Below are 72,089 nucleotides of genomic sequence, written 5' to 3' on the forward strand. Positions count from 1 at the left end.
AATTTAAAAAAAAAAATCAAACATTAAAATCAACACAGAACCTCAACCAATTTCTAGGCCGTATGAAGAATCTGGAAAATACATTCAGCTTTTTGACAACATATGAAGATCAAAATATAATGTCAGACTGCTGATGATTTTAATGCTTAGTATATTACTCTGGTAGAGAAAGTAAATATGTTAAATATCCCAAAATTGTGTGAACTCACCCTTTTTTAAAACAGAGGCTGCCCAAGGCCCTATGATTATGTCCAGGGCCTCCAAAGTATCAGGGCCCTCCTATAAATGCTATACTATAGATAACATTTTTAAATACTTGTATGGCGAGAATGAGAACATCATTAAATATGACTGCAGCATAGATCAATGCAGATAATACTTTGAATTGTTTACATTTTTACCAAATATTTAAGGGAAATGGCAAACATATATTGCCATATATATATATATATATATATATATATATATATATATATATATATATATATATATATATATATATATATATATATATATATATATATATATATATATCTAACACACATAAGAAACGGATTTCTTGTCATAAAAATTTGACATTTGACAAACATTTTCTTAATAATTTTCACCAGTTGATCGGTGATGACCCATTAACCCTCGACTCAAAACCTCTAGGCGTGACTGTAGACATAGCCTATAGCACAAATCCTGCCACGCAATTCAGTTGTCTCCATAGCAACCCCTAGTTTCCATAGGGGAGAATGCTTACCTCTCTCTAAAGTATCACATGATTTTATTGAGTTTTCATACGTCAGATCATCTTTGGCTTGAGGACAGTTTGTAAAATACTTTATGTGTATGCAACATTTTGGTAGGAAATTACCTCATTATATTGGTAAAAATTATCAATTTTTCAATTTTGGACAGCAATAATCTTTCAAATCTTTCAGGTTTGAGACAGATCCAATCCCGTTTTACTTAAAGGTTAAGAGATCACAAATTGGCTTTATACTCAGATTTCATCGATATGAGAAAAAAAAAAAAAATCTTTAAAGCTTTTGCCACACACGTTTTAACTCTGAGCCAAAGCTCCTTAGCAACATGGCATTATGAGGTAAATAGGAATAAAAGAAGAAGAAGAAAAAACAATTCAGGCTTTTTACAGGACATTTAATTTCATTTTTAGTATTTTGCCTTCCAGTTTGAACCATAACCTACAAGATACCTGTCTAAAGACTTGTAGCATTACAGTTACAGTGAAAGTCAAAACTTAACTGGGAATTATAAATCCAACTTAACTCTGTTCCAGGTGGAAAACTATTGGGAAAACTAGTGGGATTTATTCTGTGCTCATTGTCTAAGCCCATTATGCAATATAAGTCTTTAGTAACTATTGCTAGTTGGTGGAAAGTGTAACTGCTTCAGTGGGAAGCAAAGACATTCATGCAAAATGCTCTCTTCATTTAATATTTAATATTTCAGATAAAAAGTAAATAACCAGTCAAGAAAACCTGAGTAAATACAAAAAGTTACAAAAGCTTATAAATTCTGATTTCATTTCGTATCTTGGTAAAAACATCCAAACCAAAACGTACAGGCTCCATGTGAAAAAGTCAGGAGGGTTTTTGATCACGAATGGTCTGCTTAAGATCCAGCCACAGATCCTCAATCAGATTTTGAACTTGACCGTTGATGGTCAGACATCAAGTTATGTTACTGTTTGGTATGAGAGAAATATTCAAAATGCATCACCCTACCAACACCATGTTCGACTGTCACCAGTACATATTCTGTCAGTGTACAGAATATCTTCTAAAAGGTCTTGAGGATCACCACAATGTTTTCTGGGAAATGTGAGTTTAACTTTTGTGCTCATTTTGGTCAGATAGCTTAAGTCTTTCCAACCCCCAGTCTCTTTCATGTGGTTTAAACATGAACTCTAGCCACTCTACCTGCAGACTGCAGAGCCCTAAATGTTGTTCTGTGCTCTTGGACGAGTCGTTGATGAACTAAAACAGAGTTAATCTGGTAGGCAAACCACTCCTGCAAAGGTTCACCATCGTTCCATGTTTTCCCCCTTTGGTGACAATACTGAGCAGCATTGTTATTACTGGAGTCTCCAAACCTTCTTACAGACTAACACATTTGCAGGTCTGAGAGTGAGCAAGTCTGAATGTAGCCTTTGAATTTAAACCCCCAAAATTTTGTTGATCACAGTTCTTTTAACATGGGAGGTGATTTTTCTCACACAGAGTTAGATCGGTTTGGATAGTTTTTGTCCATTATTAATTAAAATCATCACTTGACAACTGCACTTTGAATTTGCTCAGGTTATTTCTGTCTGATGTTCAATTGTGTTTGATGATCTGAAGCATTTAAGTACAATAAAAAAAACAGCAAAGACAGAAAACACTTTTTATAGCATAAGTAGATAGTCACCTTTCTCTGATGCAGGAGCTAAATCGATGAAACTTCGGCATCTTTCACCTTCAAGGCAGAATTAAAAAAAATTGAGTGGTGATGGCACTGTGTGTAGTACAAACATTTTCCACATGCGGACATGATTGAGATTCGATAAATGACAAAATTCAAAGAAAACCACCTCAAGATCACGAACAAAAACATTGCAGATTTTAGTCAAGTCTTTAATGCCTCTTCAATTCCTGGTTTCATTCCAGGTCGAGTTGACAAGATCAGCTGAGAGTGTGATCTGGCAAAGTCTTAAGTAAAAACAAATAAAATAATCACAGTTCATAAGTTCAAGAAGGAATAAACTCCACGTGGAAGATAAGACATATGACAGAGATGGTCCTTTTCTGACCTCCCATTCAGTGTCGCCAGATGGTGTGCTGGCAGAGCTGCTCAATCTGGTTCAGAAAAATACAGGCAGTGTAAAACCAATCACAGATGTTCAAAACTGTGACATCCCTTGTGGCAGTTCAACAAACAGGACAGAAAAAAGACCTCTGACACCACAGATTTCTGCACGTATATCTGAGCAGATTCCTTCTGCCATCAATCAGGCCTCGCATGTTGCTGGATTTGTTGTAAGTGGAACTGTTTAATCAGGTGGGCGGCAACAGCTGTTGCTGAGGAAAAACTCATCAAGGCCCCGAGTTACATAATCCTCATTAACTTGAGCGGGTCAGATGAAAACATGTCTGCAAGGACATGAAACAGCTCCAATCTGGCCAGACATTAAAAAGTCTCGCTCTTTCAGAATTATTTTCAGCTGTCAAATAGGTTTGCTTTACGTTTCTATAAAAAAAATAAGCTTAATTAACTAACTAAATAAAACTTACATGTGCAACTTCATGCCAAAACACTTACTGTGTTTTAAATGGCACAATGCTGGTGGTTGTTTTGGCCAGGAATTAAAAGTGAAACGCAACTGGTCAAAATATAATGTTGCAATTTATTGTAAAATGAACAGACTTTAATGTGGTTTGCCATGTTTTAAAAATTATTTATCATACCAGGGTTTATCCTTTTCCTGGATTACTGGACAATAGATTACTGGAAAAAAATGACTATATTATAAATGTTTTTTTTGTTTGTTTTTTTTTTAACAGAAGATTACCATAAAAAGCAATGTTATTTTTTCACAATACATAACAGCATAGTGCAATATTTTTTCCTCCTGTGACTCTGTGTAAAAAAATATTTTTTCTGCAGGGCAGCTAAGATGAACAAACCAATAAACAATTTTGGCTTGGACGGATTCTCCTTCTTTGCCGTACATTTCTGGCAATATTTTACCATAATTTTGGCTTTTTTAATTTTTTACAGTCTAGTTTATCATAAAAGTACTATTATTGGTTTGGTCAACAGCTACAAAGAAGACTAATACATAACTTTAGCTTCTTTACACTTTTTTCAATATCTAATAAAATAAATTGCATTCGTAGACTGAAAAATTAAATAAGTGCAAAAAAGAAAACAACAAACAACTTAATGGATATTTAGTACAGACGGTCTCACGGGGTTTACATTTTAGAAACCAGGTGATGGCTTTAAAACAACTATGGTGCGAAAATAATTTAATTGTGATACTAAAATAGAGCTAAACAGCAATAAATAAATAAAAAATAGAGGATTTTATAGAACTTAAAAAGAGCTCAAAATTTGAAAATGAAATTAAACACGGGGTTTTCAGACAGGCTTTTAAATTCTGAAAAGTACTTAACAAGAACTTTACATAACAATATACCCATATAAAATAAATAAATAAATATGTAAAGTTAGGACATGACTGAAGATACAAAAAATATGCATTCTAAAATACTTTTCAACTTTCCAGAATCAAGCTCAGTTATCTTTATCATGCCGGAATGACTTATTCCACGTCCACACAGCCCCCCACACAGACCTGCTCTTACTTTCATCGTGGATGTTCTCCTCGCATGAGTACCAAATGCCGGTGTGAAACTGTCGGAACAGGAACCTGTCATCCCCGGTCTCCCAGCTGTACACCACCTTGTTGGGGTCCGTTTCGTTCACTCCGTAGTCTATGCACTGGTGCGTCCGCAGCTTGCTGCATTTGGGTTTGGGCACCCGCTGCGTCCCCACGCACCAGTAGGTGGTGATGAAGGCAGTGATGGCGAAGAACAGGGCAAAGAAGTTCAGGCTGACCGACAGGAGGGTCCTCGTCTTCATTGTCCGGGTGAGGGATGCACGAGCCTCAGCAGCGTCAGCGGCGCGCGCAGGACCCAGACGTTCATGGGTGCTAGGTGGAAGAGCCGCACGAGCGCACCAGGTGAGAAGACTGTCCCATTGGACACCCGAAAAGTTGCCAAATACTGTCCACGGACAGGCTACATCTCCATCAAGGAGCTCAGGCAGGAGACAAAGTGATTCATTTCCAATTTCCACCTAATTCACACGCGTTTCACCACGAGCCTGCTCGGACGTCACGTTGTCAGAGGATTTGACGCTCGTTTGCATCAGCGTGGGATTTTCTCCTCGTGCCCTCCTCTGGCTGCCGCTGTCATTAGGACCTTCCTCTCCCTCAATCCATCATAAACTGCTTGCCAAATGCAGGCGATTATCAGAGCGAGAATAGATACAACCGAACCACCATGTAGCTCACAAGAAAACGGTTCCCATTTTTATTTTTATTTTATTTTATTTTATGAAAGTTGTCCATGTAATGCGTAATAACAGAAGTCATCATGGTTTTACCATTTTATCAACTTAATTACTGTTTTCTCCTGATCACAAAGAGGAAATGTTAAATGGTTTTGGCCAAGCCACCTTTAGAGGCTGTTATAGCAGCAGGACTTTTGGGCTCCATCTGTATTTATGCTCTACTGATTTTTCTTCCCTATTCCTTTTTCCAAAAAAGTTCAAGCTGAGTGGTATTAGAAAGTCTTGCCACTGATTACCGAATCAGTCTGGGCAGGTCTGGGCAGGTCTGGGCTTTGACTTGGCCACTCTAACACATCAATATACTTTGTTTCTAAACATTTCACTACAACTACAAGGTTGATGTCACTGTCCTGCTGCATGGTGAACCTTCTCCAAAAGCACAGTTGTTGTTGTTTTGTTTTGTTTTTTTGGTTCTTGAGCAGGTTTTGTTTCCTGGGTTACCATGTGAAGCGCCATCCATCTTCCCATCAATTCGGACCAGCCTCCCTTGTCATTCTTTGAAAAGTATTCCCACAGCATAATGGTACCAGTACTATCAAGTTGGAGATAATGTACTCAGGGTGCTCGGTGAAATAAAACTGACATAGATCTGAAGCCAAGAACCAGTTTAAAATGAAACAGGATTGCACCCACTTTGGTCTCTTTTAACAAAAGTTGGAGGTTTCTGGTTTGCGTGAAAGCGTGATTCAACCTGTCCAGACTGGTTTGGATAGATTTGTTATCATATCAGATAAAATCATCACTTGAAAGCAGATTTTTGCCTTCACCCTGATTAATCTAGTTAATCATTGTCTTACATAAACATTTACTTGATAATATGAAGTTTTAATGTGAGAAAAAAAAAAGAAGAAGCAAAAACAGAAAAATTTGTAGTGGGAAAAATACTTTCTCATGAATGTTGGAGTAATGAACGAATGTTGTGCAATTTTTGTCTTTGGCAAAGCTTGTAACAGCTGAGTCAAAACTTGTAACATCTCACTGGTGGAGTCGTCCGTCCAGTTCTTTCGAAGTGAATGTAATCATGAGCACAATAGTCGGTGGTAATTAATCCCAGGGTAGATGTGTGTTTGCCTATAGATAACATCAGCCTAATCCCAAACTGACGAGAATGAAGGGAAATTAGAATCTGACCAGAGAAAGACGGACCAGGACAGAGAGAGAAGATAAGGAAGGATAAAGGCTTAAGGGAAATGAATTTGAAGCAGGTATTCACTGTGAATTAAAATGTAAGACTCAGCAAGACCAAATTAAAAATGCTACACTTTGACTTTTTAGTGATTCCCGATTATACAATGTTCAAGAGTGTGCATAAGCAGTCCACTCTCATGACTCTGTGGCATTAACTAAACCTATTAAAATCCTTGCACACTAATTATTTTTAAATCCCCCACAGAAAGTGTTTAAACTTTTTCTCCTTGAACTGAGCTTAATTTCTGAGTGTTTTCGGAGAAGCTGACCTGTGCTCTGTTGTTCAGCGGGAGAATCTGTGCAGTTTCCTGCAGGCTGAACTGAAGGAGACCTGCTGATTTTCAGTGTGAATATAGAAGTCATTTGAGCTGGTATTTATGACCCCAATATAAACTGGGTCGTCAGACAGGTCTAACATGCGAGTTACCTCAGCGGTATGCCAACTTCTTTAACCCCAGAGGCTAATTCTTGCTCCAACGCCTCGATGAAAACTCATAAATAAGGTCAGGACTGTCAGCTAAGGTGCTGCAAATACTGAAGAACAAGCTGCCAGTGATACTGGTAGTATTTAAGATTTTTAGTAATGCACTCCCATGAGCACAAATTGACTAATATAATAGGCATTACATTAGTTAAACCTTTCAGACCAGCAATAAATGTCACCAAATAAATACAGTTAAGCCTAAAATTAGTCACACCATTAGAAGATTTGTTGTTTTTCCATTTAGGCATTAAGTTTAATATATTTTTTTGAAAGCGTTTTAAATGGAACTCAATAACACAAAACTTTCAAATCAGACAGAGGTTGCTTTATTTATTATTTATTTAGCTATTTTAAAGATTTTACTGAAAATTTTGCAGCTAGCACCCCATGCGGATCTACTGCATAGCAAAAGAATGAATATGTGGAAAAGAACCTCAGGCTCACTTTAGGTATGGTGTGGGATCTGTGATGCTCTGGGTCTCTCAACAAGCCTGGAACCCTTATTAGTAGTGATGACATAATAAACTCTTTGAAATATGGAGAGATTTGAAATAAAATCCTGCTGATCTCTGCCAGTTAACTTAAATAGGTCGTCATTAGGTCTTTTAGAGCGATAATGCTCTCTAACATCTGCTCAAATAAAAAAAATCAACCTTTCTTTCAGTTTCCAGAGCTGAACGCTTTAGCCTGTGAACTGGGCTGCAGAGAAGACAACATGAAAGAGAAAACAGGTCTATAAGAGGATCTCACTCTCTGTGTGCCACAACGTTCTGAAATGTGATGGAAGAAGAACAAGCCCCCAAATATGTACATAGATGGAGATCGATTTCTGGTAATCTAAGGTTTGCCTGTTTTTGTCTTTTTTTTTTAATTCCAGAAAAATCTTTTGAAATAAATATGCCCAAATTTAGCCTAAACCAAGATGCTGACAGTCAGACTCTCAAATCCACCTCTTATTCACATTTGGACTTAAACAGGCATTTTTCTTTGGGCATTACCGACCTTTAACTTTGCGACCACAAGCTCATGTCGTTTACACAAAGCCATGTTGTCTTTTCCATGTGTAGTCAATGAAAACTCCCAAATGTAGAAGGCTCTCCCATTGTCAATAAACAAAGTATGAACAAAAGGGTAACCAGTGACTATCACAAACTTTTTTGTGTGAAATTACGCCACAAGAATAAATACGACATTATATCATAGTATTTAATGGATCTTTACCAGAGGTGCTACAATGAATTGGTATATTTCAGACCACCACAGTTAGATCATGGACTCTACTACTTCAAGATGTAGTTTGTCTCTTTAAGTGACCCAGTAGTCGCTGCCACCAGCTGACAAGAGCCTCATGCCATATCAGCAGTACGATGGAAGACCAATGACTTGGCCGTTGTCTGATTAACACCGCTTATGACGTCCATGTGGGTGGTCAAAGGTTGTCTCCTGGGTTTCTGGCAATAGCAGGAAGTTAATCCCAGCTCTCCAGTTGACACAGTTGAAGTCGTTTCCTGCAGTGTGGTGTAATAAACGCAGATGCACTCACTGATCCTGTAAAAGAAGAAGAAACCAGATAAAGTAACGTCATACACACGTCACAGACACAGCAGAGGAATGCGTTCAGCAATGATTTCAAAGCACTAAAAAGAGGAGGAAAAGTGCAGATTATAAATCAAGTGTTTTATCGGCTAAAGCTACAAAAACTAAGATTAAGATTGACTTTGATATTTCTTTTCTCAATTATATTTTCACATTCGCAAAGTTTTTTTGGGGGGAAACCTAGAGGCTCCACAGAAACATTGCTACCAGAAGAATCGGTGTTTGAAAAGGCTTTTTTGGCCATAAAAGTATGAACTTGTTAAATCTTTTTTGCACAGATATGTTTTTGTTTCGTAATCTTGGATCCATGCGGCATAGTGGTTCTCATTGGAACCTTGTCTACATATGTATTATTCATTTTTACTTACCTGCAGTTAATTCAAAATATGATACACATTTTCATACACATATTTTCCACTTTAGTACTTTCTGTTTTTAATAAATGACATATTTGTCATTCAGTTATTAAATACTTCAAATTAATTATATTTAATTCATTTAATATATTCACTTCCAGTTTTTTTTGCTCACCTTTTGTTGTATTGTGGCACTTCAGACACTCTTTTGGATTCAGTTTAATATGAAAAGAAACTTATACCGTTGTAAAGTTACTTGCATTTCAACAGTTTTACCTCCTGCACTCCAAATAAAAATCTGCAATAGAATCATACCATTAATAGCAACATCTGATGATTTATATAAAAAGAGCAACAGATTTCACACTGAAATCTTACATAAGTAACAGGCGCCTGAACCCAAAATAGATTTCTGTGGCTGTTGGATTTCAACTGATCCCTTAGATTTCTTTTTTTTTTTTAGTTGATAAAGTGATGACATTTCCTTGCAGCTTTTCCTAAGTCTGGAACTGAAAGTGAGAGAGACAGAGAGAGAGAGAGAGAGAGAGAGACAGAAAGTTTAACGTTTCTAAATCTCTAAGCACGCGAAAGCGTAGCTTTGACATGCATGAAGAAGACCAAGCATGTAAATGCAGAGATTAAACAAAGATGCATTTATTTCCTCTTCATGAGATCACATCATATCCATGTGCAGTGGGGCCTCAAATCCCCTGCAGCAGCTCGGCTGCAAATTGAAAAGAGCACAAACTTATCCTGGGTTTTCTGCGTTGTGCATGAGTATCAATGTCTGATGAGATTAATCGCTGTCGCAGTGCGTCGATCGATTTCCCCTTCGATACCTCAAAAGTTTGCGCAGCTTCAGAGTGAGCCACATTAAACTCTGGGCTCAGGAAAGACACGGACTTCATTTGTATTTCAGAGGCAACTTCTGCTCAAAGCTGATAAGAGTAGAATTTGCCTCTTAACACGTTGCCCCTGAGGATTAGTCTTTGTAATCTGCTATTCACTGATCCTCGAAATCATACTGTCTGCTCTAAAATCAGCTTACAGTGACAGTAGATGTTGACTGAGTGGTTTTATCATTGTGGTCGTGTGTCTTTACATCTGCGGTGATGAATGACAGGGTTGTAGGGGGAAGAGGGAGACGATTGTTTGGGGATAGCTGTTGCCTCCAATCTGCACAGAGGACACGTCACCTACTGTTGTGACAACATGCTACATGCATCTCTTTATTTTGCTCACGCAATCCTTCGTATTTCCACTAATACCCGACAGAGTAAAGCCGTTTCTCACACATATCCTGACAGATGCCTGGCATTTGATTATTTACGGCAGGAAAACGTCAGCAGAGCTCCCCTGTCACTTGTGGGGCTTTTTTTTTTTTTTTTTTTCCTTTTTCTGTTGCATGCATGTTTGTAAAGTGGAGTCAGAGCTTAAATCCGATATTCACAGTATAAAAAGACATATTCTTTTCTCCCTCTTTGTCTGAGATCAAATCAAACTAAACATTTCCTGTTTTAGGTTTGCCTCCCAAATCTGACAGGGCAGATTTGCTCATTTTTCGAATAAATAAGAAAACAACTTTGCCCATATTTCATCGACCTAGTTGATAATTTGCTCGACATTAAAAGATGCGAACACAGCCTTCAGTTTTTACCAATCGGTTTGGTCAGATACCTCAATCTTTGTCTCCTCAGGCCATGACTTTTCTCCGCAAGGCGTTTTAGTTTGTCTGTTCGGATCATTCTGTCCAAGCTGTGACCCAAACTGTAACCTCAGATAAAAGGAAATGGTTCAGGGTATTAGGGGACAATCCAGAAACTCTCTCCAATACAAAATGCAGGATGGTAGAACATCAGTTTTAGTGAACAAATTTAACCACACTGGAATGAGTGAAGGTAAGCTTTCAAACCTGCAGCAACAGTAAAGAAAGATGATGGCATGCTTTATTTTTGGGACATTGGAAAAAGTGAATGTCACAATAAAGCAGGGCTATCAACAGCAAGATAGCTACACAGTAACCGTTTCAACAGGACAGCGTTCCCAAGCTGAGGTCAGATCTGAGTTTGTGATGGAAAGAGCTGGCTGACATTAGGATTCTGAATGGAGCCCATTAACTATGCATAAAAAGGTGATTCCAGAGCAAGGAAAGGAAAAGTGACCCAACGTTCAATCAAAAAGAATAGGTACCACAAACCTGTTGGTGGTCATAAAAACTGTTTTGGCAACTTGACACACTTTTCCAACTATTAATCAGTGTGTGTATACATTTGATTCTTTATAATTCTGACGTTGCTCAGATTTTAGAAAAAGTAGCAAAACAATTATATATATTTTTTCTAAACTCATTGGAATAGTTGTATTTTCAGTCCAGTTTGGGGGGGGGAAAAAAGGATGGTTTGAATGCATCAATAAACGCTCAAATTTTGCTGTTGAGTTGAATGTAAACGTCTGATCAGCACTGTAGCTTTCTGGTGGTATGACGGAAAACACAATAACTGTGAAGGCCTGTGAAGAATCCTGAAAGGATTTCAGTCAGCCAGCTCTCAGTCCTCACAGTTTCATTACAAAGACGCCTTGGACAGTCATTGGATGCAAAACACCAGATGGTCAACGGGTCGGAATGAAACTATAGAAACGTCTTATACAATCAGTCAAAAACAGATGAATGGTCGTCATTGGAAACAGTCAGCTGAGCTCCTGGGATTGACTTCCATTACTGGGAACATGGATCCTCATTATACAAGGACGGAAAACAGTCAGAGGCATAATCCCCGAAGAGCCTCCCGAATCTGACAGGACAGATTTTTAACAAACCATGGGTGTTAGCTCATCAGGCAAACAAAACATTTTTCAGCAAGCACCGGATATTCTGCTATAATTTATTTTTTCTGAAAAACATTCTACACATTTAATCTCAAGCTATGGACAAAGCAGATGCATACATGTACAGGCATAATCTTAACAGCAGCTTTAACCCCGTCTGATGCAGTAAATACACAGAGAACAAATTAGTCGAATCACTCTGCATGTCAAAGGTAAGAACAGATATAATACAGATGTGGAATTAGTAAAATGTTTCACAGAGACTCATTTCCGTACAGAGAAGAACCATTCCTCATAAATAAGTTGAAAGTGACTCGACACGTAATATTTGCAGGAATTCGACCCTTTTCTGTTGCTCCTCTTATCAAAAGTAACAATTCATGATAGAGACACACAGACTAAAAAGGGTTGGCTTCTTTGAAAAAAAAAAAAAATAATAATAATAATAAAGAAACATAGGAAATGTTAATGGATCCTGGTAGCTGATGGTCATATTCCTCTTTTTGTTTATTCTGTGCCTTGACAGACGTCTATGCAGAGCTGGAAACAGCCAGTTTCTTTAAATGGTCCATGAAGACCTGCAGGCTGACATCATCAGTCAGGATTGGCGCTCCTGTCTCCTACAGACAAACAAAACATAATTAACATTCACCGTTTATTCACAAATGGATGTTTTCATAACATAACTGATCTGATGATAAGTTCACAGCATGGCACACTCAGACCTCAATCTGTTGATAATCCTATGCCATGCGTTTCGGCAGTTTAGACAACAGTTCAAGGGTTCACCCCTTCCTCTCGATGCAGGAAGTAAGGAGTTTAATGCCGATTACAGATTTTAATCTTCCAAGTTTCAAATAAAAGGTTAAATAATCCAAGACCTGCGCTGGGAGACTTCTGAAGTAGTAGATCTGCATTTTACACAGGAAATCTGGGGGATTTTTGGATGATTTGTTTCATTGACGTTTTGCAGAAGATTTTATCTGTGACTACAACGGCTCTGCAGGACAGTGGAATAATCTCAATCCAGACAACAGCACCGCACAATGGTGTCCATGATTTAAATGTATTTCATTTGGATTTTATATGGGAAAAGAAATCCCATAGAGAGATCCAAAGTTTAGATGAAGAAGTTGTCAACAGGGCAACTACAAATCTGCCCTCTATGGGAAAGAGGGAGAAAAAACCCCCTACAGTTTAAGTACTATGAATGAGAAAGTGTGTACCTGTCCCCAGGCATAGAGGTTGTTGTGCGTTTGCGACGGGTTGACTTTAGACAGCAGGAATCGTGCCTGTGAGCCTCCATGTTCAGTGTCGACGTAGCGAGGCATGGGGAAGCGTGTCTGCAAGATCTCCTGAGCGTCATCCAGAGGAGCCTGAAGCAGCTGCTTAAAGTTCTCATACTCTGGCATTTCCTGGTAGCCTGCCTTTCTCCACTGAGCAATAGTCTGAAATCCAGTTGAAACAAAATGAATCACATGTGCTTTTTTTTTTATTCATTTTTTTTATCCACATTGAAAAAGAAAAAAAAATTCAGAATGAAGCATTTTGATGCAGACAAACTAGATTTCTGCTGCGTCCTGTCTCACCTCTCCGTGGTAGATAACCAGCTGGAAGAAGGTGTCCATCAGCAGGATTCGATCCGGCAGGATGCTGCTGCTGTCCAGGAGCACAGGCTGAAAAAAAAACAAAACACAAAATCAAACTGAGCTTTACGACGCTTGGTCATGAAGACACTTTGACACCAGTTGAACAGACGGCATCGAATGGATGACAGTAAGAAGGGAGTGAGGCTGACCTCTGGTGGCCCATGGAAGGAGTAGGAGTAGAGGATGGGCTGGATCATAATCAGGGACTGGGTCAGGTCCTGCCTGACAAAGTGGTGCCTGTAGTAGGACGACTCATCAGGGCTGTTGTTGAACACCTGGAGGAACGGAGACCTCCGGAGGTGGAACATGAACTGTAAGAGAAACAAGGGAAAAAAAACAACAAAAAAATGTCAGTGAATAAAATATTATTGTAAAATAACCTTTAATAAACAAATGCATTTTTTAAAATTCCTCAATTAATATTAATCGAAGGCCTTTTACACTGTTTTCTACATAAAAGGGTTGTCAGAAGGGTTTCTGCAGGCTTCTCATTTAAGACAGGAAAAAGCCAGCAAGCGAGGATATATAAAATATAAAAAATCTATGAGATTTAATAGTTCAGTCAAGATCTGGAAGTAGCATTAAAAGCCAAAGTTACTTTAGAGAATTTAAGACTTTGAGGACTCTCCCGTCTATTTGCAAGTAAGTAATCTGTTTTTTATATGAAGTCCAGTAAATAGTTCTTAGTATCTTAATCTAACATTCATACTGATTAGTTGGACATATTAGTTTATCAGGTAATCTGAGAGGAGACTAAAGCAAAATTCTGTAGCCTTTAATGGAAATGCTTTTTATTGACCTTGAACCTGTTGTCATGTTTGTTTTGATTAAGTGTTTACAGGCAGGTCAAGGTTTTTTTCTTACCAAAGAAATGCGAGGAAACTGGGGGCATTTTCAGTCAAAGCCAAAGAAAGAAAGAAAAAAAAATTAATCTTTTATATCATGTAGTAACTCTGAGCACAAGAATCTTCCTTTTGGAATGCAAGAAAGATGGTTACTAGGGCACCTTATCCTCCCTCTGTCTGAACAGACGCCCAAAGCAAACTTGAAGTTGGTTTGGAGAGTCATAAAATGGTGCTTGTGTAAACCTCTACGAGGCTTTGGTGAGTCCAGTTGTTTAAAAGTCGTTAACAGACCGTTTAATGTCTTGATCCCTCTCATACCAGATGTTAACTAAATGATGACGCCAAGGAAGTCATCAGTATATAACCTTTTTTTGTGGAAATGATGGACTGTCCACTTAGTGGCAGGTTTACCTGTGGGTAGAGGGACAGGGACTCAGACAGTCTGAAGGACGTTGGGTCATCCTTGTTGAACTGGCCAAACTTCTGACACTGGAAACATGACGGGAAGAAAACGTTTAATTCTGAATTTCATCAGATGATTTGTATTAAATCATTTATAACATCACTTTCGCTTCTGTAAAGTCAAATAAACGTCTCCTGTAAAATCCACATTTTCAGAGGTGTTTTTTTTCCTACCTAAATGTTTTTTTTTATTTTATTTAAATTTAAAACAGAAATGGAAATATCTTACATAAACAATATTCCAAAAACAAAAAAAAAGAAAATCAAAGATTCCTGAATTTGTTTCTAACTCACCAGGCGGATAAGCTGCCTGTCGAGCCACCTGAGAACATCTGGGCCCTCCTCTGACTCGGCCCTGAAGACGCCCAGGCGAGCCATGAGCACGGCGGCCGCTTCTTGGTCGAACGAGGACTCGATGAGCTGAATCTGAGACTGGGCGTCCGCCCAACTGCAACAGTTCACGAAGAAAGAAACAAAGGGAGGATGCGTGGTAGAGGAAGAATGCAGGACAAAAAGAAAACGACAGGTGAGTATGGGTGTGACGTGATGACGCACATAGTTTAAATGTTTTCACGGACAAGCTAAGCAGCAAGCATGCAAACATCTCTAGTGAGGACAACCTTCATTCTAGCTTGCATTCCTTCATTTAATCACTTCCTCATTAACATTTTTTCCAGTGAGAGAAACTGGTTTGTCGGGAACATACCAAACTGACAATAAAGTCCAGATTTAGGACAAAACTTGAACGACAAAATAAGAGTCTTACTTCCTGGCGATGGTGGTGACCCGTATCCTCCTCTGCGTGTTGGAGTGCTGGTACTGGGTTACGAACTGGATCGCCCCTCGACCACCCTGTGGGACTGGTGCATTGTGCTGCACAAACACAGAACACAATCAGTCCTCTTATGCACCAGCCGTTTCACAGCAAGGAAAACAACGAGCCATTGTCTGCAAACTTAAACAAAACGGCCATTATCCTGCATCACAGATGCTCTCTTACTTCAAGTGATAGATATGCACGCCAATCCTGGAAAGCTAAAAAGCTAAACAAATAAAAGACTCTTCTTTTTTTTTTTTTTTTACCTGATTCACAACTTCAAAGTAAACACCCAAAGTAGTGGAGGGGTTGAGACTGCACAGCTTCCACTGGCTTGTGCCCCCAATGCCCATCTCCTGTGAAACATAAAACACACTGTGGTGAATTCCAGCACATGGAGAGTCTCAGATTACCTACGCGAAGGCCAAAGAATCCGAGGCCCACAGTTCAATCTGGGGCAGCGACTCACATTCTCTGAAACAGAAGGACCCTTTGAGTGCAGTGAAACACACGGCCCGATGGCCCCGCAGACCTTCAGCTCTCTGGATGTCTACAAAGACCACAACAGGACATATTTCAACGTCTGGAGCATGAAATTATACGAGCAATACTTGTTGGATTTTAAGTGAACCGATTTACCTTGACCTCCAGGTTTCCTCCGAACGCCATCTGGAAATCTCCATTGTAGTCTTTTCTGAAGACTCTCTGGAAGGTTTGCTTAAACAGGGACGTATTGAAGGAGTCCCCCATCACAATGTGACCCCTGAAATACGTAAACACTTGTTACAAAATAATTTACTAAATTATTCATGGAACATTATTTACTTATTGCAGATTTCCTTTTGCTTTTTAGTCACTTCAGCTTTAATTTTGTCATTTTTGTGATGCCCATCTTTCCCTCTTACTATGTCTATGATTAATGTCAGGTAGCGTGAATGTGTGCTATTTTAACACCACATCAACAAAGGAAACTAAACTGCAAAGAAAAAAAAAAAAAAATAGGACTGACCCTCAAATTAAACACATGGTCAGTTCAGACATACCCTGTGAGATTAGATAAGCACTTCATCTCCAGAAGGCCTGTCTGGTCCAGAGCGCACGCGTAGATGTCAATACTGTGTCCGTTCACAGCTGAGCGGTTGGCCAAAGCCTCATAATACTGTGGGAACAAAGAGATGGGACAAAAAAAATACATAAATAATCATTTTAATCTTTTGAATTCGCTGTTCCTGAACATATCAGAGATTTCCCAAATATAATCACCTTGGTAGCTTTCTTCAGATGCCGTGCATTGTCTTTCTGGATGTCGTGCCAGGAGCGGATGGGAGTTTTCAGTTCGTCTCCCACCACCATGCCGGGTCCCTGGGTGGGCGGCCCCCCGATGAACAGCATCACACGAGCCCCTGTGTTTGGGAAAGCCCCCTGAGAGGAAGACAAAGAAGCATTTGGGCTTCACTTGAGTTCCATTTCATCTCAGGTTTTACAAACACAAAATTAAACAAATTTTTTTTCAGCCTTGTTTCTTATTTTAACTTATATGATTGATATTTAGCACAAAAAAAAGAAAAAAAAGAGCAACGTAAAAACTCAAAACTTTCCACTGAAAGAGCCATGTCTAATGGAAAGAATCGAAAGGAATAAGATATGCACGCCAAATAAAAACTCAAATAAAAACTCCATATAAAAACGTAGGGTGTGAATCTACATTAGCTGAGACTGAACTTGACAACCAACAGACAAATCCAAAGTCCAAAGTCCGGGGATGTCCACAGCATTATGAAACGTTTGGAAAAGAGCCATCTAGACACAAAAATAGCAACAAGAACCTACTTTGATGAAAACTAAATTAAACAGTGGTTCAGTTACAGAAAGACTTTCAGTCCTTAGTTACACAAAACATTTACACAGTGTTCTGTGGCTCTGCTTTGTACAGACAGCTTTGTTCTCTAGTCCGATCAAAGCATCTAAAGTGATTAAAAGCAACAAAATTCTCCCACTGGGTGGGGAAAGGTGCAGTGGGGTGAAAGATCTCTTGTACTAGTAGTTATATAACAGCACAGATTATTAGGAGGAGAGGAGAGAGGATAATATCGGTGGAGGGAAAGGACAAAACGCTGAAAGGGAGCGGCCAACGAGCTGCAATGCCAACATGCAGGGAGTAATTATGCAGGAAGACGTGATGTGGCTTTCTCACAGAGGCTCATTGCGCACCATGTCTAAAGTATCGACATTTGCGGAACCCGTTTTTGTACTATTGTTTTTTGTTTTTTTTACCTCAAGGAGGCCGACGGCAACAGACAGCGCGACACCGGTGGAGCGCAGCGGGCGTTTCTCCTGAGGGACGGGCCAGGGGTCCCTCTGGAGTTCTCCCAGCAAATCGGTCAGGTTCATGTCGACTCGGTGGACTGGCTGCAAGAACCTGGACGGGAAAAAGAAAAGACTCTTAGAACCAAATCAAAACAACAAACAGCCAGCTGCTGCAGGTGCGATAGATGGCAGCTGATATTGATTAATAACAGAGAACTGGTGTTGTCCTTCGTACCTGCATGAGGCAGCAGCATCCTGAGGAGCCACGGGGCGACCTTGCTGTCCCGGTGCTGCTGGCTTCGTCAGCCCGAGCATCTCCTGAAATAAAAACCGCACGTTACCAAACTGATCTGAGAGATCATGTCAGCATGAATGCCTGCTACTTTAGAGAAAAATAAATGAACTACTGATACCGATGTTCATTAAAGTAATCTGAACCTACCTGGATCTGTTTGGAGGAGAGGTCCTTGGTGCCCCTAAAGACGAAGCTCTTGGCAATCCCCTCGCATGTCAGCTCATGGACCTGGACCATGCGGCCAAAAGTGATGAGGCCCACCAGGGCATTTGGTGGCAGCAGACTCAGGGACATCTGGAGGGACTCCTTCAGGGCCTGGAGGTCCTCTTCTTCCAAGCACGTGTCCACGACATACAGAAAAATGAGCGGGGCCGAGGGTCCGCGCTGTGAGGGAGAAAGGAAGTAGGAAGGTTAAACACCGGTCTGACTAAAGTGGAAGTAAACAGAGCAATAAGTGACACTACTTACATTCTATTGTATACCATAACACAGTAAATGTGATGGTTTAATTAAAGGTTTAATTCATCATTTTGCAGCAAGCTGTAAAACTGTTGGATTTTCATTCAACCTAGCCATGTTTCACTCCAGATGTCCTGGAGTGAAAGACCGAACCCAGTGACTTTTATCTTTTATGTGTCGCCATTATCTCTCTTTTGCACGGCAGGCCTGCAGAACTGGGCGAGGTCAGAGTGCATACACGTATTAAGGATTTACCTGAACTATGTACTCGATGGTGGAGAACTGTGGCATGAGCTCGGCTGGCTGGTTCACCTCTGATATGCCTGCGTAGGAGGGAGGGAACTGCAAACACACAAAGAGGCCGAAATTGTCAGCTTGACCAGCCTAATACAGGAATGTGGAAAAGCGACACTAAGCTATGGCGCTCATGCATGCCGTGGAGCAAGGTTGGCGTGTCAATTAAACAGCATCGGGGCTGAAACATGTTGCACGTGTTTGGTACTCACAGGGTTCCTCTGGAAACAGAAGTTGCATGCCCAGATTTTGGCTCTGAAGTCAACTTGACTGCAAGAGACAAAGAAATTGTTTTTGTAGTCTTGAGGTAAAATGTGAGTTGAGATTTTTTACACATCACGCCTGGTATTTATACAGTATGAGGTGAGTATTTGGAAATTAACTTTCCCCCTTGTTTAAATTCAACACATGAATAAAGTGGATAACAATCAGATCTGTCAACTGGACTTAAACGATTTCATTACAACCAACTTGCCAAATTAGAAGACAGAATTCCTCTAACTTAATGTGATTAATAACATTTTATACCAAATATGACACACAAAAAAAAACTTAATTTTATCTTATTTAGATAAAATTAGATAAAATTGTCTTCCTTATAGATTTATCTTTGGTGCCAAACATTTTCAGCTTTCGCAAAGTGTTATTCTCATTGTTCATGCAAACAGCTCTATAAATAAAGCCGGACTGACAACATCTACATAAAGCATGCCTGTATTAGGAATAAATGGACTACAAGACTGCGCTGATTTGAAACTGATTTGCGTAAAACTTACCACAGTGGGTTGAGGACAGCTTTGCAGTTGGCCCGGCTGCACATGACCGGCTCGTACTGGACGGGCGGCAGGTTGGGCCGCTCTTTGAGAGGCGTGAAGAGGCAGGAGACGGGGACCACCAGTCTGGTGGCCTCCAGACGACTGGAGGGCCAGAGGTTCCAGCTGAATCGCACCCCATCTCTGTCCTCGTTTTGTTGAATGAACTCCTGGTAGGTCGACATCTCGGAGCTACAGCAGAAAAAGATGTCGAATTACGGCAAACTGCACTGATCAGTCCAGCAAAAAGAGCCTAGAGCGCTCCAAGCATCTCAGGTCGGTCAAAAAACTCTGTTGCTCCAAACTTGGATCTGTGTGACCAACTCCAGGAAAGGTCTGGTTTAAATACAGGTGAGCCGTCCCCGTCGGAGGCTAAAATAAGACACCGAGCTTCGAAAGCGTGACGCACAAAGCGCCTTTGGTGAACCTGCTTGACTGGTTTTGATGACGGGGAGAGAGAAGAGAGCAGAGCAATCCTAGCGTAAATGAACAGGCGTGGCCAAACTTTTGATCACCATTTGTATATGCCTTGCTTTTGTTGCTGTGCGGTAGGGAAATATGAGTGACGCCTTTAGCAAAGCGTCTCTAAACAGCACTTGGTTACAGATGGATATCCTCCCTCAGAGTTACTGAAGGTCAAATTCTTCCTCTGTAGGAAGAATTTGACGGGAAAGATTAGAAACGTAATCAGGAAGGACTAAAAACAGATTAGAGCAAAAGATATTTACTTTGATATGCTAAAAATATTGTGACTGTATAAACAAAAAAAAAAGCAATGAACAACAGAATACAAACATGTTTTCATTTAGCATTTGCCTGAGTGTTTAAATGTCTAATAATGTAAACAACATCTAATAACATTAAATTAGCTATTCAATTGAGGGTATTGTACTTCTAACATTTGCATATGTTACACTACAATAAACATAGTAGATACAAAACCATAAGTCGAAGTTTCTAAAGAGGACGAATGTAAAGAAAGAAAAACAACTTTAATATATAGATTTTCTTCTTATGCGAAACATTTATTACCATGATGTAATAAATGTTTTGCTCTGATAAATATACTGAACCACCTTCATGTAGCTGGCCCGATATTTGTCACTCACTTTGTACTGCAGGTCTGCCTCCTGCCTGGGTTTTTATGTTGGTGAACCCCAACGGCCCCCAATTAGCCCTCTGTAAAAACTTCCTGTATCCAGCCCTGCTCAGCACCGTTAAGCAGCCATTCAACATAAACATTAATACCGTTGGATGTTTTGGATATGACGCACTAAATTAAAACTCACTGAAGGATTAAACAAAGTGGGTCTGACGCACATTAATGACTATTGTTGTTAATTACTTTTGTTTGTTCTGCCACAGAAAACTTTCTCCATTGCAGATGTCCATGAACCTGCTCTGTGGGTCATCGTGGTGCGCAGAGCTCTGAGTGAGTTACTGTGATCAGAACCAGTCTGGTTTTTCTGTTAGCAGCACCAGAACCTGCAGCACAGAGGTCTGAGATATGTTCACCCATATTTTATTATTTGGTGGTTTGTTCTGCTCCACTTCCACCTCTGTGCCACAATCTGCTCATCTCGGATGCGACGTGATGTTGATTCACTCAGCTGATAGAAAAGGGAGCTGCTGAGGAAAGCTTCACCATGGAAGTGCATTTAAATGATTCATTTGTCACCTAATCCCTCTGAATTGAGACGTACACCACTAGTGCAGACTTTGGTCACAATGTTGTCGGACATGTGCAACATCAGCCTAAAGTGTCGCACAGACAGTTTCTTTCACAGTAAACGCAACATATTTGACAGACTGAATAGAAACATTTCTGCAAGGTCAGAGGAGAGGCACCTCGGTCAAAATGTCCAACGATTTTTGTCAGACTAGATTAATTTGCGTTAGTAATGTCTGACATGTTTTCGCCAACATTGATTAAATCGACTTTTAGTTTGTGTTACCTCTTGGTTTTATTTTTTTGTTTTTTACTTTAACTTTTTTCCATCATGTTATTTTTGCAGTTATTCATCCATTTCCTTCTATTTTGATTCAGAATGTTAAGAAAACTACAACTGCAGTTGAATGATGATACTCTTTCTTTGAAATAAGTTTTTTCTCCGATCTTCAGTAATTTCCCCACGGACTAACGGGGAAATTAGTGAGAAGGAATAGTGTTTCCTTCTCATCATCTGATATTTGGTCAGGTGGTTTACATTGGACTTGTTTCAATAAAGTAGGACTTTGTCAGATTCCCCAACTCATCCGTCATATTTGTGCATGTCTATGTTTGTTGGATCTTTCGTCTGTTAATGGCCTGACTATTAATAAAAAGAAAGAGGATGGGAGTGTATGGATAAATCAAAGTCACATTGTTTTAAAATATGTAAAATAAGATTGTAAAACTTAATATTGTTTTGATTGTTTTATTTGGAATATGTTAAAGAAATCGAGACAAAACACCACCAATAATAATTTATTTTCTTTAAATAGCGAAATGATTGTGGCGCTGTGATATCAGAAACTTTGTTCTGTGAAATCCTAGATTACACGTCAGCTGGTCAAAAGCCTTAGATGACATCTTTTTGCAATTTGTTCAGTCCGTTCAAAAGTTCACAGTCCACGCATAACCATTCAAATACAAAGCAAAAAACCCAAAGAAAGCCAATTTTTTTTTCAGTAATACTAAGAAAAATTTTATGTGTATGGCATATGCATTTATTAAAACTACCCAACTCTCCATAAACACCCCATTTGAATTTTTTGTAGGAACTTTTCTCTAGTGTTCAACAGATTAAGGAACTCCAACATTAAAATTATTCTCGATTTGTCCGTAAACACAAATGTGTGTCAAACTAATAATCAAAACCGAAAGCAACATTAAAGTCGTGGATTAAAGATTCTTAATTATGACTATAACTGAGAGGAGCACAGAGATTTCTCTGGTGCAACTATTCATACATGGTGTAAATATTCTAAGCCCACCAAATCAATAACAAAAACTAGCAGCCACGTATCATTATTAATGAAGACCTTTGTTACATAGTCAGATATACCAAAACTATCATGTGTCTACTAACACAAAAGACATTGAATAAAACTACTAATATTCTGAATGTACTGCCCACATTTTGCCAAGCAGTGTATTTTTAATTACGGTTTTATATTCAAGCCTCGTCCTCGCTGCAAGATGTTTGAGTTTCTGTAAAACATCTTACACAGCAGGTCGAATATGCTAACTGAACGTAGCATTTTCCCCACTTCCTGTCACTTAAATGGAAGCTAAAAATGGACGACTTACTCTGGATCGAAATTAAACGGAGCTCCTACCTTTTTTATATCAAGTTAACTTTAGGGCAAGACAGCGAAGAGACGGAATGCTGTATTGAAGACAAATTAGAGCATCTGGAGGTGGAAACAGACGGAAGAAGTGGACAAAAAAACGTCGGCGGTGGAATCACTCCCTGTCAGACCGGCTTCTGCACTTTACTAGAATGACGTGTTACTCCGAATTCGACGCTCTTCTATTGGCTCTTTTTCTGTGACGTCACGTCAGCGTAGCGCAGCCAGAGCTTACCAAGCACGCGGAAGTGAACTACTCTGGGAAATGGAGTCTATTGTGTTTTTGAAGGTATGCATCTTTTTGCGGGCAGCGGTAAACAAGAAACAAAGTCACATTCGAAAGAGTATAATGTTGCGCATCTATATAGCCGTAAAACTATTGAGTATATTGCCTTTGATGTTTTTCATATATATATAGATATATATATAGATATATAGATATATATATCTATATATATATATAGATATATAGATCTCTCTCTCTCTCTCTCTCTCTCTCTATATATATATATATATATATATATATATATATATATATATATATATATATATATATATATATATATATATATATATATATATATATATATATATATATATATATATATATATATATATATATATAGATAGATATATGTTGATTCACTATATATATATATGAAAAAGTCTTAATAAAAAATTTAGAGATCAAGGTTTGAAAGCAGCTGTACTATGTGACCATATGACAGACCATAAAATAAAGTTTATGGTCTGTCATGTTTAGATGTCAACCTATTAGTGAGAAAGAGAAGTGTTTGGTTGATAAATATATAAATGAATATATAAGACTAAAAGTGGTCAACGGTGCCACCAAGAGGCGCACAGCAACACTGAATATATTTCCAAATTTTACTAATTTTGGTACATGTTACACTGTTGTGCTGTATTCCTTATGTATTGTCTGAGGAATAGCACTGAAAGACACAACCTTTTTCTTCCAAACAAAACATTTTCAAGGAGAACTTCTTTATGGTCTGATGCGCATGTGTCAATCTCGAGGCCAGGGAACCGAATCCGCAGGGCAGGGTAATATAAGCCACCCTCCTAGGCTGAAGACTGAAAAAATACTGGAAAAGTATTTGGAAGAAAGAGACATCACATAGCAGTGATGCACAGTGGCTAATACAAACCACACTAATCTCCCTGAACAAAGTCAGGTGAACATAACAATGGCAGATATCCTCTCAGGTATGAAGAACTGGATAGCTCTAAGCCCAGATACGATCCGCGCCCGCTGGCTCAAGAAACTGACTTCTCCCCTAATGACACAAATGAACAAACTGCTGCAGAATGGTACCCACTCCGAATGGCTGACCAGCCAAATAGCTCTGATAATGAAAGACGCCCAGAAAGGAATAATCCCTTCCAACTTTTGTCCAAAAACCTGTAAGGTATAGAGGTTAAGATAAGGCACATGGACCAATACATGACAGAGGCACAGAAAGGCATTGGTAAAAATAAGTAAACACCAGATGTTGGTTCACAGAACAGTAGCGAAACAAACAAACCTGTGCACTGCCTGGTATGATTACAAGAAAGTCAACAACTCAATGCCACACACGTCAATCCTGGAATGCTTTATACTGTAAAAGATCAACAAAACTCTGAGAGCCTTGGTTGCAAACTCCATGAATTGTAGAAATCCGCCCTTGTGGCCAATTTCAAGTCAATTGTGCAAATCTCTATCAAATGTGGTATGTAAGGAAATGCTCTGTTCTCATTAATGGGTTTTATATCAAAAGGTTACATGGAAAAGTCCTATTCAAATGTTCACAATAAATTTGATAGATATTATTTGGACAAATGCTTATTTTGCCTGTTTTTGTTATGCTGTTATGATGGCATATATGGATTATTTTACTTTTATTCTTTAAAGTACCAACATTTTCACATTTCTTGGTACTTTTCTCCATCTGATGTAATTTCTTAAACATTAAATGATTGATTTTTTGATCAGTTAGGTAGTATTCCAACAAAATACTTTTTTTTACTCTTGAGTAATTTCTTGGATGGCTACGTTTTATTTGTACTTGAATAAAATTATGTTGAAGTAGTAGCTACCACTCTTGAGTGAAATTTTTGGGTACTCCATCCACGTTGGATCTTTATGTTTTATAAAGCAGCTTCTCAAGTAAAAAACAAAACAAACATAAAAAACATAAATAAAGTAGTATACCCTTCAATTTAAGACAACTAATGACATTTTCGTTTTTAAATGATTTAATTTAACACCTAACAGGTATATTGTTCATGTTTGAATAGGACTGCTCCATGTAGCCTTTTGATGAAACCCACCACTAGGTGGCGCTGTAGGAAAGCTGTGTATTCACAGAGACGGGGGGCGGAGGGGGTGAGCTTCAGGAGGGAAAGGCAGAGAGGAGGAGAGAAGGGGAGAGCTTTTTCCTCTCCCTGTCTTTGCTTTGCACAGATGAATCCCTCCTCTCTGGCTCTGACCGCTTTCACATCCAGGTAAACCTTCTTCCACTTTCATCTCCTTCCGGACCGGGATCACGCCGTGCATCCGCTGCATAGAGTCGGATGATGCAGCGATAAGAAGTCTACAGCATCCTCTCCGCCGCGCTGCACTCAGCCCGGCATCGTCAGCTGTTGCTCTATGAGAGAGTGGGAGAGTGGAGGGCAGCACAGAGGCCGGACTATGCCGCTGATTACCAAACGGTAACCCGCTTCCTCAACCTCTGCAGGGCGATTGGATGCGAGCGGAGCTGCTTGACGAACCCTCTAGTGTTTTCTGCCCTTTGTCGGTGCCGGAGGAGCTGTGCCAATGGAGAAGGCAACTCCGCCGCTCCAACCCCAGCCCCAGCCACAGCCCCAGCTCCAGCTGTCCATAGCGAAGAGTGAAAGTCCGGCCGAAGACATCTCAGGTTTGACGGACGAGGAGCTGCTCAGGTGGACCAAAGAGGAGCTGGTGCGCCGGCTGAGGCGGTCTGAGGCCGATAAGATGAGCGTGATTCTAGACCACGGGAATCTCATCCGAGAGGTCAACCGCAGCCTCCAGCTGCACCTAAACGAGATTAGGGGGCTGAAGGTGAGGAAGAGGGGGAGGAGGAAGAGGAGGGTGGAGGGCCGCGCATTTGCAAAGGATGAGATCATAGGTTTGAGGCGCACCTGAGAGCGCGCATAACGTGAGGAATATTCAGCTCTCTATCAAGCAATCAGCAACCATGATGTCAGATAAGATAACACTGAAGTTCGCTGTCTCGCTCCGTGGGCCTGCGTTGTGGATGTGCCCACGCTAAACTTGCAGGCTTAAGAAGTCCAATCAGATTCGGTTTCATAGCCTATAGGTTGAGTAACTGTGTTTTTGAGCAGACTCAATGACATTGTGGGCTTGGCACCCAGATCTGTCTCTCTCCTTACATTTGAAATTACATACAGTGCATTTGAAAAAGTATTCACATGAACTGGACTTTTCCATATTTTGTCACGTCACAACGGTAGACTTTAATGTGCTTGACTGGGATTTTATGTGACAAATATGAACTAAAAAGTTATCATTTTTAGGTTGAAATTACATGGTGTAGTCGAATTTAAAAAGATCTGAAAAGTGTGGTGTGCAATTAAATTCAAATCTCCTGACATAATTAGATGGCGCTCAGATGAGATGAACTGTGTCTTGCCACTTAAATGGATTTGGACTTTTACTGGGACATTTAAGACTTGAATAGGTTTTGATCTAAACCATTGGATCGTAGCCTTAATAGATGCTTATGGTTGTTTTGCTGGAAATCTACCACATTCTCAAAACTTTGGCAACCTCTAACAGGGTTTCTTCTAGGAATGTTCTGTAATTAGCTACCTCCATCTTCTGACTTGCTGGGGATGGTGTGTTCTGGGGGATTTAAAGTATTAGTTTTCTGACACACATAGTATTTTGCTTATAAGCAAAAGGGCAACTTTAGTTTCATCTGACGAGATTACTTTCTTGCTGTGTGTGTAAGAAGCATGGCTTGTGGCAAACTGCAGTTGTCCTCAAAGGCCAAATTTGTAGAGTGCACAGATGGTTCTACTCGCTTTGTAGATCATTACAGCTCCTCCAGAGGTACCACAGGCCTCTTTTCTCCTTCTCTGAATACTTTCCTTCTCCGTCAGTTTAGGTGTGTGACTACATATTGTTTCAATCTTTAGGTGATGAATTAACCCGTACTCTTGATTTTATTTGGGATAACAATGTAAACGGAATAGCGAATGACACACCCTTCAGCTTTTTACTTGGGGGTGGGGGATGTTTTTACACAAGATGTTTCTTTTTTTTAAATTTGGTTACTTTTTGTTAGTCCATTACATAAACCACAACAACCACGCTCTGAAATATGAGGTTGTAGCCTGTAACCAGAAGATGTGAATACCTTTGCAAAAGCACTGCAGATTTACAGAAGATGCAATAAACCTGAAGATTCACCAAGCCTTTCTCACTAACACTAATCTTAGTCACTACCTCTTCAAATAAGGGTAATGTGGCACTATGTCCACAGTGTTTACAATTAAAGTTGAGACTTGCCCGAGGTAGCCTCGGCAGCACACAGGGATCATTTGCCTCTCCCAGGGACCTTGTCACCTCTGCCCATCCAAGCGGCCTAATTACACTGGAAAGAGCTGGAGGCTCTGACAGGAGGAGAGGGAGCAGGAGAGGGAGGATCTAGGTGAGAGTTAAATTGTCACAGGCGGAGGGAGGGAGGTCTTTTGGAGGTGAAAAAGGAATGTTCTAATGTTGCTCTTAATGCAAAATGTTCTGTATGTGTCATTTCTGCTCCCGAACCCAGCCTTCTGCGTTATGTATCTCACACTGAATGCAGTTACTGTTTATTCAAGGGGAAATCAGAGAGGATTAAGGTTTCATTTCATTATGATTGCACACGGTGATGGGGCGATATCTAAAAGAGTGGGGAATATAAATCAAATCATGTAATGGATGCAGCTTTTTCAGTGTGATAAATAGAAGATTCACCTATTGAAATTGGACAATTTTTCTCTTGATCGTTTCTGAGCGGGTCAGGCACTAATAAATTAAAAACAGACTTGGCTTTTTTTTTTTTTCCTAGATCATTAAATGCATAAAAACTATGAACTTCCATTTTTTGTTCTCTGAAGGCATCGGCCAACAGCTTTGTATTCTGGTGCACATCCTTTGGGTATGGGCATAATCTTGTAATTTCTTTATTTGCTGCTGGATTCAAAATTAAGTCAACCAAAGAAGCTGCTACACATTGTTCCCCCATCCCCACACTTTCATGTTATGGTGCTTAAAATAATTTTTTTTTTTTAAATGTCAGTCAGGAAAAATCTGCTCAGAGTATCTCTTTTGTTAGCCAATTTTTAAGCTTTTTCTAGGTTATAAAATTAAAAATATATAACTGTTTTCATAATTAATGGAGATAATGGATTTAAATAATTAAGGTTAAAAAACAATTTAAAAGTAACTTGGTGCAACTTTGTAATTTATTCTGAAGCTTTCGGCTTATTGACGTGCTTTGCTTCCTGATGATTTAATCATTAACAAGAAATCAGGCTGCTCAAGTTTTTACTCCACTGAGAAGCATGCATGAAATATGATACATTTGATCTAAACTAATCACTCAATAATTCTGTCTTGATTGGCTCTGATCAGAGATCAGATTAGATTTTTTTTTTGTACATTGATGCAATCCATCAAATTTCCCTCTAATTTTATTCTGTAAATGCATCAACAAGCACCATGCTGTTTCTTTTAATGTAAAAATCCCCCTGAGGAATACATATCAGAGAAAGGTTAGAGAAAAAAAGCATAGATAGCAACGAATAAAAAGCATAGATCTTGTATTTTCCTGTGAATTCAAAGTCACTACCACTATCAACGAAGTTACAGCACAATGTTGTTCTATACATTATGACCTATCGAAGAAAAAAAACGGAATCAGTAAAAAACTAAATCGGAAAGTCATACATTAAAGAAAACCAGACTTTGTTTAGAATACTGCTTTTACTTGATCTATAAGCTAACTTGATAACATTATTTGTTACAGCTCATGCAACTTAAAAAAATAGTCATAGAAAGGTTTTAAAGTCTTAAATAAAACTTAAGCTGAAAGCTGTGATTCGTTCAAGAATAGGATTTACTGATTGATTTACTGACTATTTACTGTAAACAGACGTCTCTGAAAACTTGAAATACTGACAGAGCTGCATGGAGGAAATACTGTATAATCAATATATACGGCTGATCTCTGATGCACCAATCAAACTGCTAGCAACCCGACTTGTTTGACTTTCTTCTAATCAAAACTGATCGATTATCAGATGAATTACTGGTGAATTATTAAACTTTGATTTTTATTGTTAAATGCTCCCATCATTTCTTTTTTTTGGTCTTGTATGCGTATCAACAAACTGTACGTACTTTGAAAATTCAGTTGGAGATATATATACTATATTTTTGATGTTCATATTCTATTGTATTCAAAACTATCAGAGAATCTGCTGCATTTTCTTCTTTAGTTGTATTTCTCAGAGCAAAAGAGAATCAGAAATCGATATAAAATCTGACTAGATAGTAATAAAATTTTAGAAAGAATGCACTGGTAGCCATTCAAAATGTTAATTATGTTCTGACTGCAGTCTTGTTTCCCACATTTCTTTTTTTCCTGCATGTTTTTCTTCTTTTTCTCCCAGGACATCAACCAGAAGCTGCAAGAAGACAATCGTGAGCTGCGGGACTTGTGCTGTTTCTTAGATGATGACCGTCAGAAAGGAAAGCGCGTGTCCAGGGAGTGGCAGCGTCTCGGCCGGTACAGCGCCAGCATCATGCGCAAGGAAGTGACCCTGTACCTGCAGAAGCTCAAGGAGCTGGAGGTCAGACAGGAGGAGGTGATCCGGGAGAATCTGGAGCTGAAGGAGCTCTGCCTGTTGCTGGATGACGAGAAGGGAGTTTCGGGTGGAGGAGGGGGTGTAGTGGGGGGAAGCGGAAGCGGAGGGGGTGTGGGGATGGGAGGATGCCGCAACTCAATTGACAGCCAGAACAGCCTGCTGCTGGTGCCAGGCCAGGGGCTTCTCATGAGGGACGTGGGAGATGGGAGCAGCACCTCGAGCGCAGGCAGCGCCGACAGCTCGGATCACCCTCACCACAAGCAGACTCACCTCTCTGCAGGTGTGGGCAGTGGGGAGAAAGGTAGCCCTGAACTTTTGCACAAACCCAGGTGTAGCAGCATCAGTGGGATAGGTGGAGCGGACAGGGAGGTGTCCAGCCCAGAGCTCCCGGCTGGGCGGCACCGGAGCACGAGCCTGGAGTATCCCTACACCCTGCCCCAGCTCTGCCGGCCCCGCTGCGGCTCCATATCAGTGCCCGACCACAGCCGGGTTATGCGGGGCCTGAGCCCGGAGAAATACGGGCGGAACATAGGCCACCGCAGCCCGGAACAGCACCCCAAGCACCACAGCTCGGATCTCCTACTGGGTCAAAGGCAGCACTTCCTGAGCCAAGGAGGCAGCGGGGAGCTCTATCAGAAGTACAAGCGGAGCAGTAGCACCACGGGCTGCGGGAGTCCCGAGCCCCGGCATGCACATTTGGGGGTCGGCGAGCACCACGAAAAGGGCTGCATGATCCACGGCGGCAGCCCTGAAACTCACAGGCACCAGTACAGCGTGAGCCCAGACCACGCAAAGTTTGGCAGCCCCGTGAGGGAGGGGCAGAGGAGGCCAGCTGGGGACGAGCTGTCGCCGCACCACCGGAGCATCTACAACGGCATGAACGGTAGGTGTGTGTCTGCATCCACAACTCCAGTTCTATTTTGGTGTTCTACAGGTACATTTCTGCAAATTGGGATATCATAAACACATATTTGAACATTTCTATTGTAAAATTAGGGATGGGCATTTATCATATCTCTCAACATTTATCGAGATACAGTTCTTAACATGGTAAGAATTTGGAATTACCGTCATGATAAATTTCAAATTTTGACATTTGTAGGTTCTTTGCCATTCAGCCAGAGCGGTCACATTCAGGCAATTAAAACCAATTAATTAGAGTCATTAATCACTCATCAATCATCCCCGGATTAAATTTTGACAGATGGGTGCCGATATAGTTTTTTCCCCAGAAAACGTGCTAAGCCCAGTGGTTGGGGCGCTTGGCAGTTATTGGAAAATTGGAAGAACACCAACTATAAAGTGTTAAAAAATGTAAACATAAAGAAAAAAAAAACGTAAGTAAATAAGCAATGCTAAGCCTGGTGGGGGCACAAATAAAGCCTGGTGGCCCTGCAAGTTTATAATACATATCGGCCACCCCTACAAGAAAGTAAAAGTTATGAGTCACTCAGAGTGATATTTTTTAAAGCTTTGGTTTCTGATCACTTTTGATGATTATGGCTTACAGCTAACCCCAGATTCAGTTTCTCAGGTTACCAGAATATTATTGATCAATAAAAATGGTATGTCTATGCAGTGTACAGTATCTGCACTAAATACTGCTTTTGCATTAGCTACTTTTGCAATGTGGTAGGAGGTGATGAGCCTGTGGTTCTCCTGAGGTGTTAAAGTTGATAGTGGCTTTCAACTCATCATCATTAGTGTCTCTTATCTTCCTCTTGACAATGCTCTCGGTGGGGTTTAGGTCTGGCCAATTTGCTGTCCAGCAAACAGAGTGAAACCATTGTGATTAAAGTGGCAGTATTGGCAGAGGACTGGTTCTGTTGGAAAATTAACATCCTGGTGGAATATGAAATCACACATCTCCATTAAGCCTGTCAGGTTTCACTGAAAATCCTCTCACTGCTGGAGTTTATATAAAACTTACATTCAACACAAAAGTAAAAATCAGATTCATACTTTGTGGCAGTTCGTTACCAGAAAAAAAACACCAAATTAATTATTTCTCTTAACACCAAATTAATTATCGTTTATAAAAACATATGCTTTTTTGAAATGCTGCTTATCTGCCTAAACACAAGAAATTTACAGTTGGTAAATTTTGCAAAAGTTAAAATCAGATGTTTACTACATGGCACTTGGTTGCCAGGAACCACACTCATCTCTTAGCAACAGATTAACAACAAATATTGTTATTGTTAAAAGAAACATAAGATATCTTCTGCTCTTCTGAAATACTACTTAACAAGAATTGTGCAGTTGGTGAATTTTTTAGAAAAGTTAATTTTTTATTCATTTACTTTTTTTTTTTTGTCATTGGTGGCGAATGTATTATAAAACAGACATTCAACACAAAAGAAAAATCAGATTGATACTTTGTGGCAGTTCGTTACCAGAAAGAAAGACAAAACGCTCATCTCATAACACCAAATTAATTACTGTTTGTAAAATATAAGTTCTTTTGAAATACTTTGTATCTTCTTAGGCACAAGAAATTTATATTTGGTAAATTTTGCAAAAGAAAAAATCTAATGTTTACTTCATGGCACTTGGTTACCAGAAAATGTGCTCATCTCTTAGCAACAGAGACGAGCACAATAACAAATATTGTTATTGTTCAAAAAACAGAAGATTTCTTCTGCTCTTTGGAAATACTTCTTATCTTATACTATTTAACAAGAAATGTGCAGTTGGTGAATTTTTCAGAAAAGTGCATTTTATTTTGTCATTGGTGGTAAATGTATTATAAAACAGACATTCAGCACAAAAGTAAAAATCTGATTTATACTTTGTGCCAGTTCGAACTGGTAACGAACAGTAATAATTCTCATTATGTAGTATTGCATTTTCAGAGAAGCAGACTTTTGTATTTGCACTAGAAATAAAGGCTTAAAATATACCATGCTGAATGTAATAAGTCAATATAATTTGAGTCTCACTATTTAGATTCAATAATTAGATACATTTTTATAATTTTTCCAATTTATTCAGATAAACGAGCACTAAATTGATCCATTGTTTACACACAAATTCCCAGAGGCAATTGGTGTATGGAAAACTTGGACTCTAACGTACAAAAAAAACCCCCATAATTTATAAACATAACTTTTTAAAAATATCTTTTTTTACAGTTTGATGTTCCTGGAGTTTTTTGATTTCTCTGAGAGTTAATATTCCTCCCTTTTTCTGAATGCTGCAAAATTTATAGTGTTACTGATTTTTCAGGCTTTCTCAAAAATGACAGTAAAATGAGCTGCTACTGTGGCATTTATATGTTGAAAACATTAAGCTAAAATGATCAGTGTTCAAAACTGCAGCCTTTTCAATGCAAGAGTGTCCGCCCTTATCAGGCAACAATTTCCCTCAAAGCTTCGCTTTACTGTTGTCCATCTTAGGTAGATCAGTGGGAGTTATGGATGTCAGAGTGGCGGCGGAAAAATCAAAGAACAGACTTGGCTTCTGCTTAAATACCCAACAGTGGCTGATAATGATTTCCAGAGTCCGGGAGGTAAAAAAAAGTGCTGAGTGGCACAGAGCTCTCAGATGCTAAAGGACAAATTCCTCAAGGTGAAATATCAAACTGCAATTCGAGGGGAAGAGAAACACAAATAATCTCCACAGAACAGTCAGACTAACAGATATAGTACAGAGTATAGTCATAATTTCTACATGAGATTTATATTTTGAAGCGCTCTTATTTAGTAGCTATTTCCCTTAAGTGAAACACACATACATTAATCACAGGCAGGCTGCTGTTCTCAAGTTTTAACTATGATGATTTCACACTTAGTAATAAAACTTGGCATTTAAGATAAGAAGAGTACATCAAACCAATGAATAATATTTTTATTACAGAAACTTAGGCTCAATGCAACATGATTAATGTCTACCTAAAGACTATTATTTTAAAAGGTACTTTTAAGCTGACAAACTAGTCTCATCTGATCCTGTTTTATAATTTATTTAATATGAACGTACTAGTTGAATCGTATGTGACTTTTTTAAAAAATTTTTTATCTCACAACACCTTAGTGTATCACTGTAAAGCGTAAGAAAATGAGGCATGACTTTCAACATTTTTTACAACAAAGGATCTGAAAAGTGTGGCCTGCATTTGCGTCCAGCCCCCTCCTGGGCCAATGCTCTGTAGAACCAGCTTGGCTGCAGTAATCTGGGGCGTGTCTCGACCAGCTTTGCACATCTAAAGACTGAGTTTTCCCCCCTTCATCTTCAGGATAGTTCAAGCTAAGCCAGTTTAGGTGGCAGTACTTGCATTTACAAGTATCTAAATGGGATTTTGGCCTGGACTTTGACTGATCTGTTATAAAATATGGATATGCTGCAGTGACGTGCGGTGAGGTTCATAGCTGGTGAGGCACTGACGTCATCAGAATCAGATTTGCAAATAGATGCATAGATTGACAGCAGTTTACAGGTTATGTTTCACTTCTGCATCCTTACACATACAAACTGTAGCTCACAAAACACACATTTCCTCAAAAAACAAAACAAAAAAATCACTATCTCTATTATAATCTATCGCTGCACTTGACTTGCTTCCCGAATCGTTTAGCCTAGCTCGCTGTCACTTACTCGACTGTTGAGGAGTGAACAAGACGAACGTCTGGAATCTTGAGCGCCCCCTGCCATGAGGCAAGAGAACTGCCTGCCTCACCTCGAACCTGTTCTCTGCCGTTTATAATCGCTCATTACACGAAACACGTTACACAAACACAGTTGGTGACAAAAAGCACTGTACATTATATACATAAGCTAAATTATTGGAAATAAGTTCACATATTAAATTAGTTTAAACCATTTTATTGACGCCGTACAGCAACATGCTCTCTCCGCTTAGCAGCCAGCGCAGAGCCAGGGGTTGCGCAATCCAAGGTGAGGCAGAGCTCGCTGCTGCCTCACCGGCATCGCTTCCAAGCATTTGAATGGGAAAATAAGAAAATTCAGCGATTTTGAACAAATAAAAATCGAAATTGGTGAAGCTACATGAAAATAAAATTTTTTTAGTACAAACCACCGGATGAATATAACAATTTAAATTACTTTATGATTATATATTTTCTTTCTTTCCATGATGGCTGGTGAGGCACTGCCTCACCTGCCTCCCCTGACCGCACGTCACTGATATGCTGAATAAAAGCCATTTTGTGTTAGCTATTGGTGTTGCATAGATCATTTTCCTACTCTGGTCTCAAGTCTTTTGCAAGTTTTAACAACATTTACTGTCCATCCAGCTTCAAGATATTTATATGTAGATACACTCTTCTTGCTAAAAAAGACATACCAAAGCATGATGCTGCCACTGCCATGTTTGATTTTGGACGTAGGACTAAACGTTCAGTTTTGGCCTCATCTGGCCAGAGAATCTGCTTTCGGATGTTTGCTGTAGACCAAACATGGCTGGTATCAAACATTAATTAGACTTTTTGTATGGATTTCCTTTAGCATCTTTGTTGCTAGTCTTCCAGAAAGACTAGATTTGATCAGTAGTTGTCCTGACAACAGATTCAATCTGAGCTGTGGATGTCGGCAGTTTCTCCAGAGATTTTAATTTTGCACAAAACTTTGAAAAGCGCATTTCATTTTCCTTCCATTCCACAGTTCTGCTCTACTTTGTGTTGCTTTGTCACATAAAACCACAATAAAAAATAATTCAAGTTATTTTTGAATGTGACTGGAGTCTTTATGGGCCTTTTCCTCTGTACGGCGAAGACTGTAGGAAAAAGAAAATCCCCTTAGTAATGTAAATGTTGAATTGTTGAGGCAATATTTTAAGACCTACAGTGCGTTGCAGGCTGAGAAATTGCAGTCTGGTAGCAAACATGCTCTTTGCCATTTTGTAATCTCTATGGATTGCAGCAGATTATTATAAAACAACCCCAACTTTGATTTAAGTCGTCAGTCTGTTTCTATTTTAGCTCTCAGGGAACTCAGTCTTGATGTAAACTGAAACGCATGTGAAGTCTGCAAAAGCCACAACACATTAATGCCTCACAAATCCTTACACTGGAGGACGTTGTGAGAGCATTGGCCACTCACTGGCCTCCGGGCACGGCTGTTTGCCAACTGTATGCATAACTGTTTTGAACTTAGCTCAGAGTGAAACGCAAGCACCAAATAGCCTCGAACCAGGCCCATAAAAACTTCATTAGGCCGCCTGTTTGTGTTGCCACATAGTCATATTGTGATATTCCAGTTTGTTAGCTGTCAGAATGGTTGCCTTTCCTGATTATGAGCATGTCCCCTCTGGCGTCTTGACTCCCCTGACCTGACAAGCTCTCTAACGTAAAATGTCACTGCGTACGATTCCAAAGAAACAATCAGAATGAACCTTAGCGATTTTGACTTTGTTTTTAACCTGTTAAATATAATTTAAGATAATCTGATGATAATTAAATTGTAACAAGAACATGATAAACAACACATTTAGAGGGAGGAGCTCCTGAAATGCAACTATTTTGTCCGTTTCTACCAGCGCCATCCATTGACCCAGCCTTCCAGTCATGTCCTTTTTTGAAAGAAGAGGGAATTAAATGCCTGTCAGGATGTAGTACACTCCACTTGCTTGGATTATCCTCTAAGCCCTTTGGACTGTATTATTTCATTTTTTATGTACTTGCGTGTGGATATGTGTAGGAATTGGGCATGGTGTGTTGAAGTGTCCCACTGGAGCAAAGAGGCTTTATGTGTGTGTGTGTGTGTGTGTGCGTGTGTGTGTGTGGGTGCGTGTGTGTGTGTGTGTTTTTTAAACAAATTAAGGTTTTATGTTAGGCTGACATTCAGCAGCTCTCATGTTCAGGCCATTTAAATCCCTGACAAAAATGCAGAAATAAAGCAAAACAACACTTTGACCTCTTGCCGCCTTTTAATACAACCTGTTGCTGCTTTTTCTGCCAAGCTTATCACACATATTTCTAGAGGCACAATTAGAGAAAGCATTCAACTTCTTTAATTTTACGTTAAAAGACAAGACATGTATTGTAAGGTATTAATATAGCTCTACTGGAAAAATCCAGAAGCTCCACTCGTGGCACATCAGATATGGATGTAAATTGTTTTTATTGAGTGTGGATAAGTGAGAAAAACTTTTTTAGATATTTGGTTATAAAGCTACCAGTGCCCCATTATCCAAAAAACGCTTATAAATTGTGTTCAGCAGTTCAATAAAAAATATTTAATTCTATTATATTTGAAAATGTGATTCATTGATGATCTCAAGGGACCAGCAGTTGCTAAAGTAGTTCAAATAGCAGAAGTAACAATCACACTTTGGGGTTTGCAAAAATCAAGTATGAGTAATTCTTATCTCAATGTTGTTGTTTTTTTCTCATTAATGAAGAAAACTAATATTATCCCTAGTGCAAAGTGAAATCTTACAGGGAGCCCAAAAGATATAAAAATTACTCAAACTTTATTAGTAAAGCACATTTAAAACAACAATTGTCTGAGGTTCTGAAGGTTAAGGTTAGTGTTGATGGTTCGTCAATAAGAGACGAATCATCAACACTTTTAAAAATAAAAGAGTTTCAAGGCCAAAACCCTAGTTGACAAAATGAAACACAAAGATCTGTCTCACAATACCTTTATAAAAAACATCTTGATGGAAATATTTTCTGGACTGACGAGACAAAAAGGGGAATTCATGGGAAGGCGCGACCATCATGTAAAGAATTTTATATTGTGATAGGTTTAGCAAATATGTAAAAGACATATTTTCTAGGAAAGTTACATACTGCAGCTTTAAGTGTGGCAGCATAGCAAAATCAGAATGAATATATAAGGGTATTAAAACTTTTTCATATACTGCATTTATTGTTAGCCTTAAAAGATTTCTCTTAATGTTCTCAGGTGCTTCCATTTGCCTTGGATTTGCCACAAACTATGCACCGTCAAGTTAACCAGAGGCTGAATAACACACTTTTAGAGGTGTTTGGCAGCACAAAGCAATGTAATTTACAGTTGAAGTGTTTGCTTTGAACTTAAAGCTCCTGAACCAAACAGCAGTACTGTGACTTTCAGTAGAGAAGATTTTAAAGCCTCTTACCGGTTTGTGTTTGACATTTTGGTTCTGTAATTTTTCTAATACTAAATCTATGTCTGTCTAATGAATCTCCTCCCAAAGAGAATAATGAGTTCTCTGCACTGTGATTCTCGCGACCCAGACAGGAAGGGTGAATGATCGCTAAGCCTATAGGATCTATTCACTGAAGAAGATCCCTTTTCAAGAGCAGATCCTTAATCGTGTTTTCTGGTTTAACAATCACAAGTTCTGCATATTAGCTTAAGCAGCTCAGCTGATCAAAGAGGAGAAAATAGGCCGCATGGGAAAAGGCTGACATAACAGTGTGTGTGTGTTTGCGTGTGTGTGTGTGTGGGAGAACTTTCGCCCTTGTGATGCCATTAAAAAGACACAAACACACACAAACAGACATGTTATATTATAAACTGAGGATTCAGTCTGCAGAAATGAAGGCAGCAGCAATATATGCGTGTGATTTTGCAGATTTTGAAACACTTGTTTTTTCTCGTTATTGTGCTTACAACTTTAGAAATTAGAAATGCTCTGCTAAGTCCATTACATTACAGCTTTGCTTTAGTTGAATTTCATGAAAATGAGTGAGATGCAGGTGTAAAACATAAGAAAAAGTGGAAATTATGTCCCTAAATTCTAGGCAAGGTAAGGTACGTGATGAAAAGAAATGCCAAAGCTAACATGAGCTTCTGAACCCGATGCAGTAACCTGTTCAAACTCTTTTACATCGTCACTTGGTGGTTGGACTCAAAGGAGGCTCTGTGTGTGAATGTAAAAGCTCACTAACAGTTTCCCAGTGACTGTTTGTGTGCTCTGCTAATTAATAACATTAGCTCACATAGGAAATTGAATCTCCTGCAAAATCCTTTTAACTAAAAACTAAATGAGTCATAACCCTTTCTGTTGAAAGGGTTATGCATCACTCTGCTATGATCTGTGAACCCTAAAAGAGTTTTTTGGGGAGTTGCTGCAGTCTCAAAACATATAAACACATTTTTATTTTTATTTTACTGGACTACTATGTATTGGTTGAGCATGAATGTATAAAAGGTTACGTAAAAACATGACTGCGAGGATGAGTGCACAGAGGACAACCATACAAAAGTCAGTAGGGCGATTAATGAAAGGTTCATGCAATTCACATCCAAACATGTTTAGAAACTCAAAATTTAAATGATACTCCACTCACAAGTAGTCAGAAACGTCAAAGCCCGAGTCAGCTAAAGCATTAAGTCTGATGAAAACAACAGTACACAGTAGACTTAGAATGAAGGAAATCAGGCTGAGTTTACTAGAAGTTTATAATTGTAATGGATAGTTTCCACCTCAGAATTTTCTAAGGAGCTGTTTTTTCATCTTTTGCTCCAGAACATTGCCTGTCGTTAAACCAAAGGAGAGAAAACCTTGATGTAGCTCCAGATGTCTAACAACCGAAAGCCTTCTCCAGAATTTATTCCTCACCGTGTGACTTAATGTCTAGCCAACCAACCAGTAATGTAAGGTTTGTCAGGGCCTAGGCGCAGACAGCCACGAGTAATTGGCATGTTGACGATTTAAGAAGAAAAAAGGAAACTTTTAAGTTTTGAACCAGAAAAACAGAATGTGGAGCATGGAGGGACAACTAGACAGAAGCGGAACAAAACAGATCTCAGGCAAAATAATGGATAAATCCAGCCCTGAAAAAATGGGAAATCTGGAGCTTAAACTCTGAGGCAGGAGAGAAAAGTTATAAGAGAACCAGATAAACTAATTAGGGGAAATGTGGCAAAACTGTGGCCAGGAGAACAGAAGGAAATTGAGAGAGGAGACGAGTTAGCACAGAGAAGCTGGACTGAGGTTCAAAGGACCAAGTTGCGAGATGTTGTTGAAGGTGCTATATACATAAAATTTGATTGATTGATTGAAAGACAATGACACATCCAGTCATTAGTAGTTACAATGACCGCCAATTTGTACATTTATGCTGTTTTCTGTATCTGAATGGATTGCACACAGAGCCTTTACATGTTCAGGTTGTACTTAAACTTTCCCCCTTTGACTCAAAATAAACTCAGAAACAATTTGAGCGTCGTTGCTTGAGCTCATTCGAGCTGATTGAATTAATGAAGACCATCCCACTGTCTCGCTGCAACTGTTGACTCTTATAATAGCAGCATCATTGTAGCTGCTGCAGCAGCTCTTCTAGCTGTTGTTTAGAAGTGTTGCGGCTTGTCAGCGCAACAGGAAATCATCAGCAAAGCCGCGGCCTCGGATAATGCTCTCCCTCCGCAGTGTCACTGAGAAGGCCCGGCTATCGCTTTCTCCTCCTCCTCCTCTCTTCTGTGCCTTCCTCTCTGCGCTCACTCTAATTGGCTGCCACTCTGTGCAACCAGCTGTCGGACAGGGAGAGGAATCTGATTACAGAGCCCTGTTTCTGGAGGATGTGCTGTTTGCCAAGATGAGCTGGAGAAAAAGAGGCTGAGGAAGTATTTGAGTGGATTGCTGGTTGTTTTCTTCCCCTCCGTCTCTCGCCTCTTCTGTCTTCCTCTCAGTAACACATATCCTTCTCTTCTTCTGACTTCGCTCCATCTACTTCCTTCATACATGTCTGCCAAGGCGATGGATAGTGAGCGTCCCTTGACGAATCGTGGAGCCTTGCAGCCTGCATATCATGGGGGAAACTCAAATCTTTGTCACAGCTGCTTGGTGTTAAAGGATTTAGTTAAGCATTAGGCTGGTGCTCAGTATTATTACCAGCTTTCTTCCTCACTACATCACAAAACTGGTTTAAAATTTGTTTTTCAGTCTTTGTTTCCTCAGAACATGAGTTGTACTTCCCTTTTTAAGTGAAATGTACTCAAATATAATAGATTAAGCTGATACTTAAGGCCGAAACCAAACATCCATCCATCTATCACACCCACAACCTTCTTCCTGTAAGACAGCAGTACTGAAACCAAACAAAGGTGTTTGAAAAACAAAGTGGATGTCTTTATTGTTGCTTTGAAAAGGAAAATTTTTAACCAACATTTGAATTTCAAATCAAAGCTGGGACAAAACGCCCTCAGCTGTATACAAACTGAGGAGTCATTAACTAAGCAGTGCATGATTAGGCATATTGTTTGTCTATCCCTGGAGCATATCATTGTCATTCTTAATCAAGGCACCGTCAGCTTCCTCTATGGAAGCTGGCTCCACCTGGTGGGGAGCAATCAGCCTAAAATTTTTTATTTTTGGTGCATTGCTCAGACAATACTGTATATTTTTTGATCACATATTTCGCGGCAGCAGTGTGAAATATAGCAGAACTGTATGCATCGTTTCCAGGTGAAATTAAAAGTGATGCGCAGTGCCAGTGCAGCGTTCGCATACACTCGTCAGGATCAGTTCAATATTAATCTTGGATTTTTAAGGTTATATTCTAACCTCTTTTTATCTTGAAACCATTTGTATATAATGCTTACATGCAGTCCAGCTAATATTTGCTTAGATGCTCTTATAGGAGTTGTTTCCAAAGTGGTCCTTACTCAGGGTTGCAAATAAACAGATAAACAAATGTTTCGTCTTGAGGTCCTTCAGAAATGAACTAAATAATAAAAATTACAATGGCTACATATATTTATCATTAAAATAACCATTAAAAATAGATAAAATTAACAAATTTGGGGTTTGTGTGGTCATTATTTCCCAGGTTACTTGGTGTCGTGGAAATGATATTCAACCAGAACTCAAGCTCAAGAGTCTCTTCCTCTATACAGTTTTTGTTGCCACCATTAAACTTCTGCCACAATTCTGACTGAATATTTAAAATAGTAAATTTCATGTGTACTAGTTGACATATTGACATGAGCCTTGCTGTTTTCAGACATAGTCTGAGGTCTGGGTCCTTAATAGTAGACTGCTTTGTCTATCCCAAAGATAGTTTTGATATGTGTTTAGAGTTTCTGTCCTGGTGAAACAGGAAAGCCATCTGAACCAAACTCTAAACCTAAAAAAAGGAAGGAATGTAGTAAGGATGTTCAGGAACCCAGGGGATGTACGTCATAAACTGAAGCTGTGGCTAGACTAGTGTGTCTCTGTCCAAGGTAATCCGAGTTCAACATCAAGGTGAAAAAATGCTGTCCAGGAAATATCGCCTCTTTCAGATTCCTTTCTGGAGAAACTCTTTATGTTCAAATCAGACAATTACTGGGGTTTTTAGACACAATAATATGTATTTCTGCTTCTTTTGTGTCAAAAGCCAATGAGTTTAAATATTTCTGATTTTAAAAAGTGGTCAAATATCCAGGCATTTTGTCATAGACATGCTTATAGTTTCAAAGAGTGTGTTTTTACCAACTTATTACGGTAGTGGTCATTTAACTAGAGGAGTGTGTGAACACAGCATTTCACATTGTGTAATTTTTACGCTGTGTAGACCAGACAAAATCCTCAACAAATTTAAACTTCTGTATTCAAACTACAAAAAGAAAAAAAAAATCTTGTCGCTGTATAATTATTTCATACTGAAAAATCATTAAAAAACCCTCATCAGATTCATACCCATTGTGAACATTTCCAAACATTTTCGCTGCACTTATTCTAAATATAATTAGCAAAGATAGTTAAAGTTTTATAATCTTTAAATGTGATGCCACGAAGAAAGGTGATTCCACTTTAACTGCTTCATCAGTTTTGTATTTTCTTAAACATCTTCAATGTAAATCTCTGTCTGAGCTGGGAAAGAAGATTCCCGTTGTGTGCCAACATCGCTCCATTTCGAACCTCAGAGGTGTGTGGCAGATCTTCTACAGTATCCTGAATCATCCCTTAAGTGCGTCAACCTAGTGGATTAGAGAATCGACTTTGTCCCTCTATGAGCAATAGGGAACAGCCCACTGAGCTGAAAGGAAATGAGTTTGCCATGCAGGCAATTAACTGGAAGCTGAATGGCTGCCATGTACACGGGTAGGACTGAGCCTGAGGGAATCTCCGTCGATCCCAACGTCACCAGCAGGATCCACATACATCTATGTCAAATTTTCTCCAGCCATAATGGGTGCTGGGCCGTCAGGCGACAGGTTTAGGGTTTCAGGTGATTGGCTGCGAGTGAGGGACGAGTGCTGGCCATTGATCCAGCGAGCAACGTTTAAGCCTGACATTTGACGAGTGCTGGGTTGAACTGCGCAACTAGATAAAAATGATACTCATTCAATTTGTCCTTCAGAAAATCTGTCATATGTAGCTGGGGGAGTGGACCAAAAAGCAGGGATGTAAAGTAACGGCAACGTCCTATAATAATGGGTTATGTCAACTTATTCCAAAAGAGGTGATGGTTTTTTTTTTATTTCACTTTTGGCTAAAAATGACTTTCTCCATTATTTTGGGAAGGTGACGGTAAGATTCTTCAATGAACTGAAGATCCAAAGTTTATCAAAATTCAGGAAACACGGGGGACAAAACAGGTGGACAAGCAGGGGAGTGAAAACCGGGTTAGAAACAGAAGAAAATGCTGCCTAAATGGAAGTATTTTAAGCAAAATATAAATATTGGCTTATTCCTGATTGGCGAGATCAAAGCGCTCCATGCTCACAGTTGAGGATCTGTGTGTCTAGCAAATGAATGAAATAAAAGCAAGGGAATTACAGTACAAACAAAACAACTCTAAAAAGGGAACACAGAATCTATGAAAGCTCAACTCTGATCAAACTAAAGTTAATACACTTAAAAAAGACTTCTCAGAAAAGTTCCGTAGAAGCAAATTACAAAAAGCTAAAATGGCTTTATACTATAAATATTATTCACCATCAGCCCCAGTTATCAATTCACACATTATTCTATTTTATTACACTCAAATTAAGCAATAAGTGGCATGTTCATAGATTTGTATCAAGGAGAATTTATGTATGAAACATCAGTTTTCTCATCTTTATTTTAAAGATGAGAAAAAACAAACAAAAACAAACTATTGCTGCACATTTTTATTTTCTTCTAGTTGTAGTCCTTAGAAACCTAAACGGGAATCAATCAAACCTTGAAGAAAACCTGGAATCTGAACAGGATCAGGCGTATTGCTGTGCTTCAGACTATTTCCTCAAACTTTTATTACGCAGTGGGCTTACTTACATATCTGCAGTGCTTATCACTGGATTGTCTTATCAATGGTCAAGCAATAGACAGGCTGCTTTTCTGCACCTGTCATTGTGACGGCTTTTTACGGCTCAACCATCTGCTGAAAGAAGAAAAAGTGAGATAATGCATCAGGAATACGGATGTCAAAGGGATTCAGTTATCTAATTCCTGGTTTGTCTCCTGCCCTTATTGTGCTTTTGATGTAATGGTTTTTCTGATGAGAATGTCAGCATCAGCCCCCATCTGCGGTAATGGGGGCTGATGGACGTATGTATGCAGATGGATTGTCTGATTCCACCGACACAAGACGATTGGCATTATATTTATATCATTATCTCGTACTCTGTCTCTTTCAGCTTTTGCACTGAAAGATTTCCTCTCAGAGATACTGGAATCTACTTCATTACCCCTTACTGCTCCAGACTGGCTGGCTCATTTCCTTTTCTGTAATGAAAAAAAAAAAGAGAAAAACTTTTAATTACCACTTTCCTGTAGTACAGGGGAAGCAATAGCTGCAGGCAAAACACATTAGGAGGATTCTGGAGTTGCCTCCAAATCCAGTATGTTGCCACTGTCTACACTCCCAGGGCCCCATGCATGCATAAAGCGTGCATGAGGCACGCTTTATGTATGCCTCTTGCACGCTTGAGACCTCAATCCTCAGGAAAAATGTGCGGTGGCATATTTTACGCACAAGTCAGCCTGTATAAAAATTTACTTTGCGTCAAAGTTTGTGTAAATATACGCACACTTTTCGCTGGCGTGAAGATGTGCGCCCGCCGTTCAAACTTTTTTCTGTGGACAATATCAAACCACAAAGCATCAAAACTCACCTGAATGCACTGAAATCTGACTACATTCGGTGTCATCTAGACCAAGAAGCATCAAACCTGATGTTTTTCATGATTTTAATATTTTATTGTTTAAACGTAAACGATGAAACTGAACCGCATTTATCCTCAGACAATAAGCTAACACGCACACAAAATAAAGACATTTAAAATGAAATGATGTGAAAACCTTGCTCGAATGTAAATAGTACTTTTTCTCAGTTTTTGTCTCATAAAGATGTAACGCATTGGTCCGCATTAGGATTTAATATAATTTTGTAATGCAGTATAGTTAGTTATTTTTACGTCTTTCATACTGCTGCTAATTGATATGTATTACTGGATGGGACATCGCCTATAAGTCGCCATGTGATGCATTGTGTCCAGAAAACCATTCTATTCCAATGCAGGACAAGCAGAAATCTGTCACAAAAATATTAGTAGTGCCATCATTTGTTATCAGATATATCTGTTAAATACGACTTAAAATAAAGATGAGAAAACTGATGTTTGATACATAAATTCTCCTTGATACAAATCTGTGAACAGTTTGGTTTCTGTTAGTTCTGTCAAGATGCAAGAAGGGGCGAATCTCCCTTATATTGGTCAATCGTTTTATTTTAAATATGCTGCAGGATCCGTAGTTTGATGACTGTTATAAATATCGCCACCTTTTACGCCGATAGGCATTTCCAACATATTTATTTTCTTTATGCCATTCCATCATAGCTCTCACTGTAAGATCATGGTTGTTGCTCAAGATAAGTAGGCTGCATTGAAGGTTGTGGTATTACCTTGAGAAATTGCGGGCAGTCTCAAGCACTATGTTATGAAGTTCGGAAAAACCCTGTTTTGTTTTCTTTTTATGTGCGGAGAGCAAGCAGTGATATTTTGCCACCAGGATAAGTTCCTATATATACCTTGTTATTAGGTTAGAGAATGCATGAGCACTTGACACTGTGTGATAGCTTTCCTCGCTGCTGCATTCTTTTGTTTTGTCTTGTTGGCTGAACAACACAGATTTTTCATATTTGATTCAATGTGTTGCAGTGTTTCTATATCTGAAAGGGGCTTTTATTTATGGCATAGCTGAAATATATATATTTTTTTCATAAGGAAGGAAAAACCATCTACAAACATGTAAAAAATAACAAACAAAAAAAAACCCTTTTCAGCTCCCAAACCGTGGACATCAAAGTTTAACAACCTTTGGGAGAATACATTAAACTTGGAAGCCGGTGTCAGACGGTACAGCAATGGATTGTGGGATGCTTAAACCTAAAGCGTCTACCAATGCATTTATCAATGAAATCTTTCCTTTCATCTTCTTCGCACAGCTGAGATGTGAACACATGCATGCTTCACTGTTTTCTGCCCAGTGTGTTATATTATTCATCAGCCTTGAGGATGGATGGGTAGTGACACGTTAAAATAGGACAACAGCAGTTTATCTTGCAAGTGTCTACCTAAATATTTAATTTTCCCTCAGAGAAGCATAGCAAAATACAAGCTGCTGTTATGTGAAGCCGCGGTGCAGGACACATAGGCATCAAAGGAAGAGTTTAAAGACGTATCACGTGTATCTGTAATTGGCTCAGACATTTTCATTTTTATTTTTTTTCTTACTTTATGGCTTATGTGTAAATATAAATTTCTCCGAGGACCTCTCACAAAATAATTGAGTTGTCTGTGCGTGTTCGATGCGACTGCCTGAACGCAGTCTTTGATGACCCTGCAATCACAAGGGCAAAAACAAACACACAATCCTCACAGGCTCAATCAAGCAGCAGGGTGTCAATTATTCCTCTCTGTTTCATTGAGTTTAGTTCTCTCCTTTGTCTACTGTCTGCTGCAGTCACTCTCTGAGCCTCACTGCAGACACAGAGACTTCGGGTCGCTGTTTCTTCCTAGCATTGACATTATGTTCATCGCAGCCTTTTCACCTCATTTACAGTACCGTAAAAATTTGCTATTGCTTTGTCTGCACACGTAAGTGTTTCGGATCAATGCCCAAACTTTAGATACGGATAATCAATCAGTAAATGTAAAAAATGAAGTTTCCAGATAACAAGTTCAACAATTGGGGTGGAAAAAAGCTAACTGTATTGTTCTGGTCTCTTTTCTCGCCTCCTGGATAAGTTGTCAATGCTTCCGGCGAGTGACTTTGGTCCACATCTAAATGTTCACCTTTGTTTCTTTCAGGTGGGTCCCAAAAACAGTCCCAAAGCCTTAGAAATAGCTTTACCCAAACATATCAATTAAGTTGTCTCCCTCTTTTATTCTTGCCTGTCTTTAAATTAGGACATGATGTGTCGCTTTCTATAATCTTTTAGCACACTCTGTGCGCTTATGCCGGATACTATCGTGCAGTATCCTGATAAACAATCAACATGCAATTTGGAGGAGTGTACTCTTTTTCTCTGCCGGGATCTCTAACCTACCAGGCTCACATCATAAAACTAACTCTTTGGTTTGCTGAGGGTGGCCAGGTTTCCTTGAAGTTGGGTTTGTTTGCACTGATTTTTTTATTTCAGCTTGTTGGTCCTTTTTTTTTGCCTGAGCAATTGCATTGCAGGATATAGACAGCAAATCTGATACCAAAGCTCTTAAATGAATTAATTGCTACTACAATAAAACATTACCAATCCAGTGTGGGAATGTAGCCTTGACCACAGGTCAATTCTCTACTGACAAAGTGTGACATATAAATGAGAGCCATATATCATGGATATGTTGTCACTGCTGCTTGTCCATGGAGCATCCAGGACCCCGATATGCTATTAGCAGAATAATAAACGCTAAAAACACTATGACCTCACCACAGATGGTTTTGTGCACCATCCAAACAGTTTGAAAACTTTAAGAGCAAGCAGAGACAATCCATATTCTGATTTTTAGTTTTGTGGTGTGGTCTTAGTCTGGTGTGAATGGGGCCGCAGTTCTGATTTGATGAAATGGGAATGTTTTAAACCACCAGCGCAATATGTGTTTTCTTCATTGAGGAGATTATGTGATGGTTTAAGTCTGGTTAAGCAGACTTCTTTTTTCTTTCTGTAATTTTTAGCGATTATTGAACAAACCACCAAAACTAATAATTCCAAAGGTGAAGCCTGGAGAAAGTAGGAATGGTCCCATTTTGGTATGCATGTGACTTGAGGTGATGTGCCTTTCATTGGGATAACATGTTTGTTTATCTTAAGGACTCTTTAAAAATTAATGGGGAAATTTGCATTAAGATTTTAACAGCAGAGTGGCGCGCTCCCTTGGAAGTGATTAACTTTTGATGTTGTTTAAGATGTGGATTCGTGATATTTTCTTTTTTTTTAACTATTCTACCCTGTCAGAGGTTTTGACTGCTGAGTTGCATCTGTACATACTTTCTGTTTTTGTAGCCTGGTGCAGAATTTTAGGACACACAGTATGGACTGCAAAGTTTTTGCAATTCGCTTCTGTGGTTGTTTCAGTGTGATTGTCTTTTCAGTTGCAGGATTATTTTCAAAACAGAAAACAGCAAAAGCTTGCTTGAAATATTTTCTAAGTTGAGAATTCGGCCACACCTGGAGAAATCTATGATATACAACGAGTCTTAGTTCCAGATCTCCTAGCTTATTTGCTTGCATTCCGGATTGGACATCCTGTACATCCGACTGCTGCGACCTGCAAAACATTAAACAAAGCAGCTTGACCGACTTTCAGCATCACTCTGACAAACTGGCTTTCTGATTGTCTGCATGAATGCCAGCTTACCGGTAGGTCACTGAACTACTGTGCGTCTCCATGGGCTTGCCTGCACAGGCAACCTGAATAATTTATGCAGCTGATTTTTAGTCGAACTTAGTGAATGGCCATGTGAAATTACCTCGCATCGATTCTGTAAATTGAGAGAGGAGGGCGAGGCAAGGAGAAAGAGGTACATCAAAGAGTACAGGGAGACGAGGATCGCCGTGGGTGAGCTGGTTCATGTGTTTGTGTTCAGATTTGATTCAGACATTTATCCCAATTTAATCACTGGTTCAGTTGACTTTTCGAATACTTTCTTTTTTAACTACAAACGTGGGATTTAGTTGACAAAATGTATAAAGATACTATCGAGCAGGATTATCAAGTATAGATTTGAAATGTAAGAGAAGATTCAAACTAATCTGAGTAAACATTTTGGTGGATCAGTGGCTTTTGTCGGGTTTCGTTGCAGAGTCTGAAGCATTTCTGTAGTAGTTGACTTTCCGAGCATGAAAGCATTACAGTACCAGTTATGTAGTGACGTCAGGACCTCCTGCTTAGTTACAAAATGGAGACTGGGAGCCAATTTGTTTTACATTCTATTTTGATTCTGAATCGCAGTAAATGAGAATCAATCCTTTCTTTTGGAACAACCCTAATAGATACTTTTGTAGATGACAAAGCTTAAGCAACAGGTGTATTGCATTATTTTTGCATCCTCCTGAATAGATATGATTGAAATCATTGCTGAAGATCTCGAATATTGAAACCTGGCCATTCAAGTTGCCGCTGTTGCTCTTTATAAGTTGTTTCAATATTTGTATTATTTGCTGAAATCCATTTTGCTCACATGCTTTAATGCAGCCACACAGAGCAAAAATAAACCCCTTTGGAGAAAAAATTTGGTTAGTAAAAAAAAAAAAAAAAAAAAAAAAAAAGAAAGAAAGAAAATCCCAAATTGAATTGCTCAAAAGAAATCTTGTTGGTAAAGACTCGCTTAGGGACAATAGATTTATATCTTGAAAAAAATAAAAAATTACTATAAAAACGGAAATCAGCAATGCTGACCCTGACATGTTCTGTTGGTGGAAAACTTTAAAGTATATTTGATTAATTTATTGAAGAAAGGTCTGGGGAGTAGCTTTAAAATTGCATTGAACTTTCTTTATAAACTTTGAGATTATAAGTTGCAAAGAGTTAATAACTGCTGTGGCACTAAAGATACCGAAAGGATTCCTATCAGTGATTTATTCAGTATGGGAGCAGCATGTCCCCAGCCAATCTATCAGATCTCTTTGTGGGAAAATTTTGAGCCTTTCTCCAGAGCTCTGTTGTACAGAGGTGGAATATAAGGAGCTTAGCACCCACATTATTCTGGAATAATCATATTATCTGTTGACTTCTCGCTCTGACCTGCACCAAACTCCTCTTTCCTCTACACAGCTCTCATACCCTAATAAATCCAATTTTGGTTTTAACACTGTGCCCATAACTAAATCAACAAATGCCATCCAAGGGGTCTGCATGTTTATCCAGTTTATGACTCTCCTTGAAGAAGTCACAGATGTTGCTTGAAACAAAGTTCCTCCCTGCACATCTGTCACAGAATAACAATAATGAAGAGCTTGTCATCGCCCTCTCCACAGATTTTCTATCAGATTCAAGTTGTGACCCAGTCTCTCCAGAAACACGGTGGAGTTAATGAATTAATTTACTGTTAAATTCAGGTGTATCAATAAATTCAGGTTACAATGTATGGTGGTGTATTGAAAATGACAGAGTATATTTGACTAAATGTGAAGTTAAAGAAATATGCCCTCTAGAAGCGCCCCCTAGTGTTTGGGTAATCGTTGGAATATGAGCCTCAGTAGAAACCATTTCTGTTACTACAGCTAAATGCTTCTTTTAGGGTCTTTATGGTCTAACTGTTCCCTTTTGCTTTAGTGTACTGCAGATGTATATTGTTAAATGTCAAAGCATAGAATTGGATCTTGCTCTGCTGACTCACACACTGATGCAGTGAGGCAAAAATACACAGACTATCTAAAACTGCTCTGGACATCCGTACAAGAAGGTGATGACAGGCCCTGCCGACATGTCTCCAAAGACTATCTGGAGCGAATCATACCGCTTTGCAGACACTGGCCTATTTTTTGCTCCGACGTGTCCACAGGGTCACTCAGCGCTTGGAGATCCAGCATGAATCAGAAGGAGTTCACCCCTGTGCAATAACACTTAAATGTCAAATGATTCAATACTGAATCACCTTAAAGCTGCTGCAGTAATTGCGTTCTTTAGGGTCAGGTAACAGAAATGGCGTATAGATTTACAAGGCTGACATTTCTGCTGGTCAAAAATCTTTTATTTTGTTCAATATTTGTTCCCATATTTCTGTGGCGATTCCTTCCTTTCTTCCTTCCGTCCTTCCTTCTCTCTCTCTCCATGGCCTGTCCAGTTGAATAGCAATCAGAATTGTTGTCTGAATACCAGAAAGAAATCTAACATATTTATTTTCTCAAGTTGAACTTTATGCATATGGCTACAATGCTAGATTCTATATATAAAGGAAATAGCTAAATTAGAAGTTGATTTAATGGACACCGAGACGAAATAGAAAAGAAAGGTAAAGGAATAGAGGTGGTGGAGGAAGTTAACAGAGAAAGAGAGATAATACAAGAAATACAATTGCCAAAGCCTTTTCTACTCGGAGTTGTGAGAGCAGATGGGTGAAAGGCATAATAATAAAACATAAATACCTATATAGTATCCACAAAGCTCAGCAGAGGTTGTGTACTTTTATTAAATAAAGATGCTTGCCTCTTCTTTCCATCGCACAAAAAAACCTGCATAATGTGCTTGCTCCCTCTATGGAATCCAGTTCCTGCTGTCATGTAACCCAATTTGTTTCACAAAAGTTCATACAAACCGGATCCAGAGTTCCCTGAAAGTCCAGGTCAGCTCAGCAAAACTTTGTGAGAAAAACAGTGACATTGCCATTTATGAAGCATGTAACCAGCTGGAATCAATATATTGCTTATTTTGTTTTTAACAAAAACTAATAGTCACTTTGCAGTCCTTAGGCGAACACTGTAAGATAATAGCTCACAATGGCGATGTTGGCGAGTCAGCAGAAAACAGGCAGTAAATATAGATTAGAGGTTGGAGTCGCCACAGCGCAGCTACATTTACACCTTGTGGCTGTTGGGATTATAATGTTTGAATTATGCTGCCAGTGCTACAGCTGTAATGGTTCCTATGCTGAAAGGAAGCCACTGCCTCCTATGCTGCCACATAAAGATTATTTGGACTGTGAGTTTGAGTTAAGAGTGTTTGTTAAGCCAAGACACAGTCATCACTTTACACAGACTCACACAATTGGTTTGTCTTTTCTAGTGATATGCAGACACTTAGCTATTCCAAATGTGAAATTTAATGCAGACAAGAACTAATGGGCAACAGAAATATGGATTTGACTTTGTTTGTGTTGAAATAAATGTTGGACTGGTGTCACTGAGACCAGTTTTGAGCAAAAGGGTGGACTATTATTATTATTATATTATTATTATTATTATTATTATTATTATTATTATTATTATTATTATTATTATTATTATTATTAAAAATAATAATGCTAGTATAGCAACATGTTTCTTTTGGCTGTAAATATATTAACATGTTGGAAGGACCCACAGAGTCCCGACTGGAACCTGATAGAAAATCAGTAGAGGGAACTAAAGATTAGGGAACTAAAGATTAGGGGGACTTTCCAACGTCTAAGACTTACAGCTCCCTATCAGAGATTTTTTCATTTTTCTATAAACTTTTTGGTTTTTAGAATTATAGACTGCAGAGCCCATTTAAATTTGATCTTGGAAGCAAATCTGATACACAGTCAATATACTGATTCCATGCATGAAACACCACTGTTACTTGCTAGATGACGAGAAGTCAAGCTTTTCAAACTACTGTCATGCAATATTTTCTGGAGTTATTGACAACTATCTCTGCTGTGCCACAGCATGTCTGTAACAGTGATGCTTGATCCCATTTCCTGACTGATAACTTTTCCATACTTTTTAACCTTTCTGTAAAATGCAGTTTCAGCTTTAATGGAAACCAGCAAATTTCAGAAAAAATCTTCCAGAACTTTATGCCAGATTAATTAGTTTTAGCTCAACTGGTGGCAGATGGAAACTCCAGATAACTAAAAGCTAAAACTGTATGTTTGAAGTATTAGTTTAAGGATGGATATGCAGCACGCATCCGGGATTAATGTTTTTATTTTTTATTTTTTCCTTTTACCAGAGTGATTTTCTTTCAGTAAAATCTTTTAGAGTAAAGGTGTTAAAAGATCTAAACTTTGATTTATCAGTCATGAATTGTTTTAGACCCATTGCACCATCCAAAAACCAATTCTGTTTTAGAAAAATATACAATAGCATGAGGTTTTTTTTTCCATCACAGCTTAAAAGATCAAATCAGCCTCATTCCACTCACCCTGACCTCCATATGAAAATACCCTTCAGCTTACTGTAAGTACGATAAGCGTGTGTTTTTCTTTTTCAGTATTTGTACCATCTTCCCTCATTCCCTTCATTATTTTTTATTTTTCACAAAAATAAATAATGTGAAAGGGAAAGAGGCAGAAAATAAACAATGGAAGTGGTCTTTTGGGTCTTTGGCACGATGTGGCGGTCACAAAAGTGTTATGAATCGTTAATGTAAGATGTTGCCCTGGCTGAGGAGAGGAAATGTGCTGAAAACATGATTATGGACTGCTGGGGAGACGGAGATTGTTGGCTGAGAGGGGGGAAAAAAAAGATATTAAGCAAGGCGGCGAGGATAAAAGAATTTTGAAGGACGAAGGAGACAAATAGAGGCGACATCCTTTTAAAAGTTAGAGTGCTTGAGGCAATGCCATTTGTTCTGCAGATTAGGGGGGCTACTAAAGTATGGAAATGCAATGGAGGCTGCATCCTGTGCTGTAAAAGTTTCGGTTCACAGAACTTGGTTTGACAGCACCATTTTTCTGAGGGACAGAAATAAAGCAGGGCAGCAGTCTTGGGTCAAAGATGTCAGACAGAGTCAAGGCACTGCCTTCTGTTTAGAGGAGCTAAAGTTGAAGAAGTAGCATTTACATCTATCACTGCGTGACAGCGTGACTTAACTTTTACTGCATAAGGCTGCAGACCATCACTCATTCTGCAAAGTGATTGCTTTATCTCACTGTCTGTCCCCTTTGTCAGCCGTGATTAAGGTTCATATAAATCAATCTGTGTGGGTGTGTGCCTGAAGAGATTCCCATTTAGCTCAGGTGCACCAGTTATGCTGCAACACTCAGACTGAAACTAGCGGGGTTAGAGGCAAAGGAATGTGGCGCTGGGAATATCGATTTGCTTTCTTCCAAATTAGCCTGAAAATATAAATGGAAAAAGCCCTAAATTAGAGACAATTTCAACAATATTAGATAAATTATTCAAAGACTGTTGAGAAAGCTGCAAATTTGATTAAATCCAAATTTGTCCACTCATCGTTTATCTTTTGTATTTTTCCCTGTTGCCTTCAGTAATGAAATTTGCAGGGAAGGAACCGGAGGACGGGAATTAATGTCCGCCAAGACCAACATGTTTCTTATTGTCTTGTTGCAGCTTTGCTGCGGAGGACGTCCTGATGTCTCACATTTCTATTAGATTCCACTGGTCTCTTATGATTGACGCAAGTCCGTCCCAGCTGACAACAAACACACCGTTCTGAATTTATATTTACTCATTTATGTAGTCATGTTAAGAGTTGCCATGCGATCCGAACGACATAATAACCTTACACGGCTATGTCAAAATCCAAGCTTTTTGAGTCTTAAAGAAATAAAGAAGAAAATAAAATGTTTTCCTGCTTTACTGTGATGTAAGTCATGACAATTTCAACTGAAAAAGTAATAATAAAGCAGCTGTAATAGCACCTCTTGATTCGGTTTTTGCATTAATTCTTTTTTGTCAGGAGTCAGACAAAGTCAGACACCTAAACGTTTTGTGTCATAACTGACTGGTGTTTGGTGCTGCCACCACTATGTTTCACTGTAGCCATGGTGTTATGAGCTTTTATGAGATTATAGCCAGGCTTAGATGTTTTGGACCTTTTTTGTCTTACAATGCTAAATCTTGGTCTAGACAGACAGTATGGACCATGTCTGTCCATCCGTCCATCCAACTCTCCATCCATCCCACTTTCCTATACTAAATTATCTCTCTGTGCAAAGTTGTGGTAGGCGATACACCATGGATGGCTTGGCAGTGCATCACAGTGTTCTGCAAAATGTTGCAATAGAGAAACCCCCTTATTGTCTATGACTTGTCAGAAAAACGAGTTTAAAGCACAGGAACAGTTATCACAAAAGACACAGACTTTAACCTTAAAACCGGAAATCACCACATCCCTTACACAAGTCATCTCACAAGGATCAAAGGGGACTTGGGTAATTTCCAAAGTACCCTATGGTGTTGTCCAGGCTCTTTCTCTTTATGTTTGGTTTGCTTTTTGTCTGTGTGTGCCTGTGTGGATTAAAAGAGAGGCCGCCGTTTTCCCAGCCCTATTTTTGCCATACATTTTAAATGACAGCAAGAACGACTCGTCAATCAAAGTGTTTTATTTATGAGTCATTTTCCCATGCTTTGGCAGTCTAAACAAACAGACATCAGCTCTAAATTAATGAGCCCCTCTTTACTTGTCAGAAGAACACGTTTAAGACTTGTCTCCTCCTCTGTGTCTCCTTTTTTCTACCACAGCTTTGATATCAGCAGGCTGCTGCACCAACAACTGCAGAAATGTCAAGCTATGGGACAGGTAAACCACTCTGCACATTATTATGCTTTTTTTTCCTCCTATGAACCACCTTTGTGTTAATTAGGGACTCAGCGAGAAGATGAAAAGCCAGTGAAGGGCATTGTCAGTTTTTACCAGAAGGCTCCATAATCCTGTAATTAGCTCCCATTATTCTGCTTTACCATTCAAAGTGGCTCTCTGATTTTAACTCCTGTGTTGAAATCTATTCAGACTGGGTTGGAGGGGTTTACATTAGCAGGATTTACATGAAGTAATAAAAAGTCTCTTGGGGAGAGAGGCATAACATATGGCAGTATTTGATTCTCATAGGAAGCATTGAGAAATAAACAAACATATTCTGGTCCTGATTAAATACGATGTCAATCGAAGTGTTTCTGCATCAGTTCCTAGGCTTTCTCAGGTGGAATCAGGGAGTGTACTGGGATGATAGCGTTAGAGGTGACCCTCTGTGTGTCATTGTACATCTTCAATCAGGCCTCAGTGTCAGGCCGATATGACTCTGTTAATATTTGATGACTGAGAAACACGGCGTACCTGCCTGTAGTGAGCAGTGGACATTCTTTGCCGCTTCTTTCGGGAAATGCTTAAACATAACAATATGCCACCACAGTGCAGTTCCCTTCCCTCTTGTGTCATACAAAGACGTCAGAAGATGTACTTCGTGTATGTGGCTAGCTAGAAGACAAGTAAGAAGGATGCGTTAACACTGCAGGCTGAAGTCTGGCCCTGGTCACCCCTCAGCTCTCTGATGCAGCGTTGAACAGATGCGAGCAGCCACAAAACATTCTGTCAGGAGCACAAAAGGCGACGAAGCTCAGAATGTTAGTTTTTATTCTATATGCCGCATTTTCCAGACTATAAGTTTTTTACTTTTTTTCATAGTTTGGCTGGTCTTGCAACTTATAGTCAGGTGCAAATTATGTATATTTGATTTTTCTCTTAGATGTTAATTCATACTTTTTGACATGAGCCAAGGATTAAACATTAGTGTCTGCAGCCATGAAGAAAGCTAATTACAGACTAGAAGCAGGAGGGCCACAGCTTGAGGAACAACTCCACAGATGGATGCTATAAGAACACATCTCTGATGGTCTGTGATACCTTTTCAGATTTTCCTACCGTAGAACATAGATAGCTGAGTATATCGGTCGGCGTCATCTTTCGAAACTGCTACAGCACCTGCTGAGGCTTACATCTCCACGCCTTGGTAGTTACCAAGAAGATGAAAATGAATTACTATGCAGGTGTTGCCACTTCATGCAATGCAAGCACCTCACCTCAGATTGACCCTGCATGCACTTCTGGTGTTCTACGCACTTTGATGTTGGAGCGGAGCCGTTCCTAATCACCTGGATTTAGAGCACGGACATCAGGGCGTCAGAAATTGCCAGCTGACTTACAAGCCAAAGTTGACAGTTTGTTGAAAAGCAACTGAATACGTGTCACCGGATCATATCACGTTGGACAATTTCTAAATGAATGTGATGCGTACTTCAGTGTGACATATATATATATATATATATATATATATATATATATATATATATATATATATATATATATATATATATATATATATATATATATATATATATATATATATATATATATATATATATATATATATATATATATATATATATATATATATATATATATATATATATATATATATATATATATTTATTTTTTTCCTTTTTCACACTGCATTTTTCAGCTGATGCAACTTGTAGTCTGGGTAATATGGTAGTACTATTACTATAACATTTTTGAAATCAATAGGACTGCAAGTGTTGGGATTCCAATTATTGCATTTTGTTGAACTTTCAAGAGGTGAGTGCAATGCACCTGAATATCATCTATATGGACCTTTTTGTGATGGACAAGCAGAGGCCTGATTCTCCTGCTGACCTTTCAATGTGATCTATTGATTTCTAAAAGAAGCATTGACCTCAAAAAATACACGTACACAATTGTGCAGATTCTTTCAGCTTTTGTGTGTAAAAGCTGAAAGAATACACAATACACTTTCAGTATATGTGTAGTGCACAACTTTGTTGAACAAGCTGGGATCAGGTGGCATAAATACGAAAGAAAAAGATTGTGATGTATTTTTGGGTTAAATAGAGGACTCTGATCCAGCTGTTGAGCAAACTACCCAGCAAGTGAGGCCGTAGTTATGGCCTTTTTGTCCTTTTTTGTCTCTAGCAGCATAAATGATAGTTCAATTACAATTAACTAGCTCACTTTCATGATGCCATAACAAGTCAGACGTCACTAGTGATTACAGTCTGCTAGAATTAGGGTGGAATAACATATGATTAACACTTCATTTAAATGCACCCATTGAGCATTAATGAGCAAATACACAGTCATCCAGTAAATAATGTCTTGCAAGCATCAGTCAAATTAAAACTCACATTCTTCAGCACTTCCATTTATGTGTAGAGAAACAGTTTTCTTCCATTATCCATCTCACCTGACTTGTTGCAGTAAAATAAAAATATTCTGGGAATCTGTTAGTAGTCTTATTGTTTTGCACCTGAGTATGAAAAGTGAAACATAAGCAGAACAGTACAACCAAACTAGTACTGTTCTAATACCAGTACAAAACATGGTTTTCTTCTTGTCACAGATTCTTCCACCTAAACTGTGGAAGTCTTTGATCTGTTTGATGTGTCATGTTTCCATTTTGGATCTGTTTTTCATGGGAAATTGGCACACACAAATTTCATAATGTAATGTGTGCCAGTTGTCCCAAATCGTGTCAATTGTCCCAATATAAGTATGTGACAGATGTCTGAAAGTATGTCCCAATGTCACAAAAAGCAGGTGCCAAGTGTCTGAAAGTGGGCACCAATTGTCCCAAATTGAGAGTGTGCCAATGGTTTGAAGTTGTGTGCCAAATATCGGCAAAGTTTCCTGGTATCCGTTTTAGGTACTTCGGACAATTGGGACACATTTGTTATTCCCGATTCTAAAAATTCCAGATTTTGTCACAGGGTCACCGTAGGTCAACAAAACATGGGACTATCCAAGGTCCCAGCCTATGCAAGGATCCTTGCATATGCTGGTTGACTTATAAAAATGTTGCAAGTATTGCAGGGTATTTACAACTTTTTGTAAGCATCACCACAAAATGTTCACCCAACAAATATCCTGAACTTCTGCAATATATAATTAAGCCACAGCTGATTTTTAAAGTTGGCAGAAGTTTGTGTGCTGGAAAATAGAATTACACAACTAAATCTGTCACAGTGAAAAGAGAACTGATTCAAAAGGCGAAGGTCTTGAGTTAACAGCCTATCCAATGCTCAACTATGGAGACACATTTTGGGTAGTGACCAAAAGAACAAGATTGTGGATACAAGCGGAGAAAATGAGTTCCTGGGTTCTCCATTTGATAGGTTCATGTTTTTGTTATCTAGGTGTGAGTCAGTGTAGAGCTGCTGCTTCTCTACATTGAGAGGAGCCAGTAGAAGTTAGCTTGGGGAGCTGGTTAGGAATGCCTTCATGGTGAGACCCAGAGGAAGACACAGGACACACAGGAGGGACTATGTTTCCTGACTGGCAGGGAACGCCTTGGGATTCCCCCAGAGGAGCTGGGAGAAGTCTGGGCCTCTCTGCTTAGGCTGCTGCCCCCATGACTCCAGGCCAGGCAAATGATAGATGGATGGGTGGACATATGTAGCTATAGCTACCCTTAACCTTTAAACTTTTTCTCAGCTCATCACTGACCTGTCTGCTGTGTTCCTTGGTCTTAATGTTGCTGGTTGTTCACAAATATTCTCTAACAAACCCCATAAGCCTTCTCGAAGCAGCTATATTCACTTACTAAAATGCTAATTTGCACTCATTTTCACACTTATTTGATTTATGTTGTTGGTCTATCACATAAAACACCAATACAATACACTGAAATACAGTTTATGGTTTTAAAAACGTCAAAACCATAGAGCTGCTATCATATGTCATTGCTTGCTTTTGGGTTTATTAGATCAACTCAGAAACGGTTTCGGTTAAAAACACATTTTTCCTCTTTGTCTTTTTTCTTGTACAGCTTTGAGGCCTCCTCTTGACAACTTGACCACCCACGCCTCACCAAAGAAAGAGGGGTGGTAGTGGGGCAGCCCTCCCGTGACTCTGGGCCTGACAGACTTCAGGGCCTCTGGAAGCCACCCTCCATGGCTCCGGACCATCTGTAGTCCCAGACCTCTTCCATGTGCACAGCCCTTAAAACAGCCTGCCTCCATGTTTTCATTTCTACATATCAGGAGTTTGAACGGGATGTGGAGTGAGAAGGGTTTTTTTTTTTTTTTGTTCTTTTTCTGTTTTTGATGAGAATGCTAATGATGATTTGGAAGACTCATGAGGCCTGCCATGGTTAAATGGATCAGAGAGGATATCTCTCAGTGCCAGCTGCGGTTTTGCTTGCTAACTGCTGGAGAGAGCACAGGGAGGTTGGATGGGGATTGGAGAGGAGATTGAGGACATTGCACTTTTTGTGCTGCTATCCTCTGTTTACAAAAGTAGATCATGATTGGGGAAGCACAGAAAACTTTCAATTCTTTGTTCGTTAAGTCAATTCTTTTCCCACACTCTTTGCTCTTTCCCGCCCCCCCTGCCCACTGCTTTCTCTGTCCTCTACCTAATCTTTGGCGATTTATTATCTTCAACATGTGTAATGAGACTGCTATAATCTATTGTTCTAAATCTCAGTCTCCGAATCCAGACGATCACATGGCCGCCATCATTCCTAGTAAAAACATCACCACTATTTCAAGTAAATGTACAAAAAAAACATTTTTTTCTCAAAGATAACTTTGCAAAAAGACAACAAAAAAAACCACTCTTCCTGTGTCTTAAACCAAGATGGTCAACATTACTAGCTGCTGACAGATGTTCTAGTTCTACAAAATGCAATGATCAGGTGTAATTTTTCTTTTTTGTATTATCTTATGTTCCCTTAAAGCGCCTATATTGAAGCTGGGTGGAAGGTGATATGTTGTCCATATTGATTTTTTGTTTGTTTGTTTTTTTACAAGGAAGTGACGTCCAAGTAAAAAGTAGATTATTGGATTAGTTTTCTATATATCTCTATATACAAATATATTATGATTATTATTTTTGACTTACTTGTATTAGAACTATAATATGAAAATGTGTATGGTATAATAAATAATAAACAGAAGTGTTTATCTAAAAGTGCATCGTGTGCTTGTGTTTTTCTATCACAGCAATGCTGTTTTTTAACAGATGGACTTGAAGTAAGCATGACCAGCTACGGTGACGGTATATGTGGGGTCTCCAGGTTAGATTGTTAGATATAGTAGTAGGACATCCAATATTGTTTATACCTGTGACAGATTTAGATGCAATTTTTATTTTACCAAGATGTTTTTTAGAAGTTATATTAATGTTTTAAATTGGCCCAGCCAGAGTCCTGACTCGAATTTGACAGGAAATCTATAAAAGAAGCTAAAGTTTATTGCAACGGCTAGGAGGCCTTCCAACCTCAAATACTTGGAGCACATTACCCAAAATAAATCAATAAAATAACTGAAGCAACGTGCAAAAACTTAGCCAGCAGTTATAAATTGCTGTAATGAAAAGAATCAGTTTTTCATTGGTAATTTGGAAGGATATAAATATGTTATTAAGGGAACAGAGCAAAAGAATGAAACAATATTTCATTGCTTATTACATTAAGTGAGCCAAAGAGATGCTTGCAGCTCTGGAGCTGCAGGTTGCAGAACCCCAGTCTAGCAGATGACAAATGTGAAGCTAAAAGTGTAATAGTTTAATTTTTAATTCACCGTTATGGGGAATAAATTTTGTCAGAGAGATCAATAACCTACAGTTTCTGTGCCAATACACGTCATCATAAGAAACTGAGTTACCATTACCTCTTCAGTACAGGGTCCATAAGAGGGGGCAGGACAAGTCCTACAGAAGACCCTGTCCACACCCACCCATACCAATCAGAAACAAACTTCCCGTTTGAATGAAAATAGCATAAAGTCTAACATTGCATGATGTATATGTAGTGATTTTGGGCCAATAGCTGTATATCTGAATTTTGACGAGGGCTTCGTTGCAGGATACATCATCTGACTGAAAGGGGTCTTCGTGCTTCCATGACTGGGTCTACAGGTTGAATTTAAATGTCAACGTAACATCCACATGAGTGGTAGAACCCGAGACTTAAAAGAAGACCTCTTTATTAAATTGTTTTTGTTTTTACTGAATTTATTGCCAGTGATCCACAGAATAACCCTCAAACTGCTCCCCAAGAGGTAAAAATATAGCGCCTCACTGCTCTGGGCAGCTGTTCACTTTCCTCAGACTTCATCTAAATATCCCCATGCTCGAAGTTTGTTTGACACATCAAGATGATAAAACTGTGTGTAGGGATTTTTTTATTGTCCCAGAAAAAAAAAAAAAAACTGTTTAATGAGGTGCTGAGCTGTGCTGGTGCTTAAGTTACACATCTCCACTCTGCTGTGACATGTTGGACCCCTGTGGATGCCCTGCTGAGCTGACAAGGAGGTCTGTAGTGATTGTTGGCATTGAGTCATTTGCTTACGTGTAATATGTAAGCAAATGACTTACTGAAAACTGGCTGGTGTGTTCATGGCTGTGTAGTTGCAGCCTGAATGGTGCACAGATGAACCTTAAAACATGTTTAGAATCTGCCAAATTTTCTACAAGCTCATGTATTTTTATTGTTGTCCTCTTGAGTGCGTTTGTTTTTCAAATTGTGTATTATTACTTTTGTGCAATTGCTTATGCATTAATGAGGGAAGCGGAACGAGGAATGCTTGGAAATGAGTGAACAAGACATGCACTGTCATTTAGGTGGTGTGTGCATTTCACCCAGCGATACAGCAGTGGGAGATGCAGGACACGCCTCTCCCTGTTTGCCCAGGAAGACAGAGTGTGAGTGGTTATATTGAGTTGTGTACATCTGAACATGCTGTGCTGCTCCACGAAGTAACGCTGCATCTTTGCGTGTTTGTTTATGTGTGTATGGGTGAAAGCATGCAGCATCCCGGGGCTGCTCTGCTGCAATGCAGCACATTTTTGCCCATCCCGAGGTCGCCACCGTCCTCCGCCAGGGCACTCGTCCAAGGTTGCAGGAGGTCAATCCTCCCCATCTGCATACCCAGAAGCTGCGAGGCGAAATCTGCAAACACCAAATCTGTCAGCTGGTAAAGCAAAGAGGCGACGGCGAGGGCCACAGCGGAGCATAACCGTACTGCAGCTGCATGATAACAGTAATCCACCAGCCAGCAGACATGACATTCAGCTGGTCTACTGGGATCACCAGCTGATCAACACAAGATCAAGCACAGCATTTTCATTGAATAAAGGTCATGATTATTTCGAGTGGAACTTTAAAATTTTGTTTGTTCTGTATCTTAGTGAATTTATGTCCTGGAGTTATTTACTCCATGTGCATTTTGTTGTTTCAGTTTTTCCCCCCTGATCCCAAGATTTCCTGTTTGTGTTTATTTTTTGTCCCCAGCCAAATTCCCCCAGTTTTTAGTGTTTTGAATCAGCAGCTACTTACACCTTAGTCATTTACCTACTCCTTGCTCCTCCAATCACCTTCTCCACTACTGATCTGCCTTCTTTCTCCTCAGTTGGTACTGGCACCTCTTGTGATTACTCCCGTTTCCCAGATGGCTCGTCTCCTCTTGTGGTTCTGTTCTTTGGTGAGGCGTGTTCTTTACATGCCTCACATGTGCATCCTTCCTGCTTGCAACCATGACACCAAAGGATAGAACCGAAGTCTGATTTGGTGTCATTTTTGTAGAAAAGCCGTTGAGCTTTTTTTATCCATATGTTGATAAGCCGCGCATAGCTGGAGGCATTTTGAGCAAGACATCATGACCAATGATACCCTGATCCCATTACAGCCATGACGTCCAATGAGAGTGGAAATAAAAATCTTTATTTTTATTCATGTCTTTAAAAATTCTACATAAACAAAAACAGTAATTTGGTGACTGAAAAAGCACAGATGGGTTGACTTGTTCACACAGCCGACATATCAAACAAATTGCACTGTTTGGTCGCGCACAAACAACTCAAGACTAACTAAAACATTAAACCCTTGCATTTTCTCACAGTCAAAGAACTTTGTAAGTTTCTATTTTTCCTGCTGGGACAAGTAAACTGAAATAGTAATCCTTTTATTCTGCAGAGGAGAAGCTGCATTTAGAGAACTCAAAGAGCTTTGATTGGTCATAAAGAGCAACACTAATTTGAATAAGTGTAAGATCCCGAGGCAATTTGTTAATTTCGTTTTACATTACTGTTGACTTATGAAGTTACTAAGTTCTTGGTAACTTCATGTTATGGAAAGAACAAAGGCAAAAAGAGAGAGAGAAAAGAAATAAAATGTCTGTGCTGTCTGTGAAAAATGGCATCAGGACCACTTGTTTTCTCGCAAAGTCTAGATTCCTGCTGGATGGAGGTCAGCCAGATAATATGTAACAATCAGTTCAATGCATACATATCTTACACTCTGGTGACTAGATCACAAAACAACTGGAGTTAATTACGTCTTCTAATTAGTTCACACTAAAGCTAATGGCCAAGGGAGATAACAGATCTGTCATTAGCACTGTGCACATTTCTTATCTGGAAAAGAAGATATAGGAAACTCATCTGAAACTGACTTAAAATGTTAAATCTTCTGAAGCAGATGAGATCTACAGTGGAAATGTTCAGTTCTTATAATGTAACAAGAACAGGAGTACATTTAAAACTGCAGTATGTAACTCTGAGAAAAACATATTTAATAAGAGTTTAGAGGTATAGGCTAAACTCTCACCTCAGCTTTGGGTGATGCTTGGTGATGCTTTCCTGCCTACATTGCAGGTTCAGTCCTTCCATGTATGGGCCAATCACTTGTGCCTCACCTGTCCGTGGGGATCAGATTGATGACGCCTCCCATCAGATTCACACTGATGTCTCTCCAGTTTGCTTTAAGTCTTCTGTGTTTGATCTGTAGATCTGGATGCTGGACTTGTTTTAGAGCAGATGAATTATAATCCATCATAGAACTGAGAGAACATATTCTTGAAAAAAATAAAATAAAATAAAACTCGTGTTTTTATCATCATATCAAAACTTCCCACTTCACTAGTATTACCTTTATTTATTTACCCGCATAGTCTAACAATCATCTTTGCTGTCAGACAGCGTGCCTGCAGCCTTCTTTTTGCAGGCGGCTTTGGCTATTTTTAAAGAAAGAATAATGTGAGTCTTCAAAAGAGCAGGAGGGACAAAGTCATCATAAATATCCCCAAGGAGTCGTCTCATCCTTTATTTCAAGCCCCGTAGCTAAACTAATATAGTGAAACGGCCTAAGGTGGCCTTTTGTTTCTCACTTTATCTTCAAGGTGTGTGTTAGGCTGTAGATCCAAGTCCATGAGCATAGTATTGTGCTTGACTGTTACAGAAAAAAAAGCAAAATATATCACACACCAAACTATTGATGCAGTGCTTCAACATTACTAATATATGCATCATTAAAGGTCTCCATTGTCTCATTTTGTTATTAATAAGGACAAGAAGAATACGTAAATGAAACAGGGTCTTAAAGCTTGCAAGCATCTGAAAACATCAAGCTTCTGCTGGAAAGCCACTGTTCTGGTAGTTTTGGGTGAAATGACGATAACTGTCAGTTCTGAAGCTCGTTTCTGGCTTCATCACAGTTGAGATTTTGTTGTATTGATTTGATCTCTGACAGAGATAAGTTGAATGACAGAATGGTGTTCGTTAAAAAAATCCTATCCGCCTCGCTCATGTGTTTTCAGCACACTGTCTGATGGATGAAAAGCAACAGGCCGTCAACCAAAGCCAACGCGAGAGAGCTTCCTTCACCATAACATTCGTCGCTGCATCAGGTGCTGCTCGGGCGCCGCACGCGTGGCGTGCCCTCCGGCCGGGCAGCGATTTCACATCCTCTTCCTTCAGTGGCTCAGTCCAGCTGAGGCTCGTTCCGAAAGCTTGGCTCCAGTGAGCTTCATGAAGAATCTTCTTTTTTATGTACAAACGAGCAGGATTTCTGCTCCACCTCGGTTGTTTCCACAGATGGACATGACAGGTGGAGTGGACATCAAATAGGTACAAGTGGAGTGAATGTTTCTGCATTGGTCTTTGAAGGAGCATTTGAGGCCACATCCTGTAAGCAGCTGGCAGTTCAGATGTTAAAGTGGTGGGAGAAAAATAAACTGATAAAGGATTATGTGATATAAGGCTGCAAATAAAAAATTTAATGTTCCCTTTAGATTCATTAATTTAACTTCAATCCATATCAGGTCATTAAAATACATCATCACACAACAAAAGTCTTCCAAGTCTTATTCCATCTGATTCATTCAAATTAAAATGAAAGCAAATATAATGTGCCGACATACACTGTGCCAGCAGTCTATCTATAATCTATGCTGTACTGTACTGCCAAAACTATTTGACTAAATGTGTTTACATAAACATAACTCTTTACATAAACATACATTCTTCCAGCTCTTGAGGTAATAGAAGAATGAGTAAAAGGTAGATGTAATTTGAATGCTAACTGTATTAAATATTCTAATGGTAAAATAGAAGAATTAATTGTTATATTCTGCCATGTTTTTATTGTCCACTGTGATATGGAGAGACCTCAGTCTCTATGATAGATGTGTATGATCACTGTGTAGCAACTGTAAACTTAAACTGAGCTGTTTTATACTTTCAGATATTTGATTGAATGTTGTGGCAACAACAAGCCAGTTTGATTTCTCCACTGCTAGATAAAGCAGCTCCTTCTTCCTCGTGTTTGCTGGGTCCCTACCTGGTTTGTGGCAGAATTTTCTTATGGCTTTCTTTGGACAACACATTTCTTCTTGCCACCCTTCCATAAATGTGGACTTTTAATCAGTTTGGTCGATTTACCATGCCCTGGTTTGTAAGTGTCCCCATACTCTTTTATTTTTCGGATGATCTAAAGCTGTTCAAAACATCTCCATTTATTTATTTCTAATCTGTTTGTTGTGCTTCTTGATCTTCATAAGGCTGTCTTCTCACAAATGCTGAGAGATTAAATTGCACACAGGTGGTCTCTGTGAACCAAATGGTTGACGGTTGAGAGAAACCAGTTGCGCTGGATTTTATTAAGAGGTATGATGCAAATACGTTGTTTTCTTTTTGTTAATTGCTAACAAAAAATGCAAACCATGTGTCGTTTTCCTTCCACGTCACAATTATGCCATCACTATTATTTTTCATTGGTCTATCCCAACAAATGCAAATAAAATACAAAAAGTCATCATTTTTAATACGCAGAACTGTATGTGTATATAAATTTTCATAACATACTTGCAACGTGCAGGAGCCAGTAAAACCCAATTGCTCCATTTGATGATCACTATCACAGTAATTATCCGCCACCCTCAAACCGCCTTACAATGAAATAGATGTTGGAACAGCAAAACTCCCTCTCAGATGTTTTTACTCCTGTGATTAAGGGCGATAAGATGATCACAATACTAAAACATTTAAAGAAAATGTCTAAAAAAATCCACTGTAAAGGCAGCACTGGGTAACGGCCTATTATGAGAAAGTTTGCAGTCCAGTTTTGAATTCTCTCTCCTGTCTCTACGTGTTACTCGTGGGTCTCTCTGTGGCTTCAAATCTTTCTTCTTCTGCCTGCTTCTACCACTGTCACTGCGAATCAGCTCCAAGTTTACGCAACTACCTCACTTCACAGCCAAGAAATAAAGAACGGGCAACGCAGGAACAATGTCAGCAATTCAAAAGTGTGGCACAACTCTGTCACGGCTAGATAACACGAGATAAAAGAATAAAATCTGCAGAGAACTGGTGTCCCAAAGCAATACACATTTCGACTGCTTTAACCTCTTTTGTGAAAAAATTTCCCAAAATCTGAACGTCAGGTGCAGATTAGGCTGAGAGACAAAATGCAATCAACCTCTTTTGTGCATAAAAATTCTCACTGGCACTAGTTAATGTGATTACATCACAAAAAGTCATTGAGAATTTAGCAGTTTTCACACAAATCATGCTGCTGAGCTGCACCTTTCAAGCTTCCCTTCACTTGCACTAAGGTTGTAAGAAGGGTAGGCCCCTGATGGCATAATTACCCACTTCCTTCAGCAAATCACATGCTAATTTGCAGCAGATTGCCTCTGTAAATAAGCTGAAAAAAGAAATCAGATTGCCATAATGAGTCCTCAAGCATCCATCAGTCAGCACACCTGTCTGTTAGCATGAAAGACCAAGATGCATTTTGTTTTAGAATTCTCAGTTGAATTGAGCATTTTATCACAAAAGACAAAGTCCCTTATTTTCTTATTGTTTATCCCAGTTAGATCACATTGGTCATGGATTTAAGAGGATGACACTTGTTCACTTGAAAAATGCACAAAATAAATCAAAGGCAAAGATTTAGCAGGCAGAGGAGCCTTTGATTGCAAGACAATTTGCCAAATCAGTAAGCAATTCCTCAGTTAGATTTTATTTTACAAATACTTATATTACAATTACTTGTACTTATCATTTGGTGCAGTCTAAGTGAAGAGAACAGGCGTTTCAACGTGCGTTCATTTATTTTCTTTCTTAGAACAGCGGTACAATACAACTGCAGTACACAGAAGACACAGTAGATGGCAGCATAACAGCCTTTCCATTAATAACCATTGAACAAATTACTGCTTCTTATTTCAACACTCCCACTTAATTTTTACAATGGTATTAAGACACAACATAGTGCTGAAATAACTTTTAACTCAACTTGCGAGACTAACTTATTATTCCTTTTCTGTTTATAGTTAACCTTTTTTGTCTTGCCGTACTCAACAAAAAATATTGTTTACTTTATAATGAAAAACTACAAAGCAAGACATTCTATCACAGATTTAAATTGGAAAAAGTCCAATCTTTCTTCTAAAATACTCAAACTTCTGTCTTGCAAGAGGTTTTGTCAAGATATCTGCCTTCATATCGTCGGTTGGACAATATTCTAACTTGACTTCACCATTCTGCACACATTCACGAATGTAATGGTAACGAATGTCTATGTGCTTGGTTCTTGAATGGTCCACCGGATTCTTTGCTATTGCAATGGCTCCTTGGTTGTCCTCCAGAATCACTGTAGGCTTTGTGACCATTCCAAGATCATTCAGTAATCTTCTCAGCCAGGTACCTTCTTGAGCTGCTTGACTGAGAGCAACATACTCAGCTTCTGCTGTTGAAAGTGCAACCGTTGCTTGTTTTTTGCTTAGCCAGCTCACTGCTCCTCCACTGAGTAGAAATATGTTGCCTGTTGTTGAACGCCGGTCGTCTTGATCTCCAGCCCAGTCAGCATCAGAGAAACCAGTCAAATCTTTGTTCCCTGAACAGTCATACTTTAGAGCAAGGTTAACAGTTCCCTTTAGGTATCGAAGAATCCTCTTCACAGCAGTCAGATGTGCAGTATTTGGATTTGCATTGAACTTTGACACTGCACTCACTGCTTGTGCTATGTCTGGTCTTGTTGTCATTGCCGCATACAGTAGACTTCCAACCATAGACTGATATGTGCTTGGATTGACAGGATTACTGACAGAATCATCCTTTTTCAGTTTTACACTGATGTCAGCAGGGGTTGCAACAGGATTTGCTTTATCCATCCCATATTTCTGAAGAATGTTTTCAATGTACTGTTTCTGGTGAAGAAAGATGCAGTTTTTTGCTTTGTCTTGAATAACTGAGATGCCGAGGATGTAGGACAGTTCACCCAAGTCCTTCATTTTGTAGCGCTCTTGGAGAGTCAGTTTTAACACATCCATGCGTTCAGTTGACTCTGTAATCAGCATCAGATCATCTACATAAACTGCAATTATCTCCAGCTCTTGTGATGACCTCACAAACACACAAGGATCCGAGGTGCTCTGCTTAAATCCAAGATCCATCATGAATTTTGTGAACTCTTTATTCCAACAACGAGGAGACTGTTTTAATCCGTAGATTGATTTTTTTAGTTTGCATACAAGATGCTCCTGACCTGGTTTGATGTATCCCTCAGGTTGTTCCATGTATATTTCTTCCTCCAGGTGTCCATTTAAGAATGCAGTGACAACATCCATTTGATGTACATGTAGGTTATTCTGGATGGCAAAGGACAATAACGTACGAATTGAGCTAAAACGCACTACAGGTGAAAATGTTTCATAGTAGTCAGCACCATAGAGCTGTGAGTAACCTTTGGCAACAAGTCTGCACTTGTATCGCTCCACTTCTCCATCACTTTGATGCTTGACTTTGAACACCCATCTTGACCCAATGACCTCTTTGTCCTTTGGTAGTTCCACCAGATCCCATGTTTCATTTTCTTCCAGTGACTGGTATTCCAAATCAGCCGCTTCTTGCCATTCTTTTGCATTTGGACCCTTTAATGCTTCTTTCAGTGTGATTGGTTCTGTGACAGAACACACATTAGCACAATGATCAACAGTCACCATATCTGCAAACTCGTCATATCCATATCTCTTTGGAGCCTTTCTGATTCTGCTTCCTCTTTTAATAGTTTCATCAACAGTGACGTCATCATCAGTTGTTTCCTTTTCTTCTGTGATGGTAATCACCTCTTTCTCTGGACAGAAAACTTCCTCCTTCTGTTTCCAGTCAAAGTCCGACTCATTAAAGATGACATCCTTTCGAATCAGAATTTTTCTTTTTTCTTCATCAAACAGACGATATCCTTTTGCATTGTTTGCATATCCCACAAACCTGAGCTTTACAGCTTTCTTGTCAAGTTTTCGTCTTTCAGTGTCTGGAATATGTGCATAAGCAACACAACCAAACACTTTCACATGGCTCATGTCAGGTTTTTTACCAGACCATCGTTGGTAGGGTGTCTCTTGCTTCAGAACAGATGTTGGCAATCTGTTTTGTATGTAGGCTGCTGTTGCTACTGCTTCAGCCCAGTACATCTTTGGTAGTTTAGCATGTGACAACATACTTCTAGCTGCTTCAACCAATGTCCTGTTTTTTCTTTCTGCAACTCCATTTTGCTGAGGTGTATGAGGTACAGACATCTCATGGTGGATACCTTGAGCCTTCAAATATTCTTGAAATTCACTTGAAATGTACTCCCCACCATTATCTGATCTCAGTCTTGCAACTTTGTGTCCACACTCATTGGAGAATGTTCTCTCAAATTCCTTGAATTTGCTTAAGACTTCACTTTTTTGTTTCATGAAGTAAACCTTACAACATCGAGAAAAGTCATCAATAAATGTTACAAAGTATTTTGACCCACCGATGGATTCAGTCTGCATGGGTCCACAGACATCACTATGGATCAGTTGCAGCTTACGTTTGGAACGAATTTTTCCCACTGCCTTACATGGCTGTCTTGTGAGCTTGCCTTCCACACAGGCTTCACAGAAAGGAAGTTCTTTGTCTGCAGAGAATTTCACTCCATTCACCAGATCTTCTAGTTTCTTTAGTTTGGTAGTGTGACCTAATCGCTGATGCCACAGATTAGCTGTTACTGATGCACTTGATGCACTATGATAGACCTGCGAAGATCCTTTAATATCCAACTGATACAGTCCATCAGATCTTTGTGTTCCCATTCCTTGAAGAGTTCCATCCTTGCCACGTATGTAGCACCGAGATTTTTTGAACTGCACTGTATTTCCTTTTCTTGTAGCAGCTCCCACTGAAAAAAGATTTCCAGACAACTTTGGAACGAACAACACATCATACATTGTGGCAGGTTTAGCATCACTTATTTTGAAGGTCATGTTCAATTTAACAATGCCAAATCCTTGAGCTTCCACCACCCTGCCATCACCCAGTTTTACAGACTGTGTTTCTGAAAACTGCTGGTAGTTTTGAAGAATTTCTTTGTCACAGGTCATGTGTTTTGATGCTCCAGAATCAATCAACCACACATCTTGTCCTGGTCCTTCAGTTAGATTTGCATTTTCTGCAACAAAGGCACTATCAGAGGGATCTTTTTCATTTTCACAAACTGCATTTTTGGCTTTGTGATTTTTGATTCGTTTTTTCCAGGTTGGACAGTTACGCTTTATGTGTCCTTCTTTGCCACACTTGTAACATCTCCATGAACTCTGTCTTTCAGCTCCCACTACTTTTGAATGGTCCTGCATTTCTCTGTGAACTTGTGTTGACATGGCTGATGCACCACCTGATGTAGCAGCACTGTAGTCATCATTAACATTGACTCTTTTTTGCTCTTCATTGATTAATGCTTGCTGAACAAACTGCAATGTCAAATTGTCCATCTTAGTTTCGAGAGCAGTGACAATCGTAGCATAGCTTGGTGGTAAGCTACCCAGGAGTGTTACAATCTGATCTTCCTCTTCAATTACAGCACCTATTGCGCTTAGCTGATCAGTCAGTTCCTTCATTCGTTTTAAATGGTCATTTAAGCTGTCCTTTTCTTTCATTTCACATCTGAAATATTTCTTCTTCAAGAACAGTTTATTTGCTAAAGTGTCTCTCTCAAAATGTCCTTTTAGCATGTCCCAAGCCTCTTTTGGAGTTTGACAGCTTGTTATTAAATATAACTGGGGTGTACTCACATTTAGCACTAACATGGAAAATGCTCTTTCTCTCCGTCTCTCGAATTCCGCCTGCGCTTGTGCGCTAGCATCCGGAGTTAGCATATCCGTCTCCTTTAGCATGCCCCATAGTCCTTTAGCTTTTAGCAAATGCTCCATCTGAAACTTCCACGTTGCCCAGTTCTCTGGTCCGCTCAGCTTGTCGATAAACGTC

At 39.2% G+C, this 72,089-nt stretch overlaps 3 protein-coding genes across 4 annotated transcripts in view; 1 reads left to right on the top strand and 2 right to left on the bottom strand.

Annotated features, from left to right (window-relative positions):
• Window positions 1-4,883, bottom strand: part of LOC122829264 (germ cell-specific gene 1-like protein) — a 6,545-nt gene extending 1,662 nt beyond the window's left edge. The window contains exons 1-2 of the mRNA XM_044113690.1: window positions 4,359-4,883; window positions 2,419-2,466 (exon numbers count right to left, since the gene is read on the bottom strand). Coding sequence (XP_043969625.1) covers window positions 2,419-2,466; window positions 4,359-4,635 — 325 coding nt within the window. The 5' untranslated portion in view covers window positions 4,636-4,883. The remainder of the gene's footprint in view (window positions 1-2,418; window positions 2,467-4,358) is intronic.
• A 6,736-nt stretch (window positions 4,884-11,619) lies between these two features.
• Window positions 11,620-23,016, bottom strand: sec23b (SEC23 homolog B, coat complex II component). The gene is made up of 19 exons (XM_044113691.1): window positions 22,839-23,016; window positions 19,482-19,709; window positions 18,918-18,975; window positions 18,667-18,753; window positions 18,100-18,336; window positions 17,893-17,975; window positions 17,625-17,769; window positions 16,614-16,772; window positions 16,394-16,509; window positions 15,990-16,113; window positions 15,820-15,900; window positions 15,617-15,706; window positions 15,300-15,406; window positions 14,828-14,981; window positions 14,483-14,560; window positions 13,376-13,537; window positions 13,167-13,253; window positions 12,804-13,025; window positions 11,620-12,197 (listed from the first exon to the last, which is right to left on the bottom strand). The coding sequence occupies exons 2-19, from the start codon at window positions 19,700-19,702 to the stop codon at window positions 12,108-12,110; spliced, it is 2,301 nt and encodes a 766-aa protein (XP_043969626.1). The 5' UTR covers window positions 19,703-19,709; window positions 22,839-23,016; the 3' UTR covers window positions 11,620-12,107.
• Window positions 23,017-25,288: 2,272 nt separating this feature from the next.
• On the top strand, window positions 25,289-60,490 carry ccdc85al (coiled-coil domain containing 85A, like). 2 transcript variants are annotated; one of them, XM_044113692.1, is made up of 4 exons: window positions 25,289-25,935; window positions 29,556-30,633; window positions 55,226-55,283; window positions 59,344-60,490. In XM_044113692.1, the coding sequence occupies exons 1-4, from the start codon at window positions 25,672-25,674 to the stop codon at window positions 59,360-59,362; spliced, it is 1,419 nt and encodes a 472-aa protein (XP_043969627.1). In that variant the 5' UTR covers window positions 25,289-25,671; the 3' UTR covers window positions 59,363-60,490. The 2 variants fall into 2 exon arrangements, with proteins under 2 accessions (XP_043969627.1, XP_043969628.1); XM_044113693.1 differs by lacking the exon at window positions 55,226-55,283 and having other exon boundaries at window positions 59,344-60,488.
• The last annotated feature ends 11,599 nt before the right edge of the window (window positions 60,491-72,089 follow it).

This window comes from Gambusia affinis, linkage group LG04, assembly GCF_019740435.1.
Source record: "Gambusia affinis linkage group LG04, SWU_Gaff_1.0, whole genome shotgun sequence".
NCBI lineage: Eukaryota > Metazoa > Chordata > Actinopteri > Cyprinodontiformes > Poeciliidae > Gambusia > Gambusia affinis.

What these genes read in the sequence shown, in the direction of transcription:
- ccdc85al (XM_044113692.1), top strand. Translation starts at nt 25,672, where the DNA reads ATGGAGAAGGCAACTCCGCCGCTCCAACCCCAGCCCCAGCCACAGCCC. An exon ending in ACGAGATTAGGGGGCTGAAG is followed by an intron (nt 25,936 to 29,555) that starts GTGAGGAAGAGG and finishes TTTTTCTCCCAG; the next exon opens with GACATCAACCAGAAGCTGCA. An exon ending in CATCTACAACGGCATGAACG is followed by an intron (nt 30,634 to 55,225) that starts GTAGGTGTGTGT and finishes TTTCTACCACAG; the next exon opens with CTTTGATATCAGCAGGCTGC.
- sec23b (XM_044113691.1), bottom strand. Translation starts at nt 19,702, where the DNA reads ATGTCGACCTACCAGGAGTTCATTCAACAAAACGAGGACAGAGATGGG. An exon ending in CCTTCCATGGGCCACCAGAG is followed by an intron (nt 13,254 to 13,375) that starts GTCAGCCTCACT and finishes TTTTTTTTTCAG; the next exon opens with CCTGTGCTCCTGGACAGCAG. An exon ending in TGGTTATCTACCACGGAGAG is followed by an intron (nt 13,026 to 13,166) that starts GTGAGACAGGAC and finishes ACTGGATTTCAG; the next exon opens with ACTATTGCTCAGTGGAGAAA.